Source organism: Staurois parvus, unplaced genomic scaffold, assembly GCF_062004578.1.
Source record: "Staurois parvus isolate SC_StPar_1 unplaced genomic scaffold, SC_StPar_1.0 ptg000155l, whole genome shotgun sequence".
In the NCBI taxonomy this organism is placed as follows: Eukaryota; Metazoa; Chordata; class Amphibia; order Anura; family Ranidae; genus Staurois; species Staurois parvus.
Window position 1 is genome coordinate 29,226,856 of NW_028317951.1, and position 52,833 is coordinate 29,279,688.

General features: G+C 41.9%; 1 protein-coding gene across 1 annotated transcript; it reads right to left on the minus strand.

Annotated features, from left to right (window-relative positions):
• Positions 1-9,268: 9,268 nt before the first annotated feature.
• Positions 9,269-43,029, minus strand: LOC149463370 (T-kininogen 2-like). The gene is made up of 10 exons (XM_089675595.1): positions 42,795-43,029; positions 35,284-35,397; positions 30,580-30,670; positions 27,610-27,785; positions 25,229-25,339; positions 20,328-20,412; positions 18,997-19,142; positions 15,478-15,585; positions 14,081-14,164; positions 9,269-10,132 (listed from the first exon to the last, which is right to left on the minus strand). The coding sequence occupies exons 1-10, from the start codon at positions 42,987-42,989 to the stop codon at positions 9,413-9,415; spliced, it is 1,830 nt and encodes a 609-aa protein (XP_089531721.1). The 5' UTR covers positions 42,990-43,029; the 3' UTR covers positions 9,269-9,412.
• Positions 43,030-52,833: the final 9,804 nt, after the last annotated feature.

The window sequence follows — 52,833 nt, forward strand, 5'->3', positions numbered from 1 at the left end:
TGGTCAAGTTAAGATTTTATGCTAAATATTTACAATATATGGCACTGACTGGCACCCATTGGGGGAGTAAGTGAGACTCATGGAGTGTGGTTTGTTTTTATATTTATATGTTCTTGTATAATTAAAGGAGTTGTTCATGTACTTTGACTACCAGCCCTTTGATTTAGAATATATACCAATAGCACAAAAAACCCACTAATCTTGGTTGAGCCCATAACTAATCTTTGTTGTTTGTTTTCACAATGATGCAGCCAAGCGGCATCCATTCCGTTTGGGTCTATTTGAAGGCCTTAAAGATGAACTTGCTAGAGTGGGGGTTCTCAGTTCTCTCGATGACCTCATTAGCCTCGCTTTCCAGTTTTATCGCAGACTCCGGGAAAGGCGAGCAGAGAGATCCAGTGCCACCAGACCTACCTGGATGTTGCTATGAGTGTCATCAGCTCCTGTACCTCCTCCACCTACTGATGTGCCCACACCCTCTGATGCAGAACCAATGCAACTGGGGCTCATCCATTCACCGCTCACCAATAAGGAGAGACAGCGTAAACGCTGGAATAACCTTCGCCTCTACTGTGGGAAAGCAGGCCACTATCTCCAAAACTGTTCTGTGAGGCCTAGTAAGTTTAAACCTGTTCCCTCTATGTATTTTGCCAACTGCTCTGTGGGAAATAAGTCTGCTCACATTACCTTATCTCTCTTGCTACAGACTTCATCCAGGTTCCAGCTATCATTGGCTGCTTTATGGATACCAACTTTGCACAGCAGCACCAAATCTCCTTGCAACCTAAGATACAGCAATTGTCCATCCATCTGGCTGATGGATCTCATCTTAAGCCTGGACCAATACCTCAAGAGACTCGCCTGCTACTGACTTCATCTGATACTGGTCACCAAGAATATTTATGCTTGAACATTATCCCATGTCCCCTGTCCCCTGTCATTCTAGCAATTCCCTGGTTACAAGTGCACAACCCACAGATAAACTGGGGATCAGGGGAAGTGACATTTCCTTCTACTTACTGCCAACAGCATTGCTTCCAATCAAAGTTCATTTAACCTATGCCTGTTCTGGGCCTGCACTCTGATCCTTCTGTCTCACAGCTTGTTCCTTCAGCATATCATGAGTTCTTGGTATGATAAATAAAAAAGAAGGCTGACTGTGATGGGAGTGACTTTTGGGTGTGGGGGGACCTCTGTATTATCTCCCCAAATTCTTATGTTTAAGTGACCCTGTGCCTGTTAGGGTACAGTGTGAGTATGTGCATGTCTATTGTGTATTGGTGTGTTGTCCTTTGTCCCTGCCAAGTAGTTGCCTATTGTACTGCCATGTGGTTATTCCTTTGTTCTCAGCCACATGGCTGTCCTTTGTCCTTGCCATGTGCTGCCCCATTGTTCTGTGTCTTGGTTGGATGGGGAGGGGTGATGATGTGTTTCCTGCCCATACTGTAGCCCTCCCCACTGATGGGGCGGGCTGATGATGTGTTTCCCCGCCCTGTGTATATAACTTGTGTTTTGTGTAAAAATAAAAGAGTTGGCTTCCTGTTTTAAGAAGAGCTGGGTGCTGTCTATTTTCCTGAGGGATTTCAAGGGTGTGGTCCGTGGATGGTGTTCGGACAGGGGAAGCTGCAGTATAACGGAATATACCCAAGAGTGGTCGGGTTTCGGTTCCATTACACTGACACCTTGCCAACCTATCTGCCATATGATTGTCCAATCGAACTGCTGCTAGGGGCTGAAACACCTTTTGGGTTTATCTTTCCCCTCTCTGAACTGGAACTTGAAGCTCTGCGGCAATATATTGATGAGAACTTGGAGAAAGGCTTCATTTGGCCTTCCAAAATCACTGTCAAAAACAGATATCCATTACCTTTACTTCCTGAACTTTTTCAACACTTTAGGACAGCTAAAGTATTCACAAAACTTGACTTATGAGGGGCATATAACCTGGTGCAGATGAAGGGGACGAATGAAAGACAGCATTTCGGCCACTTTGAATATCTAGTCACGCCTTTTGGGTTGCGTGATGCACCAGCAACCTCTCAGCATTTTGTAAATGATATTTTCAGAGACTTTCTGGATCTGTTCACGATTGTGTATCTTGATGACATCCTCATCTTCTCAATATCCATAGAGATGCACCATGAGCACATTAAAAATGTACTTGGTCGTCTTTGAGAGCATGGATGATATGCAAAAGCTGAAAAACGTGAATTTAAAAAAGAAACAATCCAATTTCTATGACTTATTATTTCTATCTCAGGTATTTCCATGGAACCCCAGAAAGTCAAGTCTATCCTTGAATGGCCTGTACTAACAGACAGAAAGAGCACACAGAGATTTGTTGGATTTGTCAATTTCTATGGCACGTTTATTAAGAATTTCTCAGCCACCTCCCCTTGGCTGCTTAACTCTCACATTCCATCTGAGCTTAAGGAACACATTCTCATAGGCCCTACTTTGTCCTGTTACCATCAGATCAGCAGGAATACAGCGTTCTCATCCTCCCCTGGTCCACTCACTCCGGTCAGATTGAACCCAGACTTCCCCCCAGGTATGTCGCATGCCTTTCTTGCGGGATCTGGCCTCACAGACGGCGTGAGTCTGCACCACCTCTTTAAAGACGGATTGCTCTTATCCAGAGACCTCCTTATGAATAAATGTCCTACCTTGACCTTAACGCCGTGGATGTATAGACAACTCCACCACTTTAAATAAATAAATTAGTGTAGCGCTTAAAACATATAAATAAAATAAAACCATTAATGATATATATAATAATTAATGTGATAAGTGCTGTGATCTTCTCAGTGCTCTTAAACCACTAAGTAACACTCTATTGCAAATAAAGTCATAATCCATAAAAATATATTTTGTGATAGTGTCACTTCAAACAATAAATAAATAAATCAATATCGGGTGACGGTGCCACTTCAACTTCATTCAATGTCCAATATTCCAATTTACATCCATCTATTCAAAGTGTTCTCTATATACATGCACAGTGTTTATAGATAGTGCCACTCGTGAACCAACACACTTCTATCCACTTCGGCTGCAATGCCTGCTCACCTCCTTCCTGCGACTTCTTCTGGGTCACTAGGTACGTGACGTAACGCGTAGGCAAAGCGTAGACGCTACTTCCAGTATCCGGAGTGTCGCACTTCCGGTGTGGGACGCCATTTTCCTGGTTATCAGGAAGTACTATCAGAGGTTGCAGTTTACCCATAGAGGGACGTATTGAGGCTGTACAACCGAATGTAAGTCATTTTTTTGGCTATTTGTGAATAAACCCTACTGATTGGAAATACTACACAATGGAGGATCTGTTTTTTCACTCACTATCTTTGTGAGAGAGAGCTTGCAGACAATCGCTGGTGAGGAACCTGGGAGGCATAGCAGTGAAGGAGTGGAGGAGGCCTGATAGGAGGAATATCAGGGGGGTGCCAAACCAGGAATTTTGAGGATCCAGGGTGATCCTAAAGGCTTGTGGGCCCCTTGGGGTCGCAGGAAGGAGGTGAGCAGGCATTGCAGCCGAAGTGGATAGAAGTGTGTTGGTTCACGAGTGGCACTATCTATAAACACTGTGCATGTATATAGAGAACACTTTGAATAGATGGATGTAAATTGGAATATTGGACATTGAATGAAGTTGAAGTGGCACCGTCACCCGATATTGATTTATTTATTTATTGTTTGAAGTGACACTATCACAAAATATATTTTTATGGATTATGACTTTATTTGCAATAGAGTGTTACTTAGTGGTTTAAGAGCACTGAGAAGATCACAGCACTTATCACATTAATTATTATATATATCATTAATGGTTTTGTTTTATTTATATGTTTTAAGCGCTACACTAATTTATTTATTTATATTTATACACTGATTAGGGGTATTGGTTTGAGTGTTAGCAGCATATTAATTAGGAGGAGGGGGGTTGTCCATAGAAGCGTAGGAGGATTTCTAATCATCAACTCCACCACTTTATCCACAGCTCACCCCATCTAAAAGAATATACTAGACATCTTACCCCCTTTGAGAAACTTTGCTCAACGGACTCTCCCCAGAGACATGTTATATCCCTGCTCTATACATGTCTCGAAAACACCAGTGACCTCTCAACTAGGAAAGCTTGCAAGGCCTGGAGCGCTGACTTACAAATCCAACTTTCGCCTGCCGACTGGGACCACATATATGAACACATACACAAAGGATCTATATGTGTCTCCACACAAGAAAATAACTTTAAAGTATACTCTAGATCAGGGGTCCTCAAACTACGGCCGCAGGCCACATGCGGCCCGCCGAGCACATTCATCCGGCCCGCCGGCAGGGCACACTGAGTACAGGGGCGGGCAGGGGGCTGCTGTCTCTTACCTGGCTCCGGTCCCAGTCCCACGATGAACCAGTCCAGGTTGCGCAGCTCCTTCAATCCGGCCACTCCCTCACTCGATGTCTGCTCTGCCGCTCGGCTCCGCCTCCTCACCGGTGATTGGGCGCCAGTACTGTAGCTCAGGAAAGGCACACAGGCGGCTAATCACTGGCAAGGAGGCGGAGCTGAGCGGCCCCGCGAAAATCAAGGGAGGGAGAGGCCGAAGTGAAGGAAGGAGGACAGCTGACCGCCCGGTAAGTGTGCCGTGCAGATGGTACTGCTGCAACCAGGTATGCTGGCTGCAGCAGCACCATGCTGGAACAGGGGTCGGCTAGTTAAGTGTCATTGCTGTCAGTGGGAGGAATAGTGCCCCATCATTGGTGTCACTGATAATAATGATGGGGCATTATTCCTCCCACTGACAATAATGATGGGGCACTATTCCTCCCCCCACTAACACCAACGATGGGGCACTATTCCTCCCCCCACTGACACCAACGATGGGGCACTATTCCTCCCCCCACTGACACCAACGATGGGGCACTATTCCACCCCCCCCCCCACTGGCACCAATGACGTACTATTCCTCCCACTGACACCAATGATGGGACACTATTCCTCCCACTGACACCAATGATGGGACACTATTCCTCACACTGACACCAATGATGGGGCACTATTCCTCCCAATGACACCAATGATGGGACACTATTCCTCACACTGACACCAAGGATGGGACACTATTCCTCACACTGACACCAATGATGGGGTACTATTCCTCCCACTGACACCAATGATGGGACACTATTCCTCACACGGACACCAATGATGGGGCACGATTCTTCCCACTGACACCAATGATGGAGTACTATTCCTCCCACTGACACCAATGATGAGGCACTATTCCTCCCACTGACACCAATGATGGGGCACTATTCCTCCCACTGACACCAATGATGGGGCACTATTCCTCCCACTGACACCAATGATGGGGCACTATTTATCCCACTGATACCAATGATGGGGCACTATTCCTCCCACTGACACCAATGATGGGGCACTATTCCTCCCACTGACACCAATGATAGGGCACTATTCCTCCCACTGACACCAATGATGTGGCACTATTCTTCCCACTGACACCAATGGTGGGGCACTATTCCTCCCACTGACACCAATGATGGGACACTATTCCTCCCACTGACACCAATGATGGGACACTATTTCACTCCATAAGACACACTAGGGGGGAAATGTCTGTGAGTCTTATAGAGCGGCCAGCCCAGTATTCCCACCGCCGTTGTAGGTCCGCAGTCTCTGATCAAATGCGGACACAGTACAGGAGATGACCATAGTTTTTTTTTTAAAACTATAGTCCGGCCCTCAACGGTCTGAGGGACAGTGAACTGGCCCCCTGTTTAAAAAGTTTGAGGACCCTTGGTCTAGATGGTATAGGGTTCCATCCCTGCTTCACTGCTTCGACTCCAACATTCCTGATTCCTGTACACTCCTGCACATTTGGTGGGAATGCCCATTGTTGCAACCCTTCTGGGGGAAAGTTCAATCTACAATCGCACAAGTTACTACGTATGCCCTAGACCTTTCCCCCGCACAATTTTTGCTTCACCATACTACTCTTCCATTTCGGACATACCGCAAATCACTCACCATGCACTTGGTAAATGCTGCAAAGCAATGTATCCCAGTCCACTGGCGCTCAACACATGTTCCCACTATACGAGAATGGTTTGCTAGGATTGACAAAACTGAGGAAATGGAGGAACTGATTTCTATAGCTAAGGAACATCCCGAGAGATTTAGGAAAACATGGGCATGCTAGAGTCATTTCAAATCCACTTCTACCTATCACCTAATAGTAAAGGATCAATCTATATCCCCTGACTGAATATCCTAATACAATGCTGTATCGGGAAATACCCGGATGGGCTGTAGGTCTATATCATGACATGCCTTACGGTGTTTTTGATCCACGGGTTACCCTATTGACCGATCTTGCACGTACCATATTTTAAGCCTTATTACTACCTTTCTGGCTTGGATAATTCTTAGGGAAGTGATCCAATTTAACTTTTTATTACCTATACATTCTACTGTCACTTAACCCCTTACCCCCCCCTCCCTCCCTCCCCAAATTATAATTTTTTTTCCTTCCCCCATATTCCCCCCACCATCTCATCCTACATTTCTTTTTCTTACTGTTCTTCTTTCCGACCTCCTTTTTTTTCACACCTGTTATACCACCTTATCATTCATTCTTCCCCAACCAAATAGAGCATTTACTTCCACACAGATATGACTAACTGCAACTATATCATTCACTCAAGTAATAAATGCGTAAACCATGACTTTCACAGCATCCAATGCTTTCCCTACCCTAATCTTCATATCACCTCATCATTAAAAATTGCTGATATTCAAGAAGTGACAACATATGCATACATCGATCCTCTTTCCTCTGCGTATCCACTGGTTTACATTGTATGCCTGACGTAATGTTCTACCCCATTTTGACTTGTATTACAGTTTTCAATATGTCCCGTCTGCAAAACGGGAGGCAACATGTCATGTTTATGTTCTGATTGTGATCTATAGCTGTATATGCTCTATATGCTATTTTGTTTCTTCTTATATTAATAAAGTATTTTTGGAACAAAAAAATAATTTCTCAGCCATCATTTCTCCCATTACCCAGCTGACAAAGCAAAATATTTGATTTCAATGGACTTCTTCAGCACCAGCTTCATTTGACCAGCAAAAAACTTTGTTCACCACAGCACCAATTCTGTGACATCCAGACCCTGCATCACCTTACTTCCTTGAGGTGGATGCCTCAGAAAATGAAGTAGGTGCCATCCTATCACAGTGCCAAGGCGAGAAGTCTCTCTTACATCCTATCACTTTCTTTTCTAGAAAACTCAGCCCTGCAGAAAAGAATTATGATGTGGGGGATTGTGAGCTTCTGGCAATGAAGTTAGCCCTGGAAGAATGGAGCTACTTGCTAGAAGGGCAGCTCATCCTATTTTGATCTTCACGGATCATAAAAATTTAGAGTACCTCTGAACGGCTAAGCTAATAGGACCTCCCGCTTCACTTTCCACAAAACTTATAGGCTAGGTTCCAAGAATGGCAAGTCAGATGCGTTAACAGCATCAATTCTTCTAGGTACACTTGCACACACCTTCGGGTCTGGTATGGATTTTGAGGGTCCCCCAGAATCCATATCAGACCCTAATCCGAGCATACAGCCCAGCAGGCCAGGAAGAGGGGGGGGGGGGGACGAGCAAGCGGCTCTTGCTTTCAACATGGAGTAATGCTTTGGCGGAGGGGTGGCTCCCCCCCCCAAAGCACCTTGTACCAACTTTATGTGGAGAGTTCAACTCTGAACTTGTTACTCAAAGAGGTGGGGCAATAGTGGAGAAGAGTTCATGCTCCTGATGCGGCAGGAAGAGAGCTACCATTTTCTTTATTGGTCCTAAGGACAAGGCCTGTTTTTGGCAGGGGGGGATGTAGCATCATCCTAGATTGGTGCTAGGTTAGGTAAATTTAACTCTTGGCTCACTGTATTCAGTTGAGCTGCATGTGATTATTTTGGTTTGTTCTGTATTTTACTGGCTTCAGAGTTGACTGCTTCCCCCTGCCTGGAGGGTTCTGGAAAATAGTGTATTGGGGGAGTAAAATCGGCAACTGAATTATTATGGAGTTCTAGTCAATCCCTGGGGGATAATGCCCAGATGGTGGTTGGGAGGGAGCATAAATAGTCTGAAAGGGGTTCTTGTCCTAGAGGAGGAGATCCCAGCCTCAAGGGCTGCTGCCTATCTGGGCAGGTCTGCCATGCTTCTACTGTTCATTGAAGTCCCAGTTATGCTAGCTGGGGGGCCTGTTCTGCTGAAGTTTGCTGGAGCTAACTGAGGGGTTTCTTTTTGATTGATCTGCTCTGAAGAATTCACAGGAGAGGTGTCTGGAAGATATTGTAAAGAAGCATCTAAATATTCAAGGACATTAGTGAGTACAGACTGGTGTGAGAGATCCCAGTGACTGTGTGCTGATACTATTCCTCTTGCATTGAGTCAGCATTGCTCAAAGGAGACATTATTCATGGTGTCCTAGTACAGCTCAGTCCATTATTTGCTGCTGCATGGACTATACTCAGATTCTTAAGGAGGAAGATTTGTATCCTCAAGCTACTTCCTAATGTTACTGAAGTATCCCACAGTTACGCTACACCCATCCAAGTTCAAGTTCTGCAATAAAGCATTGAAAAAGCATACTCCTTGACTGATTACTGAGCCAAAAGAGTGATTGTGACTGTGTGGTTGGTTGCTGGTACATCTACTGGGAAAGAACCTTGGGACCTAAACAGTGGGCTCTTTAGGGGGTGCGCACTACATCATTAAGAACTATTTGCAGCGTAAAGATGAACAAGGAGTCCTAAAAGTGATAATTTGGCTCCACGGAGCCCCGATCTCAACATCACCAAGCCTGTTTGGGATTACATGAAGAAATAGAAGAATTTGAGGCAGCCTACATCCACAGAAGATATGTGGTTAGTTCTTCAAGATGTTTGGAAAAACCTACCTGTCAGGTTCCTGTAAGTGTACCTTGAAAAATTGATGCAAGGGGTGATCATGCCAAATATTGATTTGATTTGGATTTCTTTTCTGTTAATTTAATTTCCATTTTAAACTATTAACACTTCTATTTCTAAAAGAATTCTTGATTTTCAGCATTTTTTCACACCTGCCTTACATTTTTGCACAGTAGTATATATAAAAAATACACAAACATACACACATCGAGCACCTAAAGTGTGCTGAAGATATGGGGTTCAGCTTAGAGTACAGTGTAATTTTGTTAAGAAATTAGTAATGTAGATGTAGTAATTTCACATTTAATTAATTCAGTTGCAAAACATACACTTAGCATATTCACTTTTATTTCATACTTTGGTACTGATTTTTTCTTAATATGCATAAAGCGCTGCTTTTTGTGATGTTATCTCTTGTTAAAAACTGCTGTTTAAGTATTAAAATTAAGGACAGAAAACAGTTCTTCATCAGTAAACCCACTGTTTGTGTTTAGACTGGTAGATTGATTCTGATCTTCTGGAGCGGCTAGATCATCGGCAGCTTGTGATAGATCACCAATAACGAATGGTTCTTCAGTGGCAATCTTTGGGATAATCAACAAGGGTTTCCACACTTTACCAGGACATTTTGGGGGATTCAGAGGAGGCATCTCAGGAAAATCTAAAACTGCTTCATTAATGGTAGGCTGAGTCCCTTTGTAGTCTGGAATTGGTGTTGGCAATGCAGAAAATGACAGATTAGGATTAGGTGTTCCTTGGTTGTGTGGACCTGCATCTAAATGTGGAGTGGATGCAAAAACAGGTATGGATGTGGTAGGTGGTTGCACTGCAGGCTGCCTGCTAGCTTTCTCTGTAACTATTACACGTTGGGTTACTTTTTCTCCCTCTGGTACTCTGGAAAATTCAAACCCTGGCTGACGTGGTGGTACTTTAGGTTTCTTCCTATTGTGTTCTTCAGACTCTTCAGAAGAGTGATCTTTTTTCTTTCCATGCTCTTTTTTTTCTTTTTTATCCTTTTTTTCATGTTTTTCTTCTTTATGATGATTTTTTCCATGTCCTTTGCCTTTTGCGTTTTCAGCTGCTCGTTTGCTTTGTTTTAGTGGTGCCATGCGGAGAGGGGAAAACCCCTTTACTGTCACCATACGACCTCCCTGCAATCAAAACAAACACTGCATGCATAAATGTAATACTGCATGCAAGTAAATGTAAAAGAGAAAGCCTATTAAACTGAAAAATGGTTAGACTAGAGGCAACACTTGGTCTTAGCCGTCAACGTTATCCAGTGATTCTAAAGTAAACTATGTATATACAGTCATGGCCGAAATTGTTGGCACCCTTGATATTTTTCCTGAAAATCATGTATTTCTCACGAAACGTATTGCATTAACACATGTTTTGCTATACACATGTTTATTCCCTTTGTGTGTATTGGGACAAAACAAAAAAAGGGAGGAAAGAAAGCAAATTCGACATAATGTCACACAAACCTCCAAAAATGGGCTGGACAAAAGTATTGGCACCCTTTCACAACTGCGGATAAATAAGAATGTTACAAGCATGTGATGCTCCTGTAAACTCACCTGGGGCAAGTAACAGGTGTGGGCAATATAGAAATCACACCTGAAAGCAGATAAAAAGGAGAGACGTTCACTTAACCTTTGCATTGTGTGTCTGTCTGTGCCACACTAAGCATGGACAACAGAAAGAGGAGACGAGAACTGTCTGAGGACCTGAGAACCAAAATTGTGGCAAAATATCAACAATCTCAAGGTTACAAGTCCATCTCCAGAGAACTAGATTTGCCTTTGTCCACAGTGCGCAACATTATCAAGAAGTTTGCAACCCATGGCACTGTAGCTAATCTCCCTGGTCGTGGACGGATGAGGAAAATTGATGAAAGATTGCAACGCAGAATAGTCCGGATGGTGGATAAGCAGCCCCAAACATGTTCCAAAGACATTCAAGCTGTCCTGCAGGCTCAGGGAGCATCAGTGTCAGCGCGAACTATCCGTCGACATTTAAATGAAATGAAACGCTATGGCAGGAGACCCAGGAGGACCCCACTGCTGACACAGAGACATAAAAAAGCAAGACTACAGTTTGCCAAAATGTACTTGAGTAAGCCAAAAGCCTTCTGGGAAAACGTCTTGTGGACAGATGAGACCAAGATAGAGCTTTTCGGTAAAGCACATCATTCTACTGTTTACCGAAAACGGAATGAGGCCTACAAAGAACAAAACACAGTACCTACGGTAAAATATGGTGGAGGTTCAATGATGTTTTGGGGTTGTTTTGCTGCCTCTGGCACTGGGTGCCTTGACTGTGTGCAAGGCATCATGAAATCTGAGGATTACCAAAGGATTTTGGGTCGCACTGTAGGGCCCAGTGTCAGAAAGCTGGGTTTGCGTCCAAGATCCTGGGTCTTCCAGCAGGACAATGACCCCAAACATACGTCAAAAAGCACTCAGAAATGGATGGCAAAGAAGCGCTGGAGAGTTCTGAAGTGGCCAGCAATGAGCCCAGATCTAAATCCCATTGAACACCTGTGGAGAGATCTTAAAATTGCTGTTGGGAAAAGGTGTCCTTCCAATAAGAGAGACCTGGAGCTGTTTGCAAAGGAAGAGTGGTCCAAAATTCCGGGTGAGAGGTGTCAGAAGCTTATTGATGGTTATAGGAAGCGACTGATTTCAGTTATGTTTTCCAAAGGGTGTGCAACCAAATATTAAGTTAAGGGTGCCAATACTTTTGTCCAGCCCATTTTTGGGGTTTTGTGTGACATTATGTCATATTTGCTTTTCTGCCTCTGTTTTATATTTGTTCCAATACATACAAAGGGAATAAACATGTGTATAGCAAAACATGTGTTAATGCAATACCTTTTTTGTGTGAAATACTTGATTTTCAGGAAAAATATCAAGGGTGCCAACAATTTCGGCCATGACTGTATATATATACAGTGGGGATCGAAAGTTTGGGCACCCCAGCTAAAAATTTGTATTAATGTGCATAAAGAAGCCAAGGAAAGATGGAAAAATCTCCAAAAGGCATCAAATTACAGATTAAACATTCTTATAATATGTCAACAAAAGTTAGATTTTATTTCCATCATTTACACTTTAAAAAAAACAGAAAACTAAAAAATGTCGTCTGCAAAAGTTTGGGCACCCTGCAGAGTTAATATCTTGTACTGCCCCCTTTGGCAAGTATCACAGCTTGTAAATGCTTTTTGTAGCCAGCCAAGAGTCTTTCAATTCTTGTTTCAGGTATCTTTGCCCATTCTTCCTTACAAAAGTCTTCCAGTTCTTTGAGATTTCTGGGCTGTCTGTCACGCACTGCTCTTTTAAGGTCTATCCATAGATTTTCAATTATGTTGAGGTCAGGAGATTGTGAAGGCCATGGCAAAACCTTCAGTTTACGCCTCTTGATGTAATCCCCCGTGGATTTCGAGGTGTGTTTAGGATCATTATCCATTTGTAGAAGCCATCCTCTCTAACTTCAGCTTTTTCACAGATGGCATCAAGTTACCATCCAAAATTTGCTGAAATTTTATTGAATCCATTTTTCCTTCTACTCGTGAGATGTTCCCTGTGCCACTGGCTCCAACACAACCCCAAAGCATGATTGATCCAACCCCATGCTTAACAGTTGGACAGAGGTTCTTTTCATTAAATTCTGTGCCCCTTCTTCTCCAAACGTACCTTTGCTCATTCCGGCCAAAAAGTTCAATTTTAACATCATCGGTCCACAGAACTTGTTTCCAAAATGCATCAGGCTTGTCTATATGTTCATTTGTAAAGTTCAAACGCTGATTTTTGTGGTGAGGACGTAGAAGAGGTTTTCTTCTGATGACTCTTCCATGAAGACCATATTTGTACAAGTATCTCTTTATAGTGGAATAGTGTACCACAACTCCAGTGTCTGCCAGATATTTCTGGAGGGATCGTGCAGTCAAACGTGGGTTTTGAATTGTTTTTCTCACAATCCTGTGAGCTGTTCTGTCTGATATTTTTCTTGGTCTTCCAGATCTTGCTTTAACTTCCACTGTTCCTGATGACTGCCATTTCTTAATTACATTCCGAACAGAGGATATTGACATCTGAAAACGCTTTGCTATCTTCTTATAGCCTTCTCCAGCTTTGTGAGCGTCAACTATTTTCAGTTTCAGTTTTCTAGACAACTGCTTAGAAGAACCCATGGTGCTGATTGTTGGGGCAAGGTCAGATGAGTCTGGGCATTTAAAATCTTTGAGATTGACATCACCTGGTCTTCCCAGACGATGATTGAGAACAATCCATGACACTGGCAGGTCTCAGCTTGGCAAAGGGGGCAGTGCATGCTATAAATTCTGCAGGGTGCCCAAACTTTTGCAGACGCCATTTTTTTCTTTTCTGTTATTTTGAAAGTGTAAATGATGGAAATAAAATCTAACTTTTATTGACATATTATAAAAATGTCTAATCTGTAATTTGATGCCTTTTGGAGATTTTTCCATCTTTCCTTGGCTTCTTTATGCACATTAATACAAATTTTTAGCTGGGGTGCCCAAACTTTCGATCCCCACTGTATATATATACACATATATATTAAAATAAAGCTGAACTCCAGGAATTCAGCCAATTTACAAAATGTGCAGGCATACAATGAGTTATGTACTATGAGGTACATGCCAGTTTGTGGATGTATCTCTTTAATTTACATTTGACAGTTTTAAGGAGCTCAGGGATGATAGCTTTTGCTACATTTCTGGAACTCTGTGCAGAGTTGCATGCAGCTCCAGTCTCAGAGCACTTTGTATTATGGGAACTCATTCACAAGATACAGAGGCTTCTGTGCATGGGCAGCAGAGGGGAGGGGCAGGTAGAGATGCTGTGTATGAGAAGATAACGTCTCTCTTCTCATATCCCTGGAGTGTAGCGATAGCTATCCTCCCACAGCTCCATAAAACTGTCAGGTGTAAATTAAAGAGGTAAGTTCATAAAGTAGCATGCACCACGTTGGACATAATTCATAGTACGTCTGCATATGTCACGAAGTGTCTGCGTTCCTGGAGTTTAGCTTAAATGTTAATTTGTCAAATTTCAATACAGAAAAAAGTTTACCTTATCATAAAGACATTGATAACCAGGCAGGATGTTAGATGTTTCATTTACGACATCAATATTGACATTGCATGAATTGGGATTCTACAACAGAGAAGACAAAAAAATGTGTCAAGCTTGATTATATCAAATGTTCATGTTTTGTTCATGTTTTGCATTTGTTTATTAGTTGTATTAAGTATGTAGTGCACCCCCCCAGCCCACCCAAAGACAGGACGGTGACCCCTAAAGGCAGGGGGCAAGCTAGCATTTACCCCAGGACTGAGGGTTAAAACAGAAATTGGGCACCAGTCATTTTAGGTCTTTTCAAAGCTTTAACGATTAACTTGAATGGAGGTTGTAGGAGAAGGTTAGGGGTTTCAGATGCCAAGCAGATCACTTACAGACTCCTTGCATCCAGAACAAAGTTCAGATTTACAGTGTCAGAACCTTTAGGCCAAACCAACACTGCAAGCATGTTTTCAGAGTCTAGTGCGTCCTGCAAGTGAGTCACAAGGCCCTTCTGAGAGACCAGCCTTGATCCTGGCTCTCTCCCACAAGGGGCCTCCCCTGGATCTTCTCACCTTGGCTCGGTTTCCTCTTCTTCCACCCTGAATGGGTGAAAATATAAATTTTGGACTTGGATACTTTTCAGCTAAGTGGTAGTTTTGTTAATGTTTATACCACAGCCTTACCCTTCTAGGGCACTAGAGTTATGACAGTACTATGTATATACCAATATTTGGAAAACTAAATTACATTTACTAAGCATTGCCTCATTACTCTCTGGTGTGAAGATATACAAGTGAAGGCCCTTTTGAGCTGGGCACAGCCAATGAAGAATTAAAGAGGAAAGGAAGAAGAAGAAGCCAGCTCAGGATGGGAGAGGTAGTGCCAGAAGGTCCCAATGGTGTGTGATCTACATGGTCCTAGATACATGCTCCTGGGTGGCTGGGCTACTGTAATTTGATTCTCAGTTGTGACATGTAGGATTCTGTAACCATGTAATAGCAACCATGGAATTCCCCTATGGTTTCTGCCATATGTAAGAAAATAGTCATAGTCAAAAGTTTAAACAGACATAACAGAATGGAAATAAGTGGACTACAAACCTTTCCACTTTTTTCCTGCAGACATACACGGATTCGGATGTAAACGATCATTCACCTGCCCTGCCCACACTTATGCATACATTGTGTTTCAGTCTGGATCCATCTGAAAACCTGACAAATGGATCTAGACTGACACTGTTGCTGTGGGGCCTTTAATCATTGCTACAGTTGAGATGACCATGAGTAATCCACCACAATATACATATATGATCATATTATATATTCTATTTTTACAGACATGTTAATTGTATATGTACAGAATCAAGGCCAGGCTGACAAAATTCATAATTTACATGTTACACTTACGCTATCTTGCTCAATGGCACATTTATCTTCCAGGATTGTATAATCAGACTTTGAACAGTTGGTGGCTTTTATTATGAATTTTAAATTATACTGTTTCTTCTGCGCATCCTAGAATTCAAAATCAGACCGGTTACACCAAAATGCATATCACATTTGGAACTCTGAATAAAACTATTAAAAAAACCCCTGCAAAACATCTTAGATATCTTCATTTTTTTTTATTTTTTTAAGTCACTTCTACCAGTTACATTTTACCATAGTTCTGACAAATGTATAAACTAAAGGCCTGATTTCAGCTTATATTTTAGGGAATATTTGAAAGTGAAAGAGTGCTTGTTTTGTGGAACACCATGTTCAAGGCTGAATGAATTCTAGAATATCTACGTACAATATATCAAGACTGCTGTTTTCAGTGATCTGTTGCATAGAAGTTTCAGATTGACAATATATTTCCATATCTGGGAACTGATGAAAATCAGAATTTCTACAAATGGGGGCAGAGTGATGGGCAGGGATAATAGCAGTAAATAGTGGGTATGGCAAAAATGTACTAACACTGGGAGGGGCCTTAAAACTTGAGCCTACATATAGGGTGCAGGAATCAGGAGTATGTAATGTCTATAGTGCAGGGGGTCCAGGTTGGGTAACATACATAATGCAGGGGTCTGGGGTGAGTAATGTACATAGTGGAGGAGTCAGGTGTATATAACATACTTAATTTAGGAGCCAGAGGTATACAGCCCAGCTCGAAGCACTTCTTTTGATTCTTTTCACTGAATGGTCAATATGCATGGGGAAGGGGGGGGGGGGGTTATGTACTCCAATATGTGTCAATTGTAAGGCAACAATTGTTGATTTACAACTGGAATCTGGCTCCAAAACAATGACAGTTATATAAAGTTAATCATTAAGTAAAGCTATGGATATGGGAAAAAAACTGCATACATTGTTTGATGCCATCTGTTAATGATCTTAAGTGCCTAATTACATTTGTACTTTGCATTTAACACATGCTAAGTTATGTTAGCACAACTCATTTATTTGAATGGGCTGCGCAATGCACCAAAATTCACAAAAAAGGTGCATGCCCCATTTTAGCAAAGCAATGCACCACAATGCACAGTAGTACAATAACACACATTCTGGTCCACTGTAATGCAAGTGCCTAGGGGAGGTGTGATGGAGGGCCAGCTGCATTGAAATGCAAGGCAGTGGCATGAATCTGTCCTAACAGAGTTTTTTTTGTTTTTCTGATTCTCCTTTGTATATGCTATCTATTGATCACAATTAAATTACATGCAAATGCTGTATAGTGTGTACGCCACTAAGCACTGTGTTTTTTCTTATCGACCTCTACATCAAAACTGTGTTGGTGGAAGGAACCATGGCACCCAGTGAAGGACACACTTGAAAGTGTTGGATAGCAGTGGCAGCAGCACCCAGAACTCTTCAGGATAGTGAAGATTTAACACGTTTTCTATTTTTCCTCCATAACCAATTCACTTTTATCCTGCCCACCCTCTTTCTATCCAGTTGCAGTTGGCTTAAAGCCCAATTCCATGAATGGCATGTTTACCATCTCTTCAGTTTGTGAATGAACATAGAAGCGCTCTGTATTGAATATTCTGTGTTTGGCATTAGTGAGTCCAGGGCTGCAGAGGATAAAGGAATGAAGGGCTCTGGATCTGTTCAGACCCCCAACAGCCTCTCATTTTAATGGTCAGAATAAATTATTATTCTGGCAAATGAAATGAATAAAAGCCCCAAGCGCTTAACATGCCTAAATGCATTTAACACATTTTCAAGTGCTTTTTCTGTCAAAACGTTGCTGCCAGGAGAAAAGGCGTCTAGGTGAGATGGCCAAACATCCAGTGTGCATGAGGCCTAAATTGTATTTTCACTTTTGCAGATGAATTGGGACAACAACTACTATATATTTGTTACATATTCCACCTAAAATACCATACCCTAAAAAAATGTTAAATTGTTGTTTACCTTTTTAAGTCCTTTTTTACTTAGCAAAATCCATGGTAAGTTATGTTAAGGAGGGGGAGGTAAAGGATTACTTTCAATAACCCTGACTGTATTTTGCTGGCAAATGTCATTACCGAATGTCATTGTCAACTTGATTTGGACAAAGGGTTAAAGATCTCTGAGCATGGATAGTGCATTGAATGTTAATGCACTTTCAAAAAACAAAAATGTCCTTCACTTTTGTCTCGTATCTTCCTAGTGAATAGCAGAATGTAACTGAGTGTGGTTTAGGGGGCGTTTGCTGAATTTTATTTAAAGAAGTAGGATCAAAGCTCTTTTGGCCCTGCTTCCCCTGTGGGTCACAGGAGTGACCTTTGTTCTGCTGGTAGCTTTTGTTCTGCACTCCTGTGACCCATTTTCAGCTGATAGAGGGCTAAAGCTTGCTGAGAGCTGATGTCACAGAGCCGGTCCAGGATCTGAAAAGATCCCAACTTTAAAGTCTGGATCCACCCAGATGCCTGGACCAGCAGCTAGCTCAGCCTCTCAGTGAGCCTCTGAGATCCTGAGACAGCTGCTTCTACCTCCTGCACAGCCCAGCACTTCAGTGGGCACTAGAGGGGCAGAACAGAGAGCCGGTGACTGACAGTCCAAAAAAACACCACTTGCCACGAATGACAGCTTCCTAGCTGACAGCCAAATGTACATAAAAATGCAGGGTATACATGGTGACATCATTGACCAAATATTGACATGAACATATTTTGGTCAATGATGTTAACCAGGAGCCCCCCCCCCCTTTGTATATACTTGTATATACTGGGGATCTGTCATTTGTGGAGAGTAGTAATCAGGATAAGACATCGGTAAGTGTGTTTTTCTTTCCCTGGGTTGGTGGGCATCATTCATTATGATTGACAAGGCTCTGCCTTGCTGGACAATGTGACTGATGATGGATATACATTGTGGGGCTTTTTTATGTTTAATAAAGGAATTGTCACTTGTCAGTGTATGGTGTCTTTATTTACTATTTACTGGCTCCCTAACAACCAGCCTGAGTGGCAAGCTGTCACATTTAGCAGTGGTAGTATAACCTCTGTTAAATATTTCACTTTCCTCTGCAGCCAGAGATTTGGTTGAGCTCTTCATTGTAACTCCAAACTAGCATAATTCATCCTGAACATAGATTTAGCCTGAACATGGATCTCATCCCTGTTCTTCAGATTTGCCACATTTGCCACATCATAGAAGTGTCTATAGAGTTCTATATGTATTCCTGCTCCAAGGAAGCAACTAGAAAATTGAGAACATTTTTCGAAAATTATTTTTTTTTGGTATGCTGTGTGAATGAGAACATATAACAAATGTGTTTTAGCATCATCAGCAGGGTATTGCAGGATAATTGGATTACAGACAAAAGGGAGTGGGTTGAACTAGTAAAGACCAGAAATCTGGTTGAAACATGGAACTATTCAGCAGGTTTGCTATACTCCCTGTATGCATCTCAATTCTCAAGGTTTAATTTTCAATTTGGATTAGTATACTCACCATTTTTCTGGTAGCTTCTGTAAAATTAGCCATGCTATAAAGGTTCGTGTGGTTCTTTAAATTATATTCTTCGATGAACTTCTTTATCAAATCCTGTATCTCTGGGTCAACTGTATCCACAACAATAGGACAGTGAAGGCAAAAACCTAAAGAAGCAAATATAAGGTTTACTTTTGTAAGCGATTTACTACAATAATCCATTATTACTGTGTGGTTTTATGCACATACCATAGTTTGTTAGGTTATAAAAATTCCCTTCTATTTAAAAGGTAACTATGGGGATTAAACTTATGGTGATAAAAACTAGCTTCCCACATCTCTGTCCTCACAGCTTCACTTTAATGGAGTACTTATGATCATCAGAGAAGTGCATTATTGTAAACAGTGTTGGCAATATTTTTTCCATAAGGAAATCACATTTGCGTTTTTAAAATATACACTGAAAGCATACAAACATGTTTTAATTTTCAGTGAAAAAGTAGGAAACCCTTTTTACCCTCTACAGTATGTTTGGATGGGGTCTTCCACTTTTGACCCATGGTGTTCTACTTAGTTCCACCTTGATGGTAAATACTTTTCTTCATCTTTCTTTTTTCAGCAGAAAACTGACAAGCTTGTCAATAAATGCACTCCCTTTAGAAGCTTTATTGGCTTTCATTATCTCACTAATGTGTTGTGCAACAAGAGAGCAGCAATCAGTAAACAGGGCTCTAGGGAATATGAGAAGGAAGACCATTACAGTTCAGCTGAATCAGAGGGCAAAGAGTGTTTTCTGTTCTAACTGAAGATCAAAAATGGCTTAAAATGTTTATCTCTATAAATAGCAGTATAAAGGTGAGCTTGCATTCAACACCTTCTGCGGTTGATTTATTGGAGATGTAGGACATATTTGTTTTGCAAAGTGCATTTTCACTTAGATGAGCAAATGAAGTGAAGCTAAGTGAAAATTCTCATGAGTTTCCACAGTGTACTCCAGTCACCCCCACCCCCACTGCATACTCCAAAAACATTCTGGTAGGTTAATTTTATCTTGTCTAAATTGTCTTCTGTACGTGTGTACAGTTATGCTCATGTATTATCACATTCTTCATGACAGTCCCAAAGCAAACAATTGCAAAAACTTCAGCAAGAAAATTCCATGGAATAAGGTTTTTAAACTTTTCAGACATGGTGCCCAGACAGCTGGCCCATAGAATTGCAGAGTCGGATATGACTTGACATAGACACAAGCATACCTGCTTATACTGACTACTATAAATAAGATATGGTATGTCAAACAAAATGTTTAGCAGATTGTTTTTATGCATATCATATTATAATAAACTTTTTACCTGTGCTTAAGTAACATTGCGAAGTGATATCCCTAACTTCTCCATGTGGAGTCACCATCACCTTGGTCAAACAGTGTCCTCTGTCCTACAGAAACAAATTTGTTTACTATGTTCATTATCTACATTATTATTATTATTATTATACAGTATTTATAAAGCGCCGATAGTTCGCTCAGCGCTGTACATTACAAAGGGGGACAGAACATGTGACAGAACAATAACAATACAATGCAAAACATGAGGGGATCGAGGGCCCTGCTCTTTCGAGCTTACAAATTAGGAGGGAGGGGATGGTGGCACAGGAGGAGAAAGCTGTGGGGGATGGAGTGGTAGGAAGAGTGGAGGAGGTCGGCAAGTTAGCAGGGGGTGGGGTAGGCTTCCCTGAAGAGATGGGTTTTCAGGGTGCGCCTAAAGGAGAGGAGAGTAGGTGATAATCTGATGGGTTGGGGCAGGGAGTTCCAGAGGATGGGTGACACCCTGGAGAAGTCCTGGAAGCGGGCATGGGAGGAGGAGACCAGGGAACTAGAGAGAAGGAGGTCTTGTGAGGAGCGGAGTGTGCGTGCTGGGCGGTACTTGGATATTAGGTCAGTGATGTAGTTCGGGGCAGTATGGTGGACGGCTTTGTACGTCAGTGTTAGGATTTTGAATTTGATCCGTTGCACAATCGGAAGCCAGTGGAGGGATTGGCAGAGGGGGGTGGCGGAGATGGAGCGGTTGGAAAGGTGAATGAGTCTAGCTGCCGTATTCAGGATCGACTGCATCCCTTTATTTTATTTCAGCTGCTAATCAAATAAGGAAAGGCTTTTGGAAAGTCGGCATGCAATAAACAACTTTTCCAATTATATTAATAAGTCCATTTTTGTTTATGCAGGGCTTAGACTTATAGTAGCTCTCAGCATCTAGAGGTACTTAACATGGACTGAGCATCAGAAATATGTTTGCATGATAACACTCAACTCAAGGCAGAAATATAACACAGAAAAAAGCTATTTATTTTTTATTATTATTATATATTTGATTTTTTTTTTCATTTTAATACAAGCAGTGCAGGTACCTGAATTTTATTTGGTATCCACCCGTTGCAGTCCCTGTACAGCAGAGTTCAGACTGGAGGTGGGAGAACCTACATAAGAAACCAACTGATTTGGCTGTGGTGTAAGGAGCATGCTGATAGGAAGATAAAGCAGAGTGACTGAAAATTGAGCTCATCAGTCTTCTTCTTCTCCTTCCACTGTACAGTCAGTGTAGGGGGTGAAGAATAGGCCTGTAAGTGTTATTGAACTGCAACAAGGAAAAATCATGTCTCCTTCCTTTACAGACAGGGTTTTGTAATGTGGCAGAGCTTTGTAAACATCATAACAAAATGAATGGCATATCAGTGCTCTAAACCAGCACACCTTCAAAGCACCTGCCTTGCAGTGTTCCAGAGCGTATGTTAACACACTATCATGTGTTGTGTTGTGTTTCTTTGCTAGCCCATGGAGAATAGGCTTCCTTAACCCTATGCATGTTGACATGTATTATTTGTGTGTGTGTTTGTGTAGGCCAAGGGCCTTAAAAATGTTATTTGTGTTTTTGTATTTTATTTTTTAACCATTTTGTTTTTTCTCTGTGACTTTATTGCTATCACTAGGGTGCTGACAAGCCCCCTATATGACAGCATTTTGTACTTGGATGTCTGCCCTGCACTCACTCCAAGCACATCGGGGGCAGAAATTCCCCAATTTGCTGTTCACCTGGTTCTGCAGGCTAGGACTGGACAGATCTGAACCCCGACGTGCTCAAGATGAGAGCTTTCTGGTTTATTCAGTGCAAATTAGACCAGGTAATAGATGTTTAAATGTATATAGCATGGCCACAGGTTCACTTTAAAGTATAAAGTACCTTTGTGCACAAAAATAATAAGATTACAGCTTCATGAAAAAGCATAAAGAAGTCCTACAGATGACTTTGTCTCTCCAGGTTCATCCGTAATTCACAAACTGCTGCCAGAGAGCAAAGCTGTTGGGCAATAAAGAAGCAGCAGCACACTAAACTCAACTCTCTTCTGTCTGTAAGTGCTCTTTTAGCATACAAAGTATACAGTATGTACATACAGCAGGCCTGATTATCTCCTAGCGCTCTCATCTTCTACCAGTGCTGCTATGCCAAAAATGACAGAGGCTGAAATAAAGGCAGATCAGGCATATATGCTATTTTTATATAGAAATATATTAACAATAACTTTAGAGAAGCATGCAACTGCATTTATAGTGTGTTTATTGGTATGTCAACAAGGCATAAACAGTGGTGTATTTAGGTTTTGTGCTGGCCTAGGCAACACAAAAATTGCCCTCCCCCTCCCCAGTGCACCCCCACTGTCTCTAGTGCACCAACATTTGTTGAGCAGAACTTAGTGGTTGACCACATCTTTCTGTGAAGCTGTCAGTTATTGGTATGAGCGGTGTGAAGGTGTCATTAGAGTATAAGCGTTGTGAAGGTGTCAGTTAGTGGTATGAGCGGCATGAAGGTGTCAGTTAGTGGTATGAGCAGTGAGAAGGTGTCATTAGTGGTATGAGTGGTGTAAAGGTGTCAGTTAATGGTATGAGCGGTGAGTAGGTGTCAGTTAGTGGTATGAGTGTTGTGAAGGTGTCATTAGGGGTATAAGCGGCATGAAGGTGTCATTAGTGGTATGAGCGGCGTGAAGGTGTCAGTTAGTGGTATGAGCGGCATGAAGGTGTCAGTTAGTGGTATGAGTAGTGAGAAGGTGTCATTAGTGGTATGAGTGGTGTAAAGGTGTCAGTTAATGGTATGAGCGGTGAGTAGGTGTCAGTTAGTGGTATGAGTGTTGTGAAGGTGTCATTAGGGGTATAAGCGGCATGAAGGTGTCATTAGTGGTATGAGCGGTGAGAAGGTGTCATTAGTGGTATGAGTGGTGTAAAGGTGTCAGTTAATGGTATGAGTGGTGAGTAGGTGTCAGTTAGTGGTATGAGTGGTGTGAAGGTGTTATTAGTGGTATGAATGCTGTGAAGATGTCAGTTAGTGGTATGAGCATTGAGTCGGAGGCGGGGGAAGGACTACAACTCCCAGCATACAGTGCTCCCGGTCAGGCTGTAGGCAGCTCTGAGGGTTGGTGCTCCCAGAGCTCTCCGCAGTGTATGGTGGTGGGGAGCCAGAGCTGAGTGATGATCACAGAAGTCGGCACTGTCCAGGGGAGGGCTGATACTCCCAGTCCTCACTGTATTCCTCTGCTGTAGTAAGTGACGTCACTGACTTCTTTCGGCGTGGAGCCGCTCCCCTGAATAGGCCGCCCAAGGCAAATGCCTTGTTTGCCTAATGGCAAATACGTCCCTGGGCATAAACTCAGCAGTCAGAAATGTCAGTACAGTACTGTATTGCAATCCCACACACATAAATCTTTAACCTTTTGCCTTGTAAAAGTGTTTAGGACCCAGAACATATGAATGTATATCAATACTTACTTTGATATTGTGCTTTTACATTTTGATTTTTAACCCCTTCCCATTGCTGGCCCTTTAAATGGATCTAAACGCAGGGAGCATGCTCTCAGCACAGTAAAGTGTTTACCAATAAACACATATATACAGGGATACAGTGTTAAAGCCCATGCACAGACAGGCTGAATATGCGCCAGGTCAGCAGGAACTGGTTAAGGAACAAAAGTTCCTGCGCAATGACCAGTAAATAGATCGTTTTTTTATGTGTAAAAATTTTCTTGATCTTTTTTTCAATGATATACATGTATACGCATGTCAACAGATGCACATTTTTGGACTCTATGTTACAGATCTGAATGTGTTACATTTGTATGTATCTGTGTGAATGTCTCAGTTGAAACAATGCGCTTAGATCCATAAATAGGAACAGTTGTAAATGCAGTTTTCTCTGGCCATGTGAATAAGGCCTTAGAAGTGAAATCCAGAATGTTTTTTTATAAGGATCGGATCAATACTAAGGCTTTTTGCATGTTAGAAAGCAATCAAAATAAAAAAAAGCTGCCAACAAAAGCATTGAACCCGCATTTGTTATTATTATTAAAGCCTCCTTTTGCAGTAATAAAATTTTAGGATCTATATGTAAAGCAGACAAATTTAAATGTTGTTTCTTTAAAGTCAGATTTTACAACTTTGACTTTTAGGCTGTTTATAAAGACTTTCTGGAATTATTTAATACCATTTTTATCCTCACTTACAAAGCTTTCAAAATATGCTTATGTTTGTACATTTTCACCAGATTGTTCTTAAATCTTATTTGAAGATTGAAGTGGGTTTATTGGAAAAAAAATATTGTCAGTTTTCTTTGAAACACACTGGCTATATTAAATACAGGTATGGAAAAGCATGTCATTAAAGGATGATGAACTTCTCTGAGAACACTGTGTGTGAAATTACATTTTCACGGTATTTTCGTTTCGAAGAATTATACATTTGGGGAACAGGTGACAAAGATTTTACAAATTGTTGTGAAATTAGTCCTTTTTACAACTTCTTTATGAATAGTTTCCTGATATTTGAAAAGGTATACTTTTTTTTTGCTCATAGCAACCAATAAGCATTAACTACCATTTTTCCTGTTTATGTCTGAAACTGAAACATGGATTCTGACTGACTGCTAGATAGCTTACTGTTTGCAAATTGTACATACATCAGCCTCTATCTTTTTTTAAATGATATCAGTTTATACACTCTTTCTTCAAACAATTCTTGCAAAGATGGCAAAATTTACTCCCAAAGATTCAACTTTGAAGTTTGGGATTTTAATATTTAAATATTACAAAGAAAACATGTTATTAAAATTGTGTTATTCAGCAAAAAGTTTTGAAACTTGAAGAGACTTGACTACTTTTGCAAAGACAAGGACATGTACTTCACAATATCCTTTTAATCGATCAAAACACTCACCCCATTTATATCAATTGTGCATTCTTCTTTGTTCACATTAGTAAATACACTCCTAGAACAACTTGTTTGTATGATATTAAATTCAAGGCTATAGATCCAACCACTGACAACCTAAAACAGATTAAACATGGGTTAGTAATTATGTCTTTTCTGCCTGAACAGGATGGAAGGAAATCTTTTCAAACTCCAGGTATTTCATATATACCCCCATGGCTTCCTGGCAATCTACACATTTATAAAAGGCAGATAGAAAAGTTAACAAACAATTATTTGTGCGCATGCGTAGTAGTTATGTCATCTGGGCCTGGCCAAACCTGGAAGAAGACTGGGTAAAGATAGAAGCACCCGCAACAAAGAGTAGCACTAACATCGCAGGGACAGAGAGAATCGCTTTCTTAGGTAAATCTGACAAAATGTGGAAATTTGTTGCGCATATTTCCCTATTATGGGAACAACTTCTTATGGGCATAAAATCCTTAATTTGTTGGTTTACTTTTGCTTTAAGCACAATCTGTACATAATATTTCAAAAGGGTCCATAAGTAGGCATCACAGCAACTGTTGCTCCTATCTATAACAGGTCACCTGTATAAACTCCATATACAGAAACACACTGGGGTTGATTTACGAAAACTGGAGAGTGCAAAATCTGGTGTAGCTGTGCATGGTAGCCAATAAACTTCTAATTTCAGCTTGTTAAATTAAGCATTGACAGTAAACCTGGAAGTGGATTGGTTTCTATTATTCCTGATTATGCACTCTTAGGGTTCTTTCACACAAACGTTCTGATCAGGTCCGCCAAAATGTATTCTGCTACATGTCTTTGGAAAAAAAATCACAATAAGTGTATATTGGTGGTCTGTGTGAAAGTTATGTCTACAAACTATGGTATATATACTGTAATTTACACAGATTTGATGCTATACTGGTAATGGTGGTGTTCAGTGACTTATAGTGGGACTGTGATAGTGTGGAAGGCAATCTGGAGCTAGCTGATGCTGGCTGGGAGGTACACTAACTGGCTAACTGACACTGACAGCAAATGTGACACTAATACAGTGATCAGTGCTAATACTATACACTGTCACTGTACTAATGACACTGCCTGGGAATGAATTAACATCTAGGGGCAATCAAGGTGTCAACTGTGTGCCTAACAATGTGTAATGTGTTTAAGATGTGCTGCTTTTACTTCACTATATGGCAATTTTTTTCCCCTGCCCATACCACCCTGCCGCAGTAAATATACTGTGGCGGGGTGGCAAGTGGTTAAAAAATCCAATTAATGTATTACCTTGATATCTGAAGTAATGAAAAAGTTATCACCAAATAAACAGGTCCATAGCCATACTGTAAAAATTACTGTGGTCCACAGGGGGAAAACAGGTGTGAGAAGCGAAGTGGATAAACTGTATGTAACCTCAGCTACATACAGTATACAGTACTGTGTTCGTCCAGCTCCCAGAACAAAATCGAGTAGGGCTCAGTGTTGTTCAGCAATTCACAGGGAACTTTGATTTCAATGAATGAATACAAAGCTTCCTCTGATTGGCTGAGGTGGGTGGATGGCATCACAATCTCCACCTCTGTCAATCAGAGGAAACTTTCCCATTCTGTTATGGAAACACAGTGCTGTATACTGTACGTAGCTTCATACAGTTTATAGTACTCCCAGCTGCTGCATCTGTTAGTGAACATAATAGTTTGGTCCAAACCAACTATTTCAACTTCACTGAAAGCTGGAGATGAGCTTTAGGGACTTGGTGGTGCCTGCACCCACTGACATCCTTAAAAACCGCTTACAATGGGAAGCTGTCATTTATACTAGAGGTAGAAATACAGCCAAAGTTCAGTCTAAACTTGTGTTTGGACCAAACCTTAAAGCGGAAATAAAATCTAACAAAAAAATATATATCTGGGCCCCCTGCAGGGTAGTGCCATAGTGTGCTAGTATGCACCACATACTGTACAAGCACATTATGGCAGACTTTCCTTTCAAACAAAGCCCTCCAGTGGTTCGCTGTCACCACTGCCGTCATTTCCATCTTCACCGTCTTTTATCCAGGTTCTTGTTTGAATAGCCACAACACGATGACGTCACTCCCGGTCCCTGAATGCAGAGCGTCACTGTGCATAAGCCAGTGACATCATCGGTTGTTGCCTATGTGATTATTTCCTAAACCATACACATTTAGGAGATATTCATTGTCCCTATGGGTAAGCTTTATTGTAAGCTTATCTGTAGGTACATGTTTAAAGTGGTAGTTTTCTGCTGCTTTAAGCTCATCCCTAAACATTACTGAAAGTTGGCACATACTGAACATAAAAAAAAGAATTTGATATATATATATATATATATATATATATATATATATAGCTTACCTTGCGCTCAGCTTTTGTAACATTATCCAGCTCAAAGTAGAATGGGTGGTTTGCAATCCTGTTAATGTTTTCCATTGCAGATTGTAAAATTGGTGACAGCTCCTCATTTTTTGGGTCTATAGGTTGATAACACCCCAGGCATTGAACAACAACGACATTCACAGTAGGCTCTACAACTAACAATAAAGTGTGAGACAGAAATTTACCTTTACATAAAAACAATATATTGTACCATTAACTCATGGAATTATATTTTTAAAAAGAACTTGGCAGAAATTTTTCAGACAATGTCCATACAGTCAAGGATTTGATTGTGTTTAGACTACATGAAGTATAGGAAAGTACACACCAAGTACATATTAATGGAGATATTTTTACCTACCTGCATTAAAGTATAACTAAAGGCAAAACTTTTTTTCTGTTTTGGATAGAGTGGAGAGGGATTAGAATACCTAGCAGATTTTATCGCTGTCTGTGCCCATGTTAGGTAGATTCACCCTCTCTATTTGTCCATTTTGTCATTACCACTGAAAGTGAAAGTAAAATAAAACTCCAAATTTTGGGTTGTCACCAGAAAAAGAATAGAGGGGAAACCTTTTAATGGGGACACTAGCTCTAGTGACCCTGGTGAAAACCTGGGAATACCTCACTTTGGAGGGATTTTCTCTTACCTCTTGTTTTTGCTATGGGACAAAGAAGGGTAATCTGCACAATGGGACACAGGTGGCAAAAAATATTGACAGGGGTGATAACCCCCCCCCCCAAAAGGCTGGTATACACAGTCAAATATCGGCTGGTATTGCCCAGTAGACATGTGCATTTTGTTTAGTTAAGATTAGTTTTGCAGATGAAAATTTTATTTGCGGAGATTTAGATGTATAAGGATCTCCTAATGGACATAGTAACAAATGTCAATGAATCCGAAAAAAAGTCTTAATGAGATTAAAAAGATACTAAACATTCATTTTTTTTATTTTTGGAAAATAACAAACATGTCCATACTTACCTGCTGTGTGCAGTGGTTTTGCACAGAGCAGCCTGGATCCTCTTCTTCTCGGGTCCCCTGCCAGCTCTCCTGGATCCTCCTGTCTGTCAGATGCCCCCACAGCAAGCAGTTTGCTATGGGGTCACCCACTGCTCCATGTGTCCATTCACACAAGGAGTCGTGGCTTGCCCCACCCCCTCTCTCTCCTTATTGGCTGACTGACTGTGATTGAGAGCAGCGGGAGCCAATGGCTCCTGCTTGCTGTCTCAGCCAATGAGGAGGCAGAGACCTGGGACAGTCGAGGCTGTCGTGCACGTTGCTGGATCTTGATGGAGCTCAGGTAAGTATTTTAAGGGGGTTGGGGGTACTGCTGCACACAGAAGGTTTTTTACCTACCTGCATAGAATGCATGAGGGTAAAAAACCTTGAGCCTTTACAACCACTTTAACAAATGCATTTATTTCATTCAGATGGCGTCACATGATGCAATAGTAGCTCACCCCATGGGGAAATGAATAACATTTTTGTTTGATAATTCAGGTTCGGATAATAAATGGATCTGAATTTCTTTCCATTTGTTAATTCCAATGCACATGACACCAGTTGATATTGTCCAGTCTGCTCACGCCATTTCTCTTGGTGGGTTGGGCTAGCATTGGAAAATATTGAATCCTTCCAATTCAAAACCATTCTATTTGATAATATATCGCATATATAGCAGTCTTCCGGAAAAACTGCAACATTTTTCAAAGCTACTCAGACCAACGAATATATAAAATGAATACCAAAGATACTAAATGAATTTCAAAAACAAAATCGGTTCAACATAACGACTACGGTGAAACAAAATTCTTCAATGAACTAATGCATCAGAAACAAAACAAAACAAAAATTACGAGTGTGGACATGTCTATTGGCTGTTTCAACAGAAACTGGCCGGCATTCGGCCAGTGTGTACAGCGGCCTGTCTGACAGAAGTCAGTCTAACAACAGACTTCTTTTGAATGGGCAGGCTGGAAAACCAGCATTCAATTCGCACTGGCAGCCAGTGGCTGCCAGCACTGATGTGTGTGTCAGTGACACCCTGTCAGGATACAATAGCTCAGTGGGGGAGATCACCTAACAAACATCACTTAGTTAGTACGGCGACCTCTCAGCTTTTTTCCTTCAGTTCGCTGGGTTGAACAAAAAAAAAAGTTCTTGTGTGTACCTAGCATTACTCTATCCAAAATTAAAACAAAGTTTTGCCTATAGTTTCAGGTAATTACTTTGTCATTGTCAATAGCATTTGCAGTCAATTTGTTAGTACATCTGCATGCTAGTTTATTATGAGAACTAATTGGGAATTGGTTGATATTTCCAACCTCCAAATTCTGCCAAAAACAAATTGTATGCATGTTTGAAGAGTCATGCAGGACTATATAATAATGCAGACCACAATGAAGCCCAGCAGTGATTCAGCAATCAATTGCCTCAGGTTTAATAAGGGTGAACCAAAATCTTGTTGGTTTTGATATTTCGCTGAACATCATCCTATTACTTTGCACTACCTTGAATACCTCTAATTGTATGAACAATGATTATTCACTATCTAGAGATCCTTAGGCCCCTTTCACACGGGCCGACCTTCAGTTTTTTAGGCGGACCCAATCAGACTCTCCATTCTCTTCCATGAAGTGGCAGATGTAAATGGATGGATGGCGATCCATTCCCCATCGACCTAGCAGATCGGATGGCAGTCGGGTGTAAACAGACAGGCGTCCATTACATCAGCAATAGAGGAGAGCAAGCTGTGTCTGTGTCCGCTCTGCATAAGCAGAGTGGACACAGACCAGCCAACCACCTGGCGGAGACCACCCTGTGTGGTAGGGGCCTTACTAATTTCCATATAGTTACATGGTTTATGACGTTGAAAAAAGACACAGGTTCATTCACTTCAACCTTGTTGAATTTGAAAATATAACATTAACAATAAGTTGACATACCTTTAGGAATAATATGGCAGTTTTTGGATAAAACCATCTTTGTGTTTTGTGCTGCATTAACCAGAATGTGTGCTGAGCATTCCCCTCTTTCCTGAATGGACAGAATAAACAGCTTGAGAAATACATAATGCTAGAAAAAAATCATATTCCAAAACAAGATAGAACTATTTATGTGAATGTCTGACATTGTTATGTCACTGGGCATACTAGTGGGCCTAAGTGAGCCTTTACATTTCTACCAGTTTCCACTTGCAGCACCTTACTAGAGCTTAGAGGCAATTAGAAGTAGAATGTGTTCTCTGTATTGAAACCCTCTTTCAACACTGCTCACTTCTGCACTCTTCACCACCTTCTTCCAGCACTGCTCACCTCTGAATCCCCAGCCACCCTCATCCAATGTTGCTCCCTTTCGTATCCCTTGGAACCCCCTTCCCCCACTGCTCACCTCTGCACTCACTGTAACCCTTTTCCAACACTGTTCACATCTGCAACCTTCTTCCAAAACATCTCTCTTCTGCACCCTTTGACACCTTTTCCAACAGTGCTCACTCCTGCATCCCCTTCTGCCCTCTTCCAACACTGCTCAGCTCTGTACCCCCTGCCACTCTCTTCCAGCTCTGTTCCCAGCTCCCTTCTGCATTCCCTGCCAATCACACAGCTATTCTTTGAATCCCCTGCCACCCTCTTTCAAAGCTGCTCATCTCTGCATTCTCTGACATCTTTCTTCTCTTTGCTCACCTCTGCACCTCCTGCCACCCTCTTCCAGTACTGCTCTCCTCTGCATCCCCTGCAACTTTCTCCCAACACTGCAAACCAATGCCACCATCATCCAGCGCTGATTCTTTTTCCATCTCCGGCCCACCTCTTCCAGTGCTGCTTACTTCTGCAATTCCTGAAACCTTCGTTCAATGCTATTCACCTCTTCTTTCCCTGCCACCACTTTCCAATGCTGCTCTCTTCTGCATCCTCTGCCATCCTCTTCCAGCACTGTTTATTTCTGCACCCTTGTCACCATCTTCTAACACTGTTCACCTCTGCATCATATGCAACTGTCTTCCAATGCTGCTGACCTCTGCATCCTTGCCACCATCTTCTAACGGTGTTCAACTATGCATCATATGCAACTGTCTTCCAATGCTGCTGACCTCTGCATCCTTGCCACCATCTTCTAACGCTGTTCACCTATGCATCATATGCAGCTGTCTTCTAATGCTGCTGACCTCTGCATCCTTGCCACTATCTTCTAACGCTGTTCAACTCTGCATCATATGCAGCTGTCTTCCAATGCTGCTGACCTCTGCATCCTTGCCACTATCTTCTAACGCTGTTCAACTCTGCATCATATGCAGCTGTCTTCCAATGCTGCTGACCTCTGCATCCTTGCCACCATCTTCTAACGGTGTTCAACTATGCATCATATGCAGCTGTCTTCTAATGCTGCTGACCTCTGCATCCTTGCCACTATCTTCTAACGCTGTTCAACTATGCATCGTATGAAACTGTCTTCCAATGCTGCTGACCTCTGCATCCTTGCCACCATCTTCTAACACTGTTCACCTCTGCATCATATGCAGCTGTCTTCTAATGCTGCTGACCTCTGCATCCTTGCCACTATCTTCTAACGCTGTTCAACTATGCATCGTATGAAACTGTCTTCCAATGCTGCTGACCTCTGCATCCTTGCCACCATCTTCTAACACTGTTCACCTCTGCATCATATGCAGCTGTCTTCTAATGCTGCTGACCTCTGCATCCTTGCCACTATCTTCTAACGCTGTTCAACTATGCATCGTATGAAACTGTCTTCCAATGCTGCTGACCTCTGCATCCTTGCCACCATCTTCTAACACTGTTCACCTCTGCATCATATGCAGCTGTCTTCTAATGCTGCTGACCTCTGCATCCTTGCCACTATCTTCTAACGCTGTTCAACTATGCATTGTATGAAACTGTCTTCCAATGCTGCTGACCTCTGCATCCTTGCCACCATCTTCTAACACTGTTCACCTCTGCATCATATGCAGCTGTCTTCCAGTGCTGCTGACCTCTGCATTCTTGCCACCATCTTTTAACACTGTTCACCTCTGCATCATATGCAGCTGTCTTCCAATGCTGCTGACCTCTGCATCTCCTGTCACCCTTTTCTAATGCTGCTCAGCTCTGCATCCCCTGCTACTCTCTTTCAACGCAGCTTAAATTTGCATGTCCTGCCACCCTCTTCCAACACTGTTCACCCCTGCATCCCCTGTCACCTTCTTCCAGTACTCCTTACCTCTGCACCCCTTGGTACCCTCTTTCAACACCGTTTACCACTACACCCGCTTGCCAGCCTCTTCAAACACTGCTTATCCTTGCATCCCCGACACCCTCTTCCAACGTTACTCACATCTGCATGCCCTACCACCCTCTTCCAAAACTGCTTATCCCTGCATTCCGACACCCTTTTTCATTTTGCATCCCCACCACACTCTTCCAACACTTACATCACTCTATACATCCCTGCTACCATTTTCCAACATTGTGCACCTCTGGATCCCCTGACACTCTCTTCCATTGCTGTTCACCTCTGCACATCTTGCATCCCTCTTTCAATGCTGCTGACCTTTGCATCCCCTATCATCCCCTATCAACACTCTTCACGCCTTTAGCCCCTGCCACCTTTTACTAACACTGCTCACCTCTGCATCCCAGGCAGTTGTCTTCCAATGCTGCTTACCTCTGCTACCCTCTTACAGCACTGTTTACTTCTGGATTCCCGCCACGCTCTTCCAACGCTGTTCATGTGTGCACACCCTGAAACCCTCTTCTATTATATGTTTACAATAAGCAATATTTAAAAAAGACATTTTAAATGGTTTACATAATCTATTTTATCTAATTACAGTATCTATTTTATTGACATATTTCCTCCCAGACCCAGTCAGTGGGCTGTGGCTACAGGGCAAAAAGGCACCAGTATTGTCAGCATAGAAAAGACACCCCACTGCACTCCCCAGTTTCTTAAGTCCTGTATAATAAAAAATAATAAAGTGCTGACACTAAACTTAGGGAGGTGTAGAGGGAGGTCCTGGGCAACAAGTGTGGACTGTCACTAATGTGACTAGCAAATGCGCAGCAACACTAACGCACATGTGCAGTTGAGGCTCGTGCTGTGATTCCAGGATACATACCAGGACACAAATCCAGACAGCTGGCAAATATGTATAAAGATGGCAGCGAGGAGAACTACCCTGGAGCGAGAGCAATAATTCTAGGGCCATCGTTCACAACTGAAAAGTGATGACCTGTAAAAGCTTTTTAGGCATAACCTAAAGACAATATTGAGTACCGTAGCTACACAGGCATGCACAATTTTGGCTTGACATACCGTATTTGGTATTTGTTCACCTGCTGGACCTTTCCTGCTTACAAACAAATTGGAGATTATGTTGTGTTTGTGTGCACTAACAATAATCTAAAATATAGATTTAAGGTGACTGTAAAGGCTCGATTTTTTTAAATAATTAAGATGTTATACTTACCTGCTGTGTGCAATGGTTTTGGAAAGAGCACCCTGGAACCTCCTGTTCTGGGGTCCCCCATTGGCTCTCTTGGTTCCTCCTCCCTTCTGAGTGCCCCCATAGCAAGCCACTTGCTATGTGGGCACTCATGTGTGCTTGATTTCGAGCTGGGAGGTGTGCGGCTATTGACACCCACAGCATGGCTCAGCCTGTCTACTACCCACTCGCAGGATTTCATTGACAGCAGCAGGAGCCAATGGCTCCCACTGTTGCTTTGTTCTGTAAGGAGAAAGAGAGAGGAGAGCACCACTGCTCTCAGGCACAGTGCTGGATCAAGATCAGGCTCAGGTAAGTATTGGGGGGGGGGGGGGGCTGGAGGGCAGCTGACCATGGAAGGCTTTTTTTTTTACCTTAATACAGAAAATACATTAAAGTGTTACTAAACCCAGGACCCTGCATTCACTGTATCTGGTCTCCCACAATACACAGAACATGGAAATGCAATTAGTTTAGTAAATATAAACTGCTAAATACCTTTTTCTCATCACCAGTTAGAGCAGTCTTGTGACTACTATCAGTGTTCAGCAGAGCACTGGTTAAAACTTGTAGGAGGGTTTTTCATTCTGCTCTATAAGCATGCAGAACCCCTGATCTCTGTCTGGACAGTGCTGATTGGCCCTGTGCTGATCACATGCACTCTCCCAAGAAAATAAAACCTCTCTGGCAATACACACCAAACTGAGCATGTGTAGTGTGAATCCACATGCTATATCTTATCAGGAGATAAGGGGGGGGGGGGGGGCAGTGGAAGAAGGGGAGGATCAGAAAAGTCAGCATCAAACAGCATTTTTACACAATGCAGAGGATTAACCCCTTAGGTTCCACCAATAGTATATCAAGCAAGCTATACAGCATATACAGACTGATTTTACTGTTGTGGGTTTAGTCACACTTTAAGGTAAAAATCCTTAAGCCTTTACAACCACTTTAAAAACCAGTAGCAAAAATATTGTGTAACATAACAAAAAATGTGCAATTTACCAACATTTTATTAATCAAGGTGTCTGCTTTCAGCAAATATATAATGTTTGGGGGTTTAAGTCCATTTTCATGTACAAAATAGGCATTTTAGTATTTGTGCAAAAAATGAAAAAAACTGCTCTGGCAAATGAACACACAAGTCAGTACAGCCATGTGAACTTACTGCATCTTCTGCTTTGAAGTCACATTGTTTCCAAGATGTAGCAACTTTCAGGGGACATACACTTTCTCGTATCTCAAAATTCACAAACTGATGTGTTAGGCTGTCATTTTCTTGCTGTTAGTAGAAACAAAACAACAGAAATTGTTTTAAAGAAATGTTCATGTTTTATATTTTTTGGTAGCTCTCTTTTTTAAAGTTGCTTTATGTTCTTTGTAAGAGTAAATATATAAATCCATTATGCTCAAGCACACCCTCTTAGTGCCAACTGTCCTATTTATTATGCACATGTGCATCAAGACCATGGGGTTGATTTAGTGAAGGTAAATATACTGTGCACTGCAAGGGCAGTTGCTTTATATCCGAGGGGAAGCTCTGAAATGAGGAGAAGCTCTGCCGATTTCTTTCATCCAATCATGTGCAAGCAAAAATGCTGTTTTTTTATTTTCCTTGTATGTTCCCCTCAGATCAAGAGCAACTGCACTTTCAGTGAACTTGGAGGGCACAGCCTATTTGCCTTTAGTAAATCATCTGCCATGTGTTTACGTGGCATTTATTCAGCATTTTTAAAGCCTTATAAAGCCCTTCAACACCTGCCATGAATATTACAATGAGCACCACACAGTGCTGTTCACACAGGAGCAGTAGCATTGTGTTGTGTTGTGTTTCTGTGGCAGGCACTTGCCTACCAGGCACTTATACCCCCTTCCGGGCCAGGCCTATTTTCAGCTTTCAGCGCTGTCGCACTTTGAGAGACAATTGCGCGGTCATGTAACACTGTACCCATATGAAATTTGTATAATTTTTTTCACACAAATAGAGCTTTCTTTTGGTGGTTTGTACTCACCGTTGGGTGTTTTATTTTTTGCACTATATAAACAAAAAAAGAGAAAAAAGTTGAAAAAAAATGTTTATCTTTGTTTCTTTTATAACATTTTGCAAACAGGTAATTTTTCTCCTTCACTGATGTGCGCTGATGAGGCAGCACTGATGGGCACTGATAGGCAGCACTGATGGGCACTGATAGGCGGCACTGATGAGGTGGCACTGATAGGCGGCACTGATAAGCAACAATGATAGGCACTGATAGGCGGCACTGATGGGTACTGATAGGTGGCACTGACTGGCAGCACTGATGGGCAGCACTGATGGATGGCACTGATGGGCACTGATGTGCACAGGTGGGTGGCACTGCTAGGCACTGATGGGCACAGATGTGTGGCAATGCTGGGCACAGGTGGGTGGCACTGGTGGGTGGCACTGCTGGCCACTGATGGGCACAGGTGGGTGGCAATGCTGGGCACAGGTGGGTGGCACTGCTGGGCACAGGTGGGTGGCACTGCTGGGCACTGATCATCAGTGCCCTGATGATTGGTGCAGATCCCTCCTCTGACAACTGCCGGTTATCGGCAGTACTTTCCTCAGGCTGTGACAGTGCGAGGAAAGTGCAGCTGATAACTGGCAACTGCATTTACCGGTGATCTGCTGTGTCATTGGACATGGCTGTTCACATGATAAAAGGTAGCTGTGATTGGCCTTTTACCACATAACATGATCAGCTATGTCTGTAGGACACAGCGATCACGGAGATCGCTGGGTGCGCGCCCCAGGGGCACGTGAGAGGGCGCGTTCTGGGAGGATGTCATATGACGCCCTCCCAGAACTGGCCGGCCGCAGTGAAGCCGTCATTTGGCTATCTGCAGTCGACAAGTGGTTAAAAATTAAGCAACATGATGTTTTCATGAGGCTTCAACGCTTGTCAGCCGTGTTCATTCAATTCAATGGTGATGCTCTAAAACCGCCCCTTAACAGCACCTATAGCATTTATGGCATGTTATTGAAGCATTTATAAAGTGTTAGCGGGACATTGGGGAGAGGCAGAGGAGGTTCCTGTGTCCCAGCATGCACTGGGAAATACTAGAGAACAAGGATAGTGCAGCTCCAGTCACTTCCTGTCTGTATCGAGCAGCCTGTGGTGCTTCTATGTGCAGGCAAAAACATCAAGCCAGCAATACTGACAGTGCCAAGTTGGAGCAGAGGCATTGAACAAAGCCAGTGGCAAAGCTTTTTGTGTCATCGAAGCTGAGCTGGACCAGGCTGAGTGTTAAATATATCAAAGTATTCAAATTAACCTTGCAAGGAATTCACAAAAATACCTGTTATCACACCAAAACCCAACCACACCTCAAAGTAGATCATTCCCTCCACATCACTTCCTCTTTTAGCACCTCCCACTAAGCACTTCCCACTAGAAAAGCAACACTTCCGTGGGCATTTATCATAAACACATCATAAACACCTCATAAATGCTATAGGTGCATTAATGAGCATTGCTTCATCCTTCATAATCAACACACGTGTGGAGAAACCCTAAAGCTGAACCTTTAGACTTATTTCCCCCCCATCCCACCAACTAAACATCCCATCCTACTCGAACTAATCTCACACTGATTTGAAAGAAAGACCCCCTACAGTAAATGGCTGAAATGCTTAGCTGATTCTACAAGTCCCAAGTCCCCTTTGCTTCCGATTTGTAGAACAGAATAGGAAGGCCCTCCTTTGGGTGCTCACCTCACCGCCTTGTGATATGGACACTTCCTATTGGATCTTGAAGACTCCAGCAGCAGAGTGATGTTATGACATGGGGCAGCAACAAAACCATTGGTCTGCACTCTCAAAAGAGGTGTCAAGAAAGGTCATGTGACAGTGGGCTCCAGTAAGTAAAATGGTGTGAATAGGTGGATGGGACAAGCAAAGTGATAGATTGCAAGGTATCTTTTCATTTTCCTTGGATATGGACTTTAGGTCATCATTTGTGATTTTTTTTGCGTTTTGAAGAGAGTTTTAAAGGATGCATGGACAACTTAATGAATAGTAGAGGTGGTACAATTTTCTGTCCTTTGTGAGAAAGTTATAGGCATCCTGAGGGGAAGGTGTGATGGAGTGCTAAATGTATCATTGCAAGAACTTGGAAACCCTTTAGCAGAAGTGTGGCAGTGCCTATAATTCTTAATAGCTCAGCACCACATCTGCTAATGCATGCATTTTTGAGCACCCCAAAACACATGGTGCCGCAGCATCATGTGTTTCGGTGTGGTGCCATTTTACAAAAAAAGTTGGTGACTTCCTTTGTGCATTTCTTGTAGGACAGCCCATTGAAATTTCTTGTGCACTCCATCACACTTGCATGGTGTTAACGGAGACTTACTTCTGCACCAAACAGTGCATTGAAAGTATAGTTATCACTTCCAACAGTCCTGTTATTCCTTTTATAGGCATTACATAATAACATTCTCTGTTGCCACCACTTCACCCCTTAGCACCCAATACACATAGATTTACTCTCATGTTGCTTCTCTCTCAGCAATGTGCTCCGTACAACAAAGTCTCAGTTATCCAACCACAAAAGATAAACTTTGGAAGTAGCATACTTACCCTTACTGACATACAATATCTTGTACCCGTGGTTATCAAACTTCTGTTCTAGATCCAAAAAATGTTTTCTTGTCTACTTGCTGACCAGTCACGTACCTGGTACATCACTGGATCTCAAGTGGTTGTACCGGGACAATGCCTGAAGCAGGCGTCATCCTGGTATTGTTACTTATAGTTGACGGTCATCTTTCTTGTATTAGTGATCAGAGAAGCTAACTAGCTGCTCAATTATTATTGCAAGCAGCAGAAGGGGGTGCCCCCCCACCCCACAGCCACCTTCTGCCGCTTTAACAGGATCTCCTCTCTATGATCGACCAAGTGATGCTGCTGCAGGATAGTCACAGAGCCGAACAAAGACCGGAGCTGCTTTGTTGGCTCTGTTAAATGGTAAACTGGTTTACTGGGAAACAATCAGCACAGGGGCGGACTGACAACTCATGGGGCCTCCAGGCAATAGGGGATCATGGGGCCCCTGTGTCCTTGCCCAAACTCAAAAAAGCCTATGAAAAAGTTACCAGGGGCATCTCGTGGTATTATTGGATAAATTAGCGTGTCACCCAATGTATGGTCTCCATTCAGTAGCCAAAAGAGGCATACAAAAAAAGAAGGTTGTGAAAAGAGATTCACAGAAAAGCGGCTACATAATGAACAGAACGTGACACTCAGGAAATAATTTCCAAAAATTATGCTTTATTACACATATATAGATATGACATATGGGCATTCGCCCTGGTTTACCATCACCTCAGTATGAGACAATACACACAGACCTAAAACCATTTAAAATGACACCAGAACCGGTCTAAATGTGTGTGCACAGCAGGGAAAATGGCTACATGAGTCTAGTGTCCCTGTAGCACAAACATATAGGTGAACACTTCCCTAGGGAGGTGTATCCAAAAATTATGCCATGGGCATACCAAAATAGAGGATATAAGGGATTAGGCAGTAACCATTATGGCAAATCCCTATCAAGGAATCCAAAATTTATGCAGTAATGTGTATATCACATGTATGCCATAGAGCAAGCACAATATGCGTCAAAAAGGAGAGTAGCAGGCCTCAGGCCTGTATGAAGGAAGACATAAATGTCAAATATATTATACAATACATTCCTGTGCCGGCACAAGTGGTTGGGGCCCATTCATCTGTAATATAGATAGCTGTTTCCTAAAGCTCTTAGATGGGAATATGCCCCATTTATTTCCAGGATGAAGGAAAAGATGCACACAGCAGCACTCTGCTTGAAATGGTTTCTTCACCACTGCATGTGGACTATACACCACTTTTTGTAGGAAAAGATAAGACACATCCCAAAGACTCTTCTGCCTGTTGAGATATATATGATGGTATATCTTGTTTCCTATACATAGCACCATGATGTCCCCATCCTGTAGTGAAACAAACAATATGTGGGAAGTCACTGACAGAGCTAACACTCTATGGAAGATATATAGGTCATATAGATCACAGAGGACCATATATCTAATGTCCTGTAACGATCCACTCACCACCTGTGCTATGGATAACAGGAATGAAAGAGAAGTCCTTCATAGGTACTGCCATACAGGGCCAAGGCGGCCAAGGAACCACCGCTGACATCCGCTGATATACCGTGGGTTCCAGCCCCTTCTCGGCGCTTGTGCTGCTTAAGCTTGCCTCATGGCTTGTGAAGATGGCTTCCTCCTTATGGGTCAGCGTGCGTTCCACCTAGTGCGCATGACCGGAAGTGACGTATCTGACGTATGACGTCAACGCGTTTCGCCGATGGGCGTATCTCACTCAGCTTCGTCAGGACCAATGAAACAACCGCATTTCAATTGCCTATTTATAGTGGGTTGAGACCCACCCATTTATGCAAAACACCAACCTGCAGTTATTCCCAATGGAAAAAAGAAAGGGCTAAATACTTAGCACAGCTGCTGGTCATTGTTGAATATAATTAAAAAGACAGACATCCGGAGACAACAGAAAGGAGAGAAATTTTAGTAATTTTGATGATGCATACATTGATCAAGAAATCATGTGTTAAATATATTCGTCAACTAAAGCACCCATCACATTCTAACCAGAAGGTGGGGATATTAATAAGAGAATCGACAAGTCTATCCACTGAATCAAATTATCAAAAAAAAACCCCTATGAATTACCATAATATACCACAAGATGGCAATATAGCATGAAAATTCTCATTAAGGGTCACTTCAACAGCAATACCCCAATTTTTAAAAAATCATCCTATGGTATAATAATTATTAAAGCAAAAAGGTACATAGAAAGAAATTAGCTCAACATACCGTCTTAATAAATTTTGTTTGGAGCTATATTTAAACTCATAGCTCGAGGGCCTGCTACTCTCCTTTTTGACGCATATTGTGCTTGCTCTATGGCATACATGTGATATACACATTACTGCATAAATTTTGGATTCCTTGATAGGGATTTGCCATAATGGTTACTGCCTAATCCCTTATATCCTCTATTTTGGTATGCCCATGGCATAATTTTTGGATACACCTCCCTAGGGAAGTGTTCACCTATATGTTTGTGCTACAGGGACACTAGACTCATGTAGCCATTTTCCCTGCTGTGCACACACATTTAGACCGGTTCTGGTGTCATTTTAAATGGTTTTAGGTCTGTGTGTATTGTCTCATACTGAGGTGATGGTAAACCAGGGCGAATGCCCATATGTCATATCTATATATGTGTAATAAAGCATAATTTTTGGAAATTATTTCCTGAGTGTCACGTTCTGTTCATTATGTAGCCGCTTTTCTGTGAATCTCTTTTCACAACCTTCTTTTTTTGTATGCATCTCGTGGGGCCCCCTACTGACCCCGGGCCCTCGGGCAGTGCCCGAGTTTCCAAATAGTCAGTCCGCCCCTGAATCAGCACCATTTTTTTAAAAATAAAAGCATTCAGTCACACCGAAGGCTTTTAAGAGCAGAGGAGGGATTTGGGATCTAATTGACCACGAGATCCCTCCATGCAAAGAACCTGTCACAAGGGTTGTTTACATTCTTTTTGACAGCAATAAAAGTGATAAAAAAACAAGTGACGGTGTAAGCAAAAAAAAATTAAAGTGCCCCCGTGCTTGCGTGCAAACACAAATGCACGCATTGGTCCCGCACGCACACAAACACCAATCGTCTCACACATGAGGTATCACCGCAAACTTCAGATCATGGGCAGTAATTCTAGCATCAGACCTCCTCTGTAATTCTAAAGTGGTAAGGCTTTTAAAGCGTCGCCTATGGTAAAACATACGTCGTTTGTCACCGATGCATGGGTTTTAAAGTGTGACATGTTTGCTATCTATTTACTAGGTGTAGTAATATCTTTTATATGTTACAAAATAATTGGGTTATATGTTGTGTTTTTTTTCATTAAAATTCAAAAAAGTGTATTTTTCTCCAAAAAATTGCATTTGAAAAATTGCTGCGCTGTCACCGTGTGACATAAAAAATTGAGAAACCCACCAATGTATTCTGTAGGGCCTCTGCTTATAAAAATATACAATGTTTGGGGGTTCTAAGTAATTTTCTAGTAAAAAAAACAAACAAACTGATTGTTACATGTAAATAAAAAGTGCCAGCAAAACCCTGGTTCTTAAGTGGATATACAGTAGAATAAGAATTCAACCTAGTTTATATAAAGGTCTTTTGGTTTTATTTGCTCAATTTCCATGGAAAATGGGGTATACAGACATCCTTTTAATGTTGTATGCTGCATATAGATAAGATAGTAGCTTCCCAGTTCATTCAAAAAATGTTTCATAAGCTTTGGACAACTATCTAGTATGTGGATCTAACACCCATTGACTGACAGTTCGTGGGGGCAGCAGACATAAGAAAACAATTCCAATCTACATTGTTTTCCCCAATAATAAAAAGCAACACCTTTGTAGTCCCCTCAGCATAGCCATAAGGTTGAACACTCTGTCGGACTGAATATCAGTCAATATGGGTGCCTCAGATCTCACCTGCAACCATCCTCTTATATCTATGGACACCTTTATTTATTTAATCTATATCCAAAACAGAGAACAAAAATTAAGGAATGGAAAATGTACCTACCTTTATCTTGGCATCTGTGATTCTATACAGAATAAACAGGTTTCCATCAACTTTTGCTTCATTGTAGGATTTGAGCGCTTCATCCACTGCATTAAAAATTCTCTCGCCATCACAGTCCACATCAATAGCTGGAACTGGAACAGCAGAACCTAAGGAGCAATAGGAGAAAAGGAGAAGAATGGGCAGGAGCCCCATTGCCGACAGTGATTTAAAAAAAGACTGCTCAGGAAAATGTGAACTGAATACCTCCAGACAAAAGCAAAGGTGAATAAAAAGCAAACAGAACACTGAACAGAGAATGGTCAATAAACTTTGGTGATCTGTATTACTCAATCCCACAACTCTAGTATAGGTTTACAGAAGCAATTGTTTGAGTGGTCAGTGCATGCCATAAAGGTTGTCTACCTTTACCTGTGTTAAAGGATAAGACCATCTTTGGGAACATGTTACGTTTTCCACCCATTTTTAGGGTGGAACATGTAACGTGTTCCCATAGCCGCAGCCGCTGCCTACCGCCAACAGATCATACGGGACAGAAGTCTTCCTGTACTATCTATCAAATTTGAAATTTTTTCCGTGGATTTCCGTGAATGAATGAACTGCAAGTTCCGACAGCCTTAGCAGCTGTCGGCTTGTAGTTTTCAAATAACTACTGTACCACTGCACAGTGCCATGGTAGTTCATTGAAGCTTCTTGTGTGAACATCTGCTTGCTCGTACATCTCGTACAGAAAGCAGATATTCTGACAGGTCTGCAGGAGACCCGCATGGTATCAGCAATCTACTGATCACTGGTGCAATGCTTTCCAGGCTCCTGTAGACAAAAATAATAAGTGTGCATTTTTTTACCTGCAAACAATGTGCATTTATTATTTTTGTCTAAAAGGTAAACTTATCCTTTAATAGAATTTCATGACAACTTAAAGCATAAAAAGTTCCCCTTTTTCTAACCCCCCTAATATTTTTGGCTTTTTTTGGGGGGAAGCTGGTATGTTTTTAGCAGGTACCCACTCCCACTTCTGCCTGGATCGCCTAGGTGGGAAAATATGCTAGGCATGTAAGTTGACTGTTAAAACCCCATGTACATGAACAGTTATCGGTATATTTAATGGAGAGAAATTCAGCAAATAAGATTTATTTATTATTTATTTTTAGGGTTGACATACACTTTAAAGTCCAACTGAACCTTTAGCTTAACCCCTTCCAGCAGGAGGAATGCATTCTGATCATGTGACCACTGTGATAGGCAATCACAGTGGTCACATGACCATAAAGCTCACATTCGCAAGTAGGCATGAGGAGCTTTGCGGTATTGCCGATAACTGTGTTGGGAGCATGCTGGACTCACACTCTCAGAACAGAAACTGTTTACATAGGGACGCAGACAGTATATGCAACCAGGGGCGTATTTACCACAAGGCAAACAAGGCACTTGCCTAGGGTGGCATTTTTCAGGGGGGCAGCACATCCCCTCAGAAGAAGGAATGAAAGAAGGGACACGCACTCCATGGGAACCAGGTGGGATCCAAGAGAGACTACGGGCTGCTTGATGGTGTATGTGGAGCCTGATTCCAGGGATGTCCAGAGCATTGAAGATGAGTGTCTTTTTCCATATTGCTGGGGAGGTGGGGGTAGTGGAAGGCTTTCCCGAGTGGGGGGCAGGGGTGTTGTTGGTCACTGTCAAGTTCTCTATGCGGGAGGGGGAAGGGGGGTGGTGGTGTTGGTCGGTGTCCTAGGGGGCAGACGATTTTTGTGTTGCCTAGGGCAGCACAAAACCTAAATACACCACTGTATGCAACCCCTCAACATTAAAGCCCACCCACTGAGAGGCCACAGGAATAGGTTAAATTAGCTTAACTACTTCAAGTCCGGACACTTTCACCCCCTTCCTGTCCAGGTCAATTTTAAACTTTCAGCGCTGTCACACTTTGAATGACAATTGCACAGTCATGCAACACTGTACCCATATGAATTTTTTAGCATTTTTTTGAGACAGATAAAACTTTATTTTGATGGTATTTATTCACCACTGGGACTTTTATTTTTTTGCTATATAATTGAAAATGTACAAACATTTTGAAAAAAAAGTGTTTTTCTTATAAAATTTTGCAAATAAATAATCTTTCTTCATAAATCTTGGCCAAAATGTATTCATCTATCTTTTTAGTAAAAAAAAAATAACCCAATTTAGTTTATAACCAAAAATTTGAATTTTTCAAAAACATTTTTAAAATTTTTTTTTTTTATATTATTATTTATGTTTTGTTTTTACATACTGTCACCCTAGCATAGTGACACTGTACTACTTGTGGGGGTGATGAAGATTTTTTATTCTTTTCTTACACTGATTGCTTTTAAACCCATAAAGGCCGTAAAAGCATTAATTTCTCCTTCTCTCTGGCTGCATTCTTGCAGCCATTGAGAAATACTGTGAGAGCTGTGATTGGTCACAGCTTGTCACATGGTACAAGGCTGTTGTGAATAGCCTTGTGCCATGTGACCTCTGTGATCATTCACATATTTCACACGTAGTAAGCAATGATGTCAGAAGGGACATCTTGCTTATTACTATTCATGTAATCAATGACTGGCCAATCAGTGATCACATGATTGGAACCTCACACAGAGGTCCCATACAGTGATCGGTTTTCCGCTGTGTCCTGTGGACACAGCGGGCCCCAGATTGCAGTGCCGCACTCTCCCAGGGAGCGCTCACAGGCATTGAATGCGGAGTCCATTTATAAATGGCCACCCTCTCCTGCACTGCTCCCATCCAGCCGTTCATGTACATGGGCCGGCCGGGAAATAGTTAAAGTGGAACGAAACCCTCATGTCCTTTACAACATAGGAAGTTGCTATCTATCCGCTGTTTGATCTGCAGCTGCCATGGTGCTGCACATTTTATAAGCTATGACACCAGCCAGGTGTCACCAGTAAGGTTGAGATCTAACATAAGTACACTAATAACTCATAACCTGACTGGGAAACAGTAAGAGCCTTAGGCTGGCCATATATTATACAATTTTCTTGTACAATTTTCTTTTAGACTTACCAAAACTATATAATATGAGGTCAAACCTAAACACTTTCAATATGTATGCTATCATGCAGGCCCTTGCACTACATGGTTGAAGGTAAATCTAAAGGAAATTGCACAAGAAAATTGTATAATGTATGGCCAGCTTAAAACTCCAAAATACTAAAACTTAAAAGTGGTTTTAAATACAAGATTTTTTTTTCCTTAATGCATTCTCTGTATTATAGTGAATAATGGCTTAGTAGCTTAGTCTTCCCTTCACCTTTCTATAGACTTACCCCTATCTCAAACCAGTACTGTACCCGTCTTCAGCAGCACTGATCTTTGTTCTTCTCCTCACAAGACACAGAAGCACCATTGGCTCCTGTTGCTGTGAATCAAATCCTGTGCGGAGGGAGTGGGGGTGGGGCCAAGCCACTCTGTGTGTGTCCTCCCTCAGGTGTTCTCCCCATAACAAGTGGCTTACAATGGGAGCACACACAGAAGAGGAGATGCTGAGAGCTAGGGACCACTGGGAACCCCAGAAGAGGAGGTTCGAGGCAGCTCTGTGCAATACCATTGCACAGAGCAGGTCAGTATAACATGATTCTAAATAACTCTATTAAACTAGCGCCAAATCTTTAAAGTTAAACATAAATCCAGTTAATATGTGAATAAAGTGCAAAAAGTTAAAAAGATATATAAACCATGTAACATTTAAAGTGCAAGTACAACGTATTAAAAAATACTTATGCAGATAAAAAAATATAAACAGTTCATAAAATTATTATATATAAATTATTGAATAACAGTTCCTATAATAGCCTCAATGTGTATTATGTGTATTATGTAAGTGCTGACAGCGTTTCCACTGCCAAACAATCCAATCGAAATAAACTTATACCAAATGACGTAAAGCTCCAAGGAGCAAGGCCCTCCTAACCCTCTTGTATTGAACTGTATTGTTGCTGTATTGTCTCCCTTTATATTGTAAAGCGCTGAGCAAACTGTTGGCGCTATATAAATCCTGTATAATAATAATAAACCATTAAAACATAAATTGTCAGCAGCGCTTAAAGGGATTATTTACAATGTAGATCCGTGATTCCACCACCATGCATCATCATTTGAAGTGTGCCGCTTAACAGATCATATTTCATTATAAATAGTAAACAGCGCATAAGTGACATATTGATGTAAATTGCATCTCCAATAAGGAATCACTCTGTCATCTCTTTATTCATATGCAGCAGGCTGATGTAGAAATATAATCTTTCATGCCAGACTCTAGCCGGCGTACATCAATGATGGCGTCACGTTATAGCTATTCCGTATGGGTTTCGTCGGAAATTACAGTGCTGATGGCTGCTGCATTGCATAGTACAATAAATAGTTAATTTGGGCCAATCTGCTGCAGCCAGTGATCAGGGTATCCCACTGCTGTCAGAATACAATGTCTCAGTGGGGTGGATTCCTCTATTCACCTTTCTTATGTGGATTAGGAATCTGTTTTGTTTTTTTCCATTTAGTGTATAGCCAGCTTTACAGTTTTTCTTTAAAAATCAGCTACAGCCTGTAAAGAAAAGTCTGCAACCTGCCAGCATGCTGTAGAATGAGACCCTTAATCTCTTTGAGAAAGCAATGATCTCTTTGCAGAAGTTTGGCACCCCCCCCCCCTGCTGAATCAGCAGGGGGCATTAACTTTGCTGATTGCTGAGTTCTAGGTATGACTGAAAAGGGGGCTGGATCTCTTCCATAAGACCATTGCTTCCCAATAGGAAATCAAGGCTCCTACTATGCAGCTATTTGCAGGACACAGGCCCTTTTATTTCTTTGGCTGCTTTAGAAAGAAAACAAACAGTGAACACATTTTAAAAGATATAAAAGGATATCAGCTACACTCCAATCTTAGCTCTTCTTGCTATATTTATTTATTGTTAGCATAGTGACTGCATACATCATGTTTCCACCCGGAAACCAACCTTCTTTCACATGCTTCATCGCTCCTGGCTTGCTCACAAGGGTAGGGGAGTCCTACTGGAGGATGGGTTTGAGAGGGGATGTGTGGAAGTACATCCCTTCAGACTTGGAATCAGAACCTGATGAGTAGGCTAGATGAGCTCAAAGATGGAAAACCTTAAGTAAGCCACTGTTCCCATATTTTGAGAAATCTAGTTTGTGAATCAGGATACTGGATAATTTCTCATTAACCAGCATCAAGTTCATACATTGTCAACATTACACTTCCTCTCTCTCTCTCTCTCTCTCTCTCTCGCCCTCTCTCTCTCTATGAATATATATATATATATATATGTATTTAAAAATGGAGCTTCACTAAAATATACCATTATAATCTCTTCAGTGGAAATTGGAAATAAAAAGTATCCTTATACATATCACTAGTTGCTATAGTAGGGTGGTTAATTAAAGTGGAATTCCAGTCTAACACAAACTATTCTTAAAAATGTTCCCTCTCTTCTCCTGCTATCTATCCTACCTTGCCTGTGTAAAAAATGTGTATATTTACTTTTTTTTAGTCCACTCTGGTCAGAGAGCCCTTGACAGTGGCTGGGAATTCTGGGAGCTGTGTGATTACTCAAAAATCCCATGTCCCAGCCGTTTTCCATGCTCCCTCCTCTCCCCTGTAGCAGCCTCTCACTGATGGGATCATGTGACTTGTCTGGAGCAGACAGGAATGGGACAAGGAGTGGGCTGGAGGGGCAGCAGCGCTGGGCGTGGTATCATGTGAGGTGGGGGGCACCAAACGCATATAGATTTCCTATCTACAAGCTGATAGGAGTAGTGACTACAGCTTCACTACTACTGTCAGCTTAGCTCTGAAACAGACAAGTCAGATCTGGAGAGGAGGAGAGAGCAGGGAGGAGGGGCAGGTTGTGTTTTCTCTCCCCCTCTCTCCCCCTCAGCTTCTCCTCCTTCCACTGCAGTTCTCCTAGATTGGGACTGTTGGATTACCCCTGTGCACTGTTTGTTTTTCTTCCCCCATTTCTTTCCAGGAAAGAACATGGGTAGGGTGTGGGTAAACAAACACCACACAGTAGCATTCTAATAGCCAGTGGCATCTGTTTTGTGAGGCCCTGACACTGCGATCCTATAGCCCTCTATAACTCCCTATAGTGCTTGAATTTTTTTTTGGAGGGGAGGAAGGGGAATTTTGCTGGCACATAATGCTCATACATTTGGGGGGGGGGTGCCATTTGGCATCTTCGCATTGGTAGCAGACTAAAAATAGATAAGTATACATATTTTTTCACACTGGTTAGGCAGAATAAGTAGCAGGATGGGGTAGGGAACATTTTTAAGCATAGTTAGTGTTAGGTTTTAATTCAATTTTAAAGCATATCTAAAGTCAAATTTTTTTGTTAGTTTTGGCTAAAACATTAAGGGGTTTATTTACTAAAGCTGGAGAGTCCAAAATCAGACTCACTTCTGCATAGAAACCAATCAGCTTCTAACCTCAGCTTGTTCAATGAAGCTTTGGCAATGAAACCTGGAAGCTGATTGGTTTCTATGCAGAAGTGAGTCTGATTTTGCACTCTCCAGCTTTAGTAAATAAACCCCGAAGTGTCAAAGCTCCTATCCATTTTTTCCTGCTGTCTTTTTCTGTGATAGAGAGATTCACCCTCTTTATTTGTCCTGGTGAGCATAGTCACAAGGGCAAGGAGAGATAATAAATTAAAAATTTTTCAGTTGCATCGTGTACAGGAATAGTGGGAAATTTGTCTATAGGGACACCTCTTCTGGAGATAACTGTCCAACAGAAGATTTTTCCTGTCAGTTTGTTGAGACTTTCAGTCACCTCCATGTGTCAGAATGGGATAAAAAGTGAAGGGGAAATCTCCCTAGTGGCAGACAGACAGCAAAACAAAACCCCTGAGTGTGGTATTACCTTTCTTTACTCTTTTTGAACAAAATAATGAAACATATTTAATTTTGGACTTTTAACTTTATTTTATGGATAATATTGTCATGATATAAAGGGAAATATGACATGGTGGATAAACAGAAAAACTTTTCATTATCATGGTTTCAACAAACATACAAAACAGGGCACATTGGTTAATTAACAGCAAGTGCACTAAACTAAAAAATTGCACTAACCTAACTTAAAACTGGATTGTGGCAATCAGTCGCTCAAATCTCATCACTGGCACATCTAGTAGGCCAAATGCTGGGGGTGGTATAGAAAGACTAATGCTGGCCATACTTGGGTCGAATGCCAAAAGAATTTTCTTTCGAAAATCTTTTCTAAGAATTTTCGTTCTAATTTCGCATCATTAGTGAGCCACAGCAACAGCTGATTTTCAAGCGACCATCAAATTTGAGTGATCAGGCATGTTGGAAATTTTCTGAAAAACTAAAGAATTTCTAATCAATGATGGGAGAATTGTGCGAGAAATGTAACTGAAAAAGAAATGAGCATGAGGTGTGATCTGCAAAGAAAAGAAAATTCATGGACATGAACATTCTTTTCTGTAGCAACACGAAGTGAAATTAAAGGCTTGGCTGGTCAAATTTCGAAATCAATGGTGGTACCATCAGTTTACAAAATGCACAAAGTTTCCAATTTTCTAAAGAAAATTATTTTGAAATTTGACCCATGTATGGTCTGCATTAGGGTACAGTCCTTTACCTTGTCTGTGATAGTGAGACTCAGAGGAGTAGCCAGAAAGCTGACACGTGTGGACAGAAGTCACGATAAAGATTGAGTTGCTATGTAGGCAGAGGGAGACTGCAGCTGTTCCTAATCTGGTGAGAGACTGTGGTTATTCCTGACCCTTCATAGAGACAACGGGCTGGTGCTACTGCATTACACTGGACCTTTTTCTTAACCTTTAAGGGACCACCTGAGACCCAGGGGCCAACTTCAGTGGTGAAAGGTCTCTTGGCCAAATACATTCTCTGTTTGCCTGTTTGGATATACTGTGGTGCCCCTGTGGGATTACCTTGGACCCTTTTCTTTGGCACCCACTGCCCATTATTGGGATTACAAAATACTCTATATATTATAGAGTGTTCTACCCAAAGACTCATTTGAATGGACTCCAGTGCCCGTGACACTCAGGGAAAGAAGTCCCTGCACTTCTTTGGAAAATGCAACCCGCACGGGAACTAGTATGGTTGAGTATGGTTGAGTATGGTTGAGTTTTCCAGTGCGGGCAGCGTGCCATTAGAATTAATGGCACCTGCCCGCAGGTCCGCATTTCTCTGTGCGGGTGGTGCAGCTGCACGGATTTGCGTGCGGATCCGCAGCGGCACCACCTGGGGATTCAGAGCACTGGTGTACAGCATTGTCACATTTGCCTTTGTGCTGTACAGTTATATTCAAATTTCAAGCTGGACACAGCACTGTTGAAGACGTTTTTGCCCTGTGAATGAGAACAATAACACAAACATATTGTGGGGGTTCTCATATTCGACTGCAAAAGTGGAAATAAGTGCCAGTATAGCCACGAATGATATTCAATTTTGGGTGGATTGTGGTCAAAACTGGGTTGTGTTAAAAGAGAATACTTATCTACTGGATCATTAAGTAGGTAGTAGGTGAAGCCAACTCCCCCCCGCTGCTCACTTGCTGTTCCTCCTGGGCAGAATACAGTGGCTGTCCTGTGATAGGAGAGAGGCAGAGCAGCGGGCTGCATGTGGATCACCTACTTGTCCCTGCCTCCCTCTGTCAATAGCAGCGGGACCATGTGGAAAACAGAGTGGCAGTGCGGGGATAGGGTTATGGTGCTACGTTCTGTTGAATCGTGCTCTCCACTCACCTCTTTCCTCACCCCCCCCACTTTCTGGCATGACCATTCGGGAGAGACTAGAAGGACCAATCATAGGCAGGAGAAGAGCACGATGGGACATGTAGTCCCCAGAGACAGCACTGTCCATTAGAAATGGTGGGCATCAAACTACAATTTCCACAGAGCCTGGAAAAAGGAGGAGAGAAGTGAGTGACAGGAGCTGAGTGTGACAGGACTGTGTCAAGGAACTCCACCTAAGGGAGAGATAGCCTGTGTCAGCGGAGCCCAGAGCTGTGTGAGGGACAGCCAAAGGCTACAGAGCATGGCCTGAGTATGTAGGGACGGAGCTATCAAAGTCACCATGGACAACCCAGAGTGAGCTGACACCTGATTGGGGGGACTAATACCACTGTGTCACTGAATCCAGTGAGAGGGCCTTGCATCCATTATTTGCTACTACTGCCATAGACTGAGCCATCAGGAACTATCTAATCAGCTACGCCAAAGCTCTAATACTGCCTGCAAGTCTTATTTAATATCTTAACGTTCACCAATGGGCCCCAACGTTTAGCCAGCTGAGCAGTCAGGACTGAAGACTGTTTTTTTTTTGTTAAAATGAACCTCTTAGGAGATGCTGCGCCATACAAATGTGTAGTATTATTATCATTTATACTGCATGTAAAATGTATTTACATTGTTTATTGCTGAATTGCTAATCCATTTATTGATTCTAGTTAGTGTTATAGAACCTGATGATTTTTTTTCTCTTGGGCATACTTACTACTCTAATATTATTATTATATTACTAATTATTGCCATGAGGTTCCATGTTGAACTTCCAGTGACCAGCATGAGAGAGTGAGACGAACACACCAAATTTAACACACATGCTCCCCATTCACACCTGAGACAATTTGGACATTTTCACTTAGGGCTGTACTCACTTTTGTTGCCAGTGGTTTAGACATTAATGGCTGTGTGTTGAGTTATTTTGAGGGGACAGCAAATTTACACTGTTATACAAGCTGTACACTCACTACTTTACATCGTAGCAAAGTGTCATTTCTTCAGTGTTGTCACATGAAAAGGTATAATAAAATATTTACAAACATTTAAGGGATGTACTCACTTCTGTGAGATACTGTATATCCTTACTATATACAGGGCCGCTGCTAGACTATTTGGTGTCCTAGGCAAGACCAGCTACTTGCGCCCCCTCCAAAAAAAACAATTTAAAAACAGTAGAACATATTAAGTCAGCAAAACATGAA

What these genes read in the sequence shown, in the direction of transcription:
- LOC149463370 (XM_089675595.1), bottom strand. Translation starts at nt 42,989, where the DNA reads ATGGGGCTCCTGCCCATTCTTCTCCTTTTCTCCTATTGCTCCTTAGGT. An exon ending in GTGCCATTGAGCAAGATAGC is followed by an intron (nt 14,165 to 15,477) that starts GTAAGTGTAACA and finishes TCTCTGTTGTAG; the next exon opens with AATCCCAATTCATGCAATGT. An exon ending in ATCAATGTCTTTATGATAAG is followed by an intron (nt 10,133 to 14,080) that starts GTAAACTTTTTT and finishes TTTTGATTGCAG; the next exon opens with GGAGGTCGTATGGTGACAGT.